This window comes from Camelina sativa, chromosome 16 (genome assembly GCF_030686135.1).
Source record: "Camelina sativa cultivar CO46 ecotype springtype chromosome 16, ASM3068613v1".
Classification (NCBI taxonomy): Eukaryota; Viridiplantae; Streptophyta; class Magnoliopsida; order Brassicales; family Brassicaceae; genus Camelina; species Camelina sativa.
The window spans coordinates 8,104,291-8,170,272 of record NC_141895.1 but is presented as its reverse complement, the minus strand read 5'-3'; the positions used below and the strand labels follow the sequence as shown (position 1 = coordinate 8,170,272).

The following is a 65,982-nucleotide window of genomic DNA, read 5'->3' as shown; positions in this document are numbered from 1 at the left end:
AACTGGTGTCAACCGACACCACCCTTGGTGTCGATCGACACCTATCCCCAAAACGCAGAGTTTTAATCGCGGGTGTTACAATTCTCCCCCACCAACATATATTCGTCCTCAAATCTCGAACAACCATCAGTCAAGGACATTCGTGCAACCGTCTCCATGGCCCACACTCCTCCGACCGATCTACGAAAGGTACCCTATAGGCGATAGACTCATGTTCCAGACATTATTTGCTCTCAACTTTTGGATTTACCTTTACTCACAGGTCTAAACCTTGAGTTTTTATTGGCTCCTCACCAGGCCGCAGCCTGCATGCCATAATATAGGCTCCTCATCAGGCCAAAGCTTGCATGCCATAATATTGGCTCCTCATCGGGCCTAAGCCTGCATGCCATAATATAGGGAAGTCCAAAAATCATCTCTCGGGTTGCCACCTTACAGCGCGCCCCCGCATCGTCATCCGAAGTCGATATACCAACTATAATCTCAAGCCACAAAGTATTAGAATATAGCAGTACTAGGAGAACCGAAGTCTCCCAAGAGTCGTGAGCAAACAATTCTGAACACGTCTATGTATTATCCCTAACCAGTTTTCCTTCCTATGGCTCACGTAAAACAACACAATGCTCTATCAACCACATATCCCCTCACTGGAATACCTCATGACCACACAAGGATCATCTCAATGCCACGAGGGCCAACATATGTCCTAAACAGGACCGCCATAAAGGCCAAACAAATGTTCTAAACATGACCGCCACAAAGGCCAAACAAATGTCCTAAACATGACCGCCACCAAGGCCACTCTTCCGAAAGGACCGCCTAAACAATCAACTCTGGTTAAACAGCCCACCACAAAGGCCACACTTTTGCTAAACAGCCCGCCCCAAAGGCCATACAATGGCTAAACAGTCCGCCACAAAGGCCACACAACGGCTAAATAGCCCGCCACAAAGGCCACACAACGACTAAACAGCCCGTCACAAAGGCCACACAACAGCTAAACAGCCCGCCAAAAAGGCCACACAAGCCCCACCAAGGCTCACAACCACTAAAAATGGACTAATTCTAACTCACCTAAAACTTTTCATTTTTAGACTTTCCACTTCTGAAAACTTTCCTCTCAAAGAAAATTCTATTTCAGGAAAATTTCCCTCAAATCACCGCCTCATGAAAATTTTGTACCCCGAACACCACCTCATCTTGTTACTTAGTCGCACAACCAACCACCCCTAAGTAAACAACAGAGATGGGCTGGAATACTCCATTCCCGCTCCAACCATGGACTACAACTAGGACCATGCTAGACAAGTTCAAGTCGCGACCTGCTTCTCGAACCACTTCTTGAACCTTGCCTTCATTCTCGCCTCTGGCTGCCAAGTCTGCTCCTCAACACCATCACAGTCCCAAAGGACTCTCATCAAAGGAACCTTCTTCTTCTGAAGTTCCTTGATCCTCCTCTTGAGAAACCTCACTGGTCTCGCCTCCAAAGTCATGTTAGGCTAAACATCCTCAGGAATCTTAGCCAATAACTGATCATCCTCACGGAGTCACTTCCACAACATAGACACATGGAAAACCTTGTGAAATGCACGCATAACCTCAGGTAACTCCAGTCTATATGCCACTGGTCCAACCCGCTCAATCACTCTGAGCGATCCATATACCTCAGACTCAACTTAGTCTCAGTCAATGACCTGTTCGGACCCCACAACATGGCCATCAAGATCTCTCCTCCTCCTATCGGCATAATTCCTCTGCCGATCCTGAGCTTCATTCATGTTTAGCTTGAGAACCCAAATCTTCTCTGAGGTCTCCTGAAAACAAAATCTGCCCCGTACATACTCCTCTCCCCCGCTTGAGTCCAGCATAACGGTGTACGACACAACCTCCCATACAAAGCCTCATAAGGAGCCATGCCAATACTCGCCTTGTAACTGTTGTTGTAAGCAAACTCTACCAAGCTTAGATGATCTGCCCAATGGCCACCCCAATCCAGCACACACATCCTGAGCAAATCCTCCAACGTCTGGATCGTTCTCTCGGACTGCCCATCTGTCTGGGGATTATAAGCTGTACTCATATGCAACTTAGTGCCCATCTCTGCCTGAAATGTCCTCCAAAACACCGAAGTGAACTTGGAATCCTTGTCAGACACAATGCTCGCTGGCACCCCATGCAATCTGTCTATCTCCTTCACATACTTCTTAGCCAAGACCGATGCTCCATCAGTCTTTTTAATGGCCAGAAAATGTGCTGACTTAGTCAACCGGTCCACAATGACCCAAATAACATCAAACGTCATGGACACTGGTAAACCTACCACGAAGTCCATAGTAATCATATCCCATTTCCACTCTAGAATGGAAAGACTCTTCAGCAATCCACCTGGTACCTGATGCTCAGCCTTCACTAGCTGACACACATCATACCTCGGGACCCAGCTAGCCACATCCTTCTTCATCCCGACCCAATGATAGTACCTCACGAGGTCACTATACATCTTAGTCGCTCGTGAATGAATGGAGAACATGCTCGCATGAGCCTGTCTCAGGATCTCCTGCCTCAACTCCTCGTCCTTAGGCACACAAATCCGCCCATGTACCAAAATAGTACCATTAGCTGAGCCAAACGCACTCTGCTCAACAGATCCGCTCTATCAGCTGCAACCAAACCCAACGGCTCCTGAGAAACCGCACACAAACTCAAGGCACTGATCTCTCCTACCAGAGAATCCATATCCTGCTCCTGAGACAAAGCTGCCCTCTTACGACTCAGAGCATCCGCAACCAGGTTAGCCTTACCAGGGTGATAAGCTATCTCCAGATCATAATCCACCACTAGCTCCATCCACCGCCTCTGCCTCAAGTTCAGCTCGGACTGAGTGAATATATACTTTATGCTCTTTCTCACCATTCGAGAGTCAGTTGTGTTTCAGGTGTATTTTAATGACGAGACAAAGTAACCGTAATTTAGGCCTTGCCCCAACTAATGGCATTGACACTTCCCAGCACAATCAGGAAGCAATGTCGCACCAGATTGTAGGTAATCGTATGTTTTCATCGCTTTCTCACCATTCGAGAGTCAGTTGTGTTTCAGGTGTATTTTAATGAAGAGACGAAGTAACCGTAATTTAGGCCTTGGCCCAACTAATGACATTGACACTTCCCAGCACAATCAGGAAGCAATGTCACACCAGATTGAGGACAAAATTCATCATGAAGACATATCCCATCCGCAACAGGAAACCATTGTGCAACCATTAAGTGGAGAACCTCAAAATAGTGACGTAAATACTAAAAAAAGGAAAAAAAGAGGGCCAACTAAGATCTATGGAGTTGCTAAACACCATGAAGACAAAGTGGACGTTGATTTCACAACACTTGGTCAACATGTTGGTAAAGGATCAATAACACTCTCCTCATTTCTTGGTCCTCTGGTGAGGGAGCATGTTCCAGTTGTACTTGACGATTGGAGGCATCTGGATGATACAATCAAAGACATTCCGTGGGAAGAAATTCAGGTATTCTTTGTAATCTTACACTAGTCTACTTACACAAAAACGTATAGTAGTACGTAAACTTACTAATGTTTACATTTGAATATTTTGATAGGAAAGGTTGAATTTAAATGAAGCGTGGCAAAAAGATTGTGTTTTTAAGCAGATGGGTGGTCTTTGGCGGGCTTCTATATCTAAACTTCTCTCCAAAGTTCGACAAACGAGTAAGAAAGAGTTACTTGATTTATAACCAAGTAACATACAATCTGCGTCAGCATGGAAAAATTGGGTAAAGAATAAGACTAGTGAAGAAGTTAAGGTTTGTGTACGCCTATCTATTCATTTGAAAATCAATCATCTGGTTCATCGGTAATGTTTTACCTTGACTCTTAAATTACAATGAGATTGTAGAAAGATTTTAAATATATGTCATTTTTTTTATTGACTTAGGCATCACTTGATAAATCATCATCTTTGATTGGAATCCGGAGGATGTAGTAGTTGCTGAGGGTCGTTTGTGGTCAAGTGATCCGAAAGAGAATGCCAACAATATATGTCTCGGACCTAATGCTGCAATCATAAAGGTTGAGAAGGTCGTTAAAAAGACGCTTATTTGTGGAGACCTACTGATGATATGGTCTTGATGGGTGATGCACTTGATGCCTTTATCGCATGGCCAATTAAGAAGATATTTCTGAATAATATTATACCTCCAACAAGACCCTCACCTGCAGCAACATCACCTAGGGTAACAATTCTATCTATTGCTTAAGTTTATATTTGTTGTTATTGGTGATGGTCACTTCTGATATAAGTGTCTGAATTGTTTGGATTATAAACAGTAAGTTGCAGCATCAACACCACCAAATCAGATGGAAAGAAGAAGTGCATGCTGTTGGATTGAAATAATTCAGGACAAGTAGTTGCAGAAGGCAGGGTTTGTTCAACCAATCCAGACGACAAAATCCACTTTGTCCCCTTAGGTCCGACCGCTAGCAAGGTATGGATTGAAGTATCAAAGATTGAAGATGCGAAAGTGTGGAGACCAAATTCAGAAGTGGAATTAGTTTCCGAAGCTTTAGGTACAACAGTTGCGTGGCCTAATGATAAACTTGTGTTTGTGTGAAATTGTGGTGTACTTTGAGCTATGTGGTTGGATTTTGATTTATTAGTTTATGCCTTTAAAACATTGCAAACTTTGATTTCAATAAATTTGTTCAGGATTTTTAAGGTTTAACTTTTTTGTATTTAAATATATAAAATATTAAATTATTCAAAAATCAGTTAAATTGACGACATAAAAATAACATAATACGAATGCTATTTTTTATAAAATAATAACATTAAGTAACGCTATTAAATAAAATAAAATAACAAAACAAAAATCCTATTATAAAAAAGAATATAGCACGTGAACAAACGCTATTTTATATTACCAAAAAATAGCACACACTAAAGCGCTATCTAATGTTCCGGACCTATTATCGCGGGCGATGATAGAGCGTTTTATCAATGCTAAGAATACATGATTTTCTTGTAGTGCTCTGTTCATAAGAGTCCTGCGACTCTTGTGACCCTTATCAAAACAAAAGAAAAAAACTCTGTTAGGCTACTTAACGAAAAAAAAGTTGTGTATAACTCTGTTAGTACATTGTATAACTCCAACTAAAATATAATTTGGTAACTCTGTTAGTACATTGTATAACTCTTACTAATATATAATTTTAAAACATGAACAGATCACGACTGAAAAAAAAAACAAAAAAAAGCAGGAACAGATCACGGCTGAAAAAAAACAAAAAAAAACAAAAATAACAGGAACATATCACTTATCAAAATCATACATGAACAAATCACGTATTTGTAAGGGTATAGAGATACACAACAGATAAACCTACTTGGAACGCGCCAAGCAAACGCTTCTTATTCAATCTTATACAAAAACTACTGTTTCTTACAAGACTTGAATCCAACACACTCCCTTCTAAGCATTTTTATGATCGCTTGAAGGTTACAAATCTCACCACTTTTATCCCCACGAGTGCTAGATTTCTTTTGCGGCTAGCCCTCCTGTTTTATACTTGCACACTCGATTTCTAACCTAAATCTTTGTGCATCCTATCGATAAGGAAATACCCTTGATCCCCAAGAAAATTACTTCCTTATTCTCCTATCGAGATCTACTCTCAATATCTTCGAGTATATCACGATTGCTTATTCCTTCCAAAACCCATGGCTCGTTATCTTGTCCACCAATCTTCCTCCACCTCAGCATCCTCTACCACATCAGCTAATCAGAGGTCTGGAACTCTCTACAGTATTGTGTCACCGACAGAGCTCTAATGCACTTACAATCTCCCCATTTTTAACTGAATCTTGCCACATAAGCACCCATTGCATTAAACCTGAAAATACACAGACAACAACAGCCAAGACAAAAACACAACCATACCAGCAAGAAAATGCAGCTCAGAAGAAAACAAACGATTAAAGCGGACATAGGCTTGTTAAAATAATCTGGTCTTAAAAATAAACGACCAACGAGTCTTAAACAAAAAGTAACAGGGAAAAATTAAAAGCAACAAATTGTAAACAACAGCTGCTCCCCCATAGCCCAACCTCCCCCTCAAGCGTCAGAATCAGACCCATCTCCCCCTGCTTGTTTGGCATTGATTAGTCAAAAACATCAATAAAGGATACCAGACCGAATACATTCAGAGAGAGTACTACTTACCAGAGACCAAAGCGTCTGCAGGATCTTGATAGCCAACTGGATGTATTTGGGCTCTGCAGATGATCCACTTTGAGAGATAGGCTCAGCGGGTATTGATGTAGTCTTCTTCCCCTTGGTCTTCTTTGTATCTTGAGACCGAAGACACGGAACCGGTCGCTGAGCAGTCAACAGCTGATGAATGAGGCTAGGAAACGGTAAATGAAAGCCTGACTAAGCTTGCAGACCTAACTGTATGATTTGTTCATAGATCATCCGGCCAAAATCAAATCCAATCCCATGCATGATCATGTAGATTATCAGTGCTCTGTTTGTTGATATGTATCGCGTGTTCACTGTTTGAGACCAGTTGCTACAACATTCGTTATGCATATCCTTGATGATAGAGTTCGTGATCGTTGTGGACACCAGCTGCTTGCAGGACTTGAAAAGGTGCCAGATCCTCCTCCAGGATTGCTGTTTTCTACAATCGTTGTTCACATCAGAGTTATAAGGCCCAACTTGTGTGACGTTTTCAGCAGCCCGGCTCTATCTATGAACTCGGTAGTCTGATCAGTGATTCCTAGAGAGTAAGATACTTCTGGAGCAAGCGTTCGAGAGGCAAAGAACCGGTATCGTCGAGCAGCTTCAGCTGATATGAACTTTTTGGAGTCAAAATCCTTTGAAGAAGCACCATGAGAAATTGAGGAGACGCCTTTATCCCTGGGAAGAGACTTACGCTTTGAGTCGCGACAGGTGAGATCAGCAGTCGGTTGTCTTTTACGCAGACGTGATGAGATTCCCTGATTCGACAGAACAGTCTTGGGAACATCACCGGTGAGATCATCAACCGGAAATTGAGATGGCACCTCTCTTGGCGGAGAAGGCGAAGAGTCACAGGTCTCGTCGTCCTCATCGGAAACGAGGGTGTGGGTATGGGATTCTCCGGAGCAGGAGTTGCAGTGGTCGACTCGTTATGCGGCTCGTAGACTACCATTGTCGTGGTAGGGTCAATCAAAACACGAGGAATTGGAGGTGGTAGCGACGATGGTGGCGTGTGGAGCTCCTCATCTGAGCTGGATTCATAGTGGAAACCGCTGAAGGTTGATTTCATTGTAATTAGGGGTTTGAGAGCACTAGCAGAAGAGAAGAAAGAATAGAACCTTAATCGGCACAGGTTTGATATTGCAAGGATGAAGAGGAAAATGCCAAAATCCCTAGCTGCTCCTTATATACACCCTCGTGTGTCTCAGTGGGCTGCAAAAACTCGGCCCAAAACCTAAAAGACAATCCTCAAAACACTCAATTGACCATTAGTGTACACCGAAACTTCTCCCCTTTCCATCACCATAGTCTTTCTTAATCATCAATTCAAATAAATGATAGGCTCTTAATAACACGTTTTTCTCCCTCACATTTTTTTTTTAATTCATGAACCCACACATAATATGTACATCCACTTACAATGAATATGGAAGGACCCGGATCAAGAATTAAACAACACATGAGCACATTTTTTTTTATATGTAGAAATAAGAAGAAAATCAGAACACTAACCATGCATGTGTCATGTCAATCATTTGTTCATAACCTTTCCTAGGAATTATCACAACCTCTTGAATTGTCGAAGATCAAAGAACTGTTGCATATGGGTAGTCTTTCACACTGACATGCCTTCAGTCTACAATCCATCCCAACATGTTAAGGCAGTTGGAGATCATCTCTTTGAAGAGCACATTGTTGTTCTTGTTTTTTTTTTTTTTTTTTTTTTTTTTTTTTTTGTATATTCCACTCAGACTTTTGATCGCTGTCTCACAACCTTGAATTTCAGTGACATCACTTGACTTTGTCAATCACTGGTTCTAGACTTGTCATTCAACAGGACGTTGATCCTGAGAATATGTGTGCATGTCTCTTCACAGCTCTTTGACCTCCTTAATTCATGACAACATTTAACAGGATGGACAGACCGGCACGACAAGCAGCTATTTCCCACAACTATATTTCAAAGTGTTGATCCTCTATATATTTCAGGATTTCCATGATCTGTCCTAACGCAAGTCTATGTCTTAGATCAACACAACTTAGAGCAAACAGTTAAAGTTCATAGGCATCAAAGACCTTGTAAACAAATCAATCAACTGAAAAACCGTGCTCACAGGGTCAATCTCGATTAGTTTCGCCTCAACTAGTTTAGTGACACAGTGTTGTCTAATATCAATGTGTTTTAGTTCTAGAAAGTTGATCAGGATTCTTAGATATGTTTATTGCACTTAAATTATCACATTGAGTTAACATAGAATCAGAATCCATACCATAGTCAGAAGATATGTGTCGCATCCACAAGGGCTGTGTGCAACAACTACCTAAAGCAATGTATTCAACCTCAGGTGTTGAAAGGGAAACACAGTTTTGTTCCTTGCTAAGCCAAGAAATCTGGTTGTTGCCCATGAAGACTCATCCTCCACTTAGACTACACCGAATCACTGGCACAAGTGCTAGATCTGAACAGATAACAGCGGGTTGTCACTGTTAAGAACACACACTGTTTTGTCTGCACTTCTGCGAGTGTATCCATGATCCTGAAGAAGCATCGTCAACCTCTCGTATGACACTCTTGGTTGCTCAGCCAAGTCTTATTTTTTGTTTTTTCACGATGAATCCATTGTTACCACTCTTGTTCCTGACATTCCACTTCATTGTCACTCCATTGACATTAACAGGAAGTTTAGTGAGCTTCCACACAATGCTCCGCTCACATTGTCCCAACTCATCTTGCATTTTAGCAACCCAGTATTGTTGATACAATGCCTCTTTGAGATTTTTCGTCTCAACAGTTGAGACGAAGTAGGCAAGATGAACAAAATCAGAGTCCTGAGAGACAGTGTCAGAAACAACAGCCGTCTGATTCTTCCCAGTCAGATGAGCAGGGACAATCTTCTTTCCTCTGGTAACTCTACCCCCGGAGTCACCATGGCTTGTAGGTTCTTGCTCTTGCTTCCCATCATTTGATACCAGATCCTTGTCATCAAGAGAATAGTAGAGACATCCAAACTCACGAAGGTATCTCACTGTAGGAGACTTCCCTTTCCACAACTCATAGAACATACACTTATTTGATGATGTAGCAAGCTGTAAGAACAACTTCACCCCAGACCCGATGAGAAACCTTATTCTCATATAGCATAGCCTGTGCCATCTCCTGCATTGTTCTGTTCTTCTGCTCTGATGTTCTTGGGATAGAGTATTGACGAATAAGTCACTGGTGGCCACAAAGTTGATCAGATCTGTCATTATGTAATTCTCCTTCATGATTGCCACTAATAGTTAGGGTAGACTGTTTTTCACTCTTGTTGCAAGGACCACATATGAAATGTGGGTCATCTTTCAGCTCAGAAGTCCCATGTGCAGATGTTCAGGCACCCAAGTTCCAGATGCCACAGATCAGTGTCCAACTTCGTGGTTGTGTGGATGCACTACATTTCTGACTCCCACATGTAACAGTTGTTACTGGATATCCTTCCTCTGCACCGAACACATCCTTGCTGATCAATGATACTAGGATTTTTGTGTGTCCTAGTAGGTTCAATTAACCTTATGCAGTTGTAATACTTAAGGTGTCAATCCAGTTGGGAAACTTCACTAACAATTAAGATGCAATCAAGAAATCACAAGTCAAGCCAATTCAAAGAGAGGGTTTTTGTCTAACAATCCTAGAGTGATCAGAATGCAAAACGAAAATGTGTTCTAGGACTAGAAACGAGAATGTATGACAGGAAGCAAAAATGAATGAAAACAGAAAACGAGTCTAAGCATGAACTAAAAGACAAGAAACGAAACAGTCTCAGGAATGTAATAAAAATCAGAAAGAAATAGGTCCTAAAGATGGGAGTAATTGATGTCGGTGAGGTCTCCTAGTCTACAGATTGTTTAACATGCCACAAGCAATCTATCCCTAAACAATGAACGTCACAACTTAGCTAATCCAATCTCTTGGCAAAAGCTACTCAGACTCAACCACTTCCATACCCAGCTCTCGCTAGAGAAACGTGGTTGAGCATGCATGACAACCAAGTTCGTTCATGTCAACAAACATCCTAGACAACTAATCTCTTAGCCTAGGAACGTAAGTCTCTGGCACTAGTTGGTCAGACATTTCATCAAACACCTTTTGGGTGTGGAAATGTCTCGAACCTAGTTCCAATTGATCATAGAGAAACTAGCATTTCTAACACTAGTCCAAAAGGAAATAATAAAAATCAAAGCTTAAACACTCTACATCCTAAGATCCCCTACCTAATCTATCCCATCCTCAAGGACTACTACACTACTCAGATCTGAAGATCATTATCCAAGATGCAAACACAGAAAACATTGCACAAAGCATAATAAGATAGACCAGAATGAGGTGAACAACTTTGTAGAAGAAATCAAATTCAAAAACTGAATAAACTCGGAGATCTCGGAATACAAGTCTCAGAACGTATTTGGTGGCTAGGTTAACCTTAAGAACAAAACGAAAATGAGATAAAAGATAGAAGGTCGGTTCAGGAACCCTTCTCGGATGCGTCTTCAGAACAAAACCAGGATGTCGGTTTAATAGCGTCAATCGAGTCGCATCATGAGAGTGTCGATCGAGTCGGGGTCTAGGATGTTTAATCGAATGGCGGCTTGAAATCTTTGATCGAGAGGCAGCTTAAAATCGTCGATCGAGAGGCAGCTTGAAATCATCGATCGAGAGGCAGCTTGAAAAGTGTTGTCTAGGAGCTGATGATCGAGTCGCATCTTGAGGGTTCTCAAGAGCCCTCCTAAGACGTCTTGGTCGAGTCGCTGCTAACATGTTCGATTGAGTGGGAACTGTTGAGTCAGAATCCACTAAAACGGTGATAACTTTTGACTCACGCCTCTGATTGTCTTGAAATCAACGACATTGGAAAGATGACTCGATTCTATACAACTTTTATGAAGACGTAGAAAGCTGAATCCTAACATAAAATCTTCACTCGACTCGATCGAAGACGTGGAAGGTTGGGTCGCTGGACCGCTCTCCTGCTCCATGTTTGCTTTTGATGGTTTGGACATCTCCTAAAACACCTGAAATAACTTCAATATGCAAGATGCATGCAAAACCAATGCAAAGACTACCTAAATATGCATATTATGCAAAAGAGACTGAAAACAATGCAAAACAATGAGTTAAGAGAACATAATGAATGAGAAATGCATGATGAAAGAGTGTAAAATATACACATATCAATCAACTACCTCGCACCCATTCTTGGTAAAATTACATCCAGACCTTCATCACACAGCTGACTGACGCTTATAAGGTTTTTGCCGTCAATCAATCAACACAGGCAACATTCTTTAGACGTGGTTGAGGGTCACCACTAGTCGTACCCTTTCCTCGAATTATTCCTTCTCCTCAATCACCAAAAGTGCCTCTCCCTTCACTGACAGCCTCTACATATGATAGAGTGTCAAGAGCACTTGTCATATGCCTAGAGCATCCACTATCAAATTATCACTTGACCTGATCACCCTCTGCTCTTCTCGCTGTAGACGTCCTCCTTGATATCTTCAGAGGCAGTCAGTAGTACAACAGAGTTGTTCAACGACTCACCCTTGCTATTTTCTTTGCTTTCCTGAGGTAAAACACCGGCATGTATAATATCTACCAACTGATTAAACTTAACCTCCTCTAAGTTTAGAGACTCAACTACAATAGACATGTGTGGTTGAAGCTTATCAGACAAACTTCCAAGAAACTTTTCAAACATTAACTAATCGTTGTATTGTTTTCCCAAAACTACAGCTTTTTGTGCGATTTCATTTAACCTTCTATCGTAGTTAGCTACAGATTCGTTTTCCGTCATGTGAAGCTTCTTGAATTTAGATGCAAGATTATCCAGCCTAATGCTCCTAACACAGCATGTGCCTTCAAACAAGATCACCACAAGATTCCATGCTTCCTTGGCAGCCACACAACTCTGTACTAGGATGAAGATCTCCATTGGCAGAGCATTCAAGATAACTAATAATGCTTGCTATTTTCTTTGCTTTCCTGAGGTAAAACACCGGCATGTATAATATCTACCAACTGATTAAACTTAACCTCCTCTAAGTTTAGAGACTCAACTACAATAGACATGTGTGGTTGAAGCTTATCAGACAAACTTCCAAGAAACTTTTCAACCATTAACTCATCGGTGTATTGTTTTCCCAAAACTACAGCCTTTTGTGCGATTTCATTTAACCTTCTGTCGTAGTTAGCTACAGATTCGTTTTCAGTCATGTGAAGCTTCTCGAATTCAGATGCAAGATTATCCAGCCTAATGCTCCTAACACAGCATGTGCCTTCAAACAAGATCACCACAAGATTCCATGCTTCCTTGGCAGCCACACACCTCTGTACTACGATGATGATCTCCATTGGCAGAGCATTCAAGATAACTAATAATGCTTGCTATTTTCTTTGCTTTCCTGAGGTAAAACACCGGCATGTATAATCTCTACCAACTGATTAAACTTAACCTCCTCTAAGTTTAGAGACTTAACTACAACAGACATATGTGGTTGAAGCTTATCAGACAAACTTCCAAGAAACTTTTCAACCATTAACTCATCGGTGTATTGTTTTCCCAAAACTACAGCCTTTTGTGCGATTTCATTTAACCTTCTGTCGTAGTTAGCTACAAATTCGTTTTCAGTCATGTGAAGCTTCTCGAATTCAGATGCAAGATTATCCAGTCTAATGCTCCTAACACAGCATGTGCCTTCAAACAAGATCACCAGAAGATTCCATGCTTCCTTGGCAGCCACACACCCCTGTACTAGGATGAAGATCTCCATTGGTAGAGCATTGAAGATAACTAATAATGCTTGAGAATTATATTTTGCTTTTTCCTCAGCTGTCCATCTCTTCTTCTGCTTGAGAACAGAATCACCTTTCTCATTCATGACCATGGGAGATGACCAGCCATCCTCAACAGCAATCCAAGCTTCCATATCAATGCTCAAAATGGTCTGCTTGACCCTGACTTTACAATACCCAAAGCTCTCAGAGTCAAACTTCTGTAGTTTTGGTGCCACCACGAAGACCAGTAATTTCTCCATACCCATGTCGCAAGATCTCACCTGTTATAAAAGGATATCAGAACCTTTATCAGGTGTCCGCCCTGATACCAATTGTAAGGGTATAGAGATACACAACAGATAAACCCACTTGGAACGCGCCAAGCAAACGTTTCTTATTAAATCTTATACAAAAACTATTGTTTCTTACAAGACTTGAATCTAACACACTCCCCTTCTAAGCCTTTTTATGATAGCTTGAAGGTTACAAATCTCACCACTTTTATCCCCACGAGTGCTAGCTTTCTTTTGCGGCTAGCCTTCGTGTTTTCTACTTGCACACCCGATTTCTAACCAAAATCTTTGTGCATCTTATCGATAAGGAAATACCCTTGATCCCCAAGAATATTATTTCCTTATTCTCCTATCGAGATATACTCTCGATATCTTCGAGTATATCACGATTGCTTATACCTTCCAAAACTCATGGCTCGTTATCTTGTCCACCAATCTTCCTCAACCTCAGCATCCTCTGCCACGTCAGCTAATCAGGCGTCTGGAACTCTCCACAGTATTGTGTCACCGACAGAGCTCTGATGCACTTACAATATTCACATATCAATCATAGATGAACAAATCACATGAACCTGCAACTTAGATCACTAAACTGAAAATGCAGAAATTCCATTAACACTTTAACAGCAAGACAATCATATATAAACCTGCAATTTAAAACACTAATCTGAAAATGCAGAAATTCCATTTAACACTTTAACAGCGAGACAATCATACATAAACCTGCAACTTGGAACACTAAACTGAAAAATCAAAAGTTCAAAACAGAATGTAATCAAAGGTTAAGGATAAGTATGAAACATTACCATTACAGTTGTGTGCAGATCTGTATGGCTTCAGCTACCAAGCTTCCAACGATACTCACAAACAAAAATCTCTCAAGTATCACCTCTATGTCGGAGTCGTAAGTCGTAAATAATAAAAGATTCTTCAGTTTCCTTGTTAAGCAAACTGAAAACTCTCTTAAGTCTAGGGTTTTTGATAGTTTTACTCTAGAACTTTTTTAGAATCTAAGTGAAACAGAAGTTTCAAACAAAGGTTTCAGACTTTGACGGGTCGACCTGCAAACCCGCAATCAGCAACAGGTTAATCCGCTTCAACCGCGACCCGTGATGGACTAATCCGCTATGCTCGCTATTTCATGGACACAAGAAATGATGTCCAAGCCCGTCCCAACATGATACTAAATGGGCTAGGCCCGCGGGCAGAAGACCCGTTTGACATCTCTAGGTATCTCTATATATGAAGGCGGAGCAGTGTGATCTTTGACCGAAGGAGTGTGATCATTGACCAGAGCGAGGTGAAGAGACACAACAAAAAGTTGTGAGAAGAAGGAGAAGCGATGCTTCAAAAAAGTACGTGAATAAAAAGTTGCAATTGAAAGACACATCTTTAATTTAATGAACCATAGACCTTAGATTAATAAAAAACTAATTTCAACTGTTAGATTAAAAAATGACATCAGCAGTTCCTTAAAAAATGAGTATGTTATTATATTTAGATTTATCTATAATCGTGTTTTTGTCAAAATTATAGAATCGGATTTTAATACCATAATTGTGGAATCGCATTTTAATACCATAATTTATCTATAATTTTTTTGTTTTGGTAAGTATTTATTAAAAAATCAAAAAACCTTACATGCGAATCTATCTCGAGCTCAAGACATCTGACCCCTTTGTCACATGCCAGACACGCCCCAGAGTTCTGCAAGCGGTGCCGAACATCGTCCTATGTTCAAAGTAAAACCTCCACACCATCGACCATCTGATCCCGCACCACCCCTCCAGCTGTGGCTAACCCTGGATTGCCACGAGAGGCACCATCTATATTCATCTTCATCTAACCCACACTCGGTCTCTTCCAACCAATCATCCGTACTACCCACGGCGGTTTACTAACTGACTCTCCTTCGTCACATTCGTCATCGTGATTTCTTTAGCCAAATCTTTAAGAAACCGAACACGATCCCGACACTTTCCATTCTCACCAAATACATTTCCACACCTCCATTTCCAACCCCACCAAACCGAAACTGCGAAGAGAGTAGCCCATGGAACGCCATCAGAAACCGCAGGTCCTTCTGATTAATTCTCAAAAATCCATTTCAGCAGAGTAACTCCAAAGAACTGTTGATGTCTTCTTAGCGACACCAATCTCTCCCAAACTCCCTTCATCGTGGGACAGTCACGCAACACATGGATAATGGACTCGAAATCACCTTTACAAACTTGACAAACTGCAGAATCACACAAATGTCGTCTTGCACGCTCCATATTGGGTTTGAAGTCAGTATGCCCAAGCTTCTGTGTTATGGAGTAGGGCATTACACTGATAGATGCTCCTAGGTCACACAAGCATTTGTTGAAATGCAAGTAGCTAAAAGAGCAAGTCAGATCAAAAGGACCAGGGTCTTCAAGTTTGGTTGGGATGATGGCTCCCTCAGACTCTTCAAGATCCTTCTTATCCTGACTCTGAGCCTTCTGCTGAGATATCTCAAGTAGCATGCCTTGGTAGAGAGGGTATGGAGCATACTGTTCCAAAGCAGGTCCTCTCTCTTCTTCTTTGTACTGAATGATTACCTCTTCTTTTAAAGTGCTCAATTCCTTCTTTTCAATTATTTCCCTGAGTTCCTTCAGTTTTTGTTCCTCGAAACGCTCTGGGAATGGTAAAGGAGGTTTGTAAGCAGGAGGGGTGTACCTAACAGGTTTAAAAGCTTCATCGGGATCAGCTCGTTCAGTCACTCGAGCATGTACTCGATCGTGTGCTATGTCGAGTACACGGTCGAGTGAGACTCCGGTTTCTGTTTTCTGTGTAAAACCTTCACTTGGAGCTCTGTCCTGTGACAAATCCTCCCCAGCTTGAACTTCACTGTCCTCAGTGACAGCTTCCTCATAGTAATAAATTGCTTTAGCTGTGAACTCCCTTGCATTTTGAACAGCCTTTCTAGGTAGTTGGTTTGCCTTAGGAGCTGATGTAGAGGCAATGTTGCTCTCCATGAACTTGATTTTGGAATTCAAACTCTCAAACTTAATATTCAGACCATTGTAAGCAGAATCCAGCCTCTGTTGGAACTCAGCTAACTTATTTGATGTCTCAAGCTGCCCAGTTGCTTGTCCAAGTAGCATCTGCTGCATCATAGCTCTTAAATATGTTTCCTGGCTCTGGTTAGTCTAAAACCCTAGTGGGGGACACATTGGAGCTTGGAAACTTTGGTTTTGCTGCTTGGGTACATAATTGTTATGTTGTTGGGGCTGTTGAGCTGGATAGACTTGGTCTTGTGGGTTTGCCACATTAGTACTTCTGTAAGACAGATTGTTGTTCTTGAACTGGTTGTAAGGCTTGAAACCACCTTGGTTCTATACATAGCACAGCTCAGCCATGTTAGTCTCCCCAGCTTGAACTGTTGTGTCTTCGTCAGCAAGAAAGTGAATGTTAGTCTGTTGACTAAGAAGAATCTTGTCTAACTTGTCATGCACAGTCTTCAAATCTTTCTTGTACTTCTCATCCTGGGCAGGTTCAACAAATCTTTCAGTCCTATCATAGTCTTCATTATAGTTCCCCTCTGATTGGGCCATGTTTTCTACCAGTTCCCATCGTTCATCCACATGTTTGTTGAGGAAGTTCCCATTTGATGCAGTGTCCAGCAACATTCTAATCTTTCGTAGTACTCCTCTGTACAGTGTGCTAAGTAGGGACTCATTACTAAACCCATGATGAGGATATTGGGTTTGGTAGCCTTTGAATCTTTCCCATGCTTCACAGAAAGTCTCATTATTCTTCTGGGAAAAACCTGATATCTCATTCCTCAGTCTAGCAGTCCTTGCATTAGAGAAGAACTTGGCCAGGAAGCCTTTTTACAACCATCCCAGGTTGTTATTGCTCTTGTTGGTAAAGTCTTCTCCCACAAATGAGCTTTGTCTCCAAGTGAGAATGGGAAAAGTCTAAGCTTGAAGATGTCTTCACTTACTCCATTAATCTTGGTCATGCCACATAGCCTATCAAACTCATCAAGATGGTCTAAGGGATCCTCCATAGGCAGACCATGGAACTTGTTTGACTGTATCATAGTAATCAACCCACTTTTTATCTCAAAATTATTATTTGCTACTGCAGGTGGGACAATTCCAGCCCTCTCTGTGTGTGTGTGTGTTTGGAGCATCACCAGCCCCAATCTGTCTTTGTCCCTGCATAGGTGGATCCATGATCAGCTGTTGTTCCTGTTCCTGAATGATTCTTGTTTTCTGTTGCCTTACATCCCTTGGTAAACGATTGATGTGGTCAATGTATCTCTCAAGATTCTTGTTTCCTTTCGACCTGGTTTGCATGTACTGACTCGATCTCCCACTCGAACTGACAGACGGTCGAGCACAGGCTCGAGTTGAGGGTCGAACTGACTGAAACTAGAGGACTGACTGAATCTGGCTTGGTGACTCAATCTACCACTCGTTCGTGCAGACGGTTGAGTGCAGAGTCGAGTTGGTACCTGAAACACAAAACAACCAAGCAGATGAAGATTCAAGTCAGTAATGATCAATTGTAACAATAGAACTTAATCTTAAACTTGTGTAAATCCAGACTGCCACAAACAACTAGTCAAATGGCAACGACGCCAAATTAAAACATGTTATTTTGTATGGGTGATGTATGAAGGTGGAATGCAAGAGGTTTCAATTACTCTTATGTTGTTGTAGTATAAGAGATGTCAATCCATATTGAGTATGATGCAAGCAGTCTAGATGTGAACACTTATTTAACTTAAGCCAAATATGAAATGGTTTTGATGTAACAGTTGTTGACAGAAATGTAAATGCAGAATACAAAACACTAAGATAATAGACTAAATGCAAGGTAATAACTGAAACTAAGATATGTAATGAAATAAGAGTGAAACTAAAAAGATGCAGAACATAAAGTAAGAACTTGGAAGTTGACTCGAGCAAGCACTCGATCGTATGCTCGATCGAGTACAGGGTCGAGTGGGAAGTTATGAAGAACATAAATCAAACTTAACAATCAAACAGAGCAAATCTAAATTGATCAAATGAAAAGCGGATAACAGTGATCAAATAAAAGAAATCAATAACACAGAAGGTCCTAGGGATGGATTCATGGGCTGGCCTTGATCTATACTAATCTAAACTAATCAACAGTGAGCTATCTCTAGACAATGACCCTCTAATACTTGTTAATCCATTCTCATGGCAATAACAATCAAGCTTAGATGCTCCTAGATCTAGTTCTCACTAGTTATTGCACATAAAAGCAGGCTTATAGATCCAGATCATCACATGTCAAAGATCACCCTGTGCAACCAATCTCTTGGGACAAGCATGATAATCTCCAGAATTAGTATTATCCAGAAGCTTAAACATTGGTATGATGTTAAGCAACCTAGGATCTCTTCTTACCCTCTCAGATATAAGAACAGCATAGAGCAAGCCTAATCTAGAAGAGATATTTAAACAAACAAGCTTGATCAATCTAAACTACCATAACTCTCATCCAGCCTAATCCATCCCTAAGATCCTAACACACTACTCAGATGAACAACTCATGATGAACAAAATCATAAACCCAGAAATCAATGAAACTTGCATGATTAGAAAGATAAGATGGAGATCTACAACTTTGTTCAAATAAATAATCTTAGATTCTCAATACTCAAAGAGTTATAGAAGCAACAAAGTATGAAAATCTAGAGAAAAAGCTTAAAAGTGGCTGATGAATGTAAAGTTAAAAGCTAAAATCCCAAAAAGGGTAAATACTAGGTTTTCTGATATTTTCTCTCTGAAAAGTGGCTTGTCAGCGGCCAGAGAGTACAAGGGGTATATATAGAAAAGTAGGGAAACCCTAAAAAGGCTACATGACAAAATAGGGAGGCGGCTCGGTTGACTCGACCATGTGCTCGGTCGATTACATGGTCGAGTCAGGTCTTCTTCTGCTCCTCTCAGTCGGTCGAGTCCCTCTTAGCACACGGTCGAGTGTGGTGGTCGAGTGGACTTCTGGGCCTTGATTCTCCTCTGCTCTAGCTCCTTTGTCTGCTTCTCTTGATGGCTTCACTTTCCCTCAATACTTATCCATGCTTCATTGGGTCCTAAATCACCTGTTTATGCAAGAAACAATGCAATGCAATGCAAATCTACTCTAATGCATAAACAGCCCTAAAACTACTCAATGATGACCTAACAAGCTAGTGAATCATGCAAAATGTGTAAATAAACTAAGGTAAAATAAGGTAAAATATGTGAACATCAACTCTCATGGCAATAACAATCAAGCTTAGATACTCTTAGACCTAGCTCTCACTAGCTATTACATATAAAAGCATGCATTAAAACCCAGATCATTATTGTCAAAAATCAAACAAAACATCTAATCTCTTAGCATGCTTCATGATAATCTCCAGCATTAGCCTTATCTAGCAACTTAAACATTGATGTGATGCTAAGAAGCATGAGATCTATCCTCACCCTCTAAGTATAAGGATAGCATAGAGCATATCTAATCCAGAAGAGATGTATAACAATAAAGCTTGATCAACTAAACACCCATAACCTTTACCCAGCCTAATCTATCCTTAAGATCCTAAGCCACTACGCACAATCACTAAACATGATGAACAAAATCATCAACCCAGAAATCAATGAAACTTGCATGATTAGAAAGATGAGATAAAGATCTACAATAGTGAAGAAGAAATCAAACTCAAATTCTTAATACTTAGAAAGTTATGAAACCAACAAGTATCAAAAGATTTCATGAGATGGTACAAAAGTGGCTAATGATCTAAGCAAAAAGTAGACAATCCCAAAAGGGTAAATACTAGGTTTTTGTGGCTACAAGATATTATTTCTGACTCCCTCTGACTTTTGGGCGGCCATGAGGTACAAGTGACTTATATAGAAAAGTGGGGAAGCCCTAAATCTGCTAGCAGATAAAATAGGGAGGCAACTCGGTCAAATCGACCATGTGCTCGGTCGAGTGCCTGGTCGAGTGACCTCTCTTCTGCTTCTTCCATCAGGTCGGGCCTTTCTCCGCACACGGTCGAGTGTTTGGTCGAGTGGGCGGTCGAGTGGGCTTGCGGACCTTGATTCTTCAGCTCTAGCTTCCTTGTTTTCTTCACTTGATAGCTCCAATCCTCTTCAGCATTCTTTGCATGCTCCTTAGGATCCAAAATCACTTGTTTATGCAAGAAACTATGCAAATGCAATGCAAATCTACTCTAATGCATAAACAGTCCTAAAGCTACTCAATAATGGCAAAACTAGATAGTAAATCGTGCAAAAGATGTGAATATACTATGGTAAAACAAGGTGAAATATATGAACATGAACACCCCCAAACTTTGTCTTTGCTTGCCCTCAAGCAAATAAAAAAGACATAAGTAGGAGAGTGAGGTTTGAAAGTGGGATCTCAGCTCCTAAAGCTTGCTAATAAACTAGCTAGAATCAATGTTCAAGTTACTAGTACTGTGATGCAAGTTGAATGAGCTGTACTTAAAGATTTTAGACAATCCTATCTCAACCTTTACTGATTTAAGCCTTGGATATCCACATGCATTAAAATCAACCATTTTCTTTAACATTCATTAAATAAGAACATGAATCAACTTATACAATGCTTTAAACTCATTCGGCTTGGTAATAAAGGTTTTAGAGACAATGTTGATCTCTCATTAGAGTGGGGTTTATCAATATCAAGGTTCTCTCATAAAAAATGGATTGAGCTTTAGAAGAAGACTAAAGGTAAGAACACTTAGACACATACAAGAACAAAACCTTGTCTACCCAAAGGTACCCAAAGTGTTTATCCTATCATTCTAATCCCAAAATGTCCTAGTCCTACCCTTTAACTTCATCTCTTCTCTTTTGCCATTTTTCTCTTTTGTATTTCAGCCTTAGGAGAGGTTTCTTATTTAAATCATCTAGTGGAATGGGGTTTCTTTCTTATTTGCTATGGTTCCCTTTTCTTCTCATTTCTTAAGACATACAAGCTTTTTACTAGACTCTTCTTTTCTTTCTTCTTTCTTTGATCAGAACCATCCTTAACAATTTCATACTTCCCATTCTTTCACTAGAGCTTATATTTACTTAAACACATTCCTCTCCTAAACACTCTACCCTTTTCTTTCTCTTTTTTCTCTTTTCTTTTCTTTTTCAAACCAACCAAGTCTCAAACCCATAATTTAAACCACCTAGTCCTATCTAGTTTGAAAATTGCAAACTAGAACTACACAAGGCTTTACTCTTGTCAGTTCAAACTAACACTTTCTACCAAGCTCAATCCCAAAAAAGCCTTACTCAAACAAGAACAAACATGGCTTGAAAGAAGGTTTGGTTAAGGGTATTGGAAACTGATCTTAATGATTAAATCAGCTACTTGGATCAACAAGAATGGTAAAAAGGAGAAAGATGATCCAAATATGTATATGGTATCCATGAGTTTAAAGCAATGCACAATTTGATAATTAAAAGTCAATATTAGGTTCTTATAAGTAGGAAATGGTATCAAATCACAACATGCTTCAATTTAGACCAAATGCAACGCTGCAATTCAAGGCTTGGTTCAACCTTATGTTTCTAGCTACTCAATTAGCATCAAAGTACTATTAACTCGGGCTTTGATCCTAGTTTAGTGAATTTAAGCAAGCTAACAAGGTTAAACTCATCATAGATCCCTAAAGCAAAAACTTAACTGTCCTATATGAAACATTCTAAACAAAATCCTAATGTGCAATCCAAACTACATGAACACTCTTTTTTTCTAAAGATTTTTGTGAAAAAATTTCAAATTTTTTTTTGGATTTTCTATGCCATAGATGAAATGCAAGTTCTAATATGATTATGCTCAAAATTTGAAATAAGAAAACAGAAAACAATGTCAAATACTATCTCAAACCCTCCCCCAAACTTAAATTACACAGTTCCTTGTGTAAGAAAAATTTGTAAGAGGATTCAAGACTCAAAATAAAATAAAATTAGAGATGCAATGGTATTTACAATGAAATGGTGATGTTGGTACCTTAGGAATTGTGGAAGAAGTTGTCCATATCCTCATTCGTGCTTTCGAATGTGTAATTGGGGTCGTGTTGCTGACTTGGAGGTGGGGAAGGAGGCAACTCGACTATAGCCATCGACTGGTACTCTGTCGAGTGCTCGGTCGAGTAGGATGGTAGAGTTGGTTGCCGAGCTGGTGGTTGGGGAGAAAATTGTTGTCCTTGCTGCTGGTAGATTGCTCCAATAGGGCTGGATCGATGAAGTATTGGGGAGGGATGGGAGGGTAAGTTTGGCCATAGGGATAGCTTGGATAACCTGCTGGAGCTGGGAAACCATAAGGAGGTCTGGGCATGTACTCGACCGAGGGCACTTGAGGTGCTCGGTCGAGTGGGCGCTCGAGTGAACCGGTCGAGTGCCTCAGAAACTGTTGTTCTGGGCGACTTGAACCTCTCCTTCTTTGAATTGACTCATGCATTGAAGCTCTAGCTTGTTCCACTGGGTTTTCGGCTCTAGACAATACTCTAGTTGAGCTACTCCTCCTCAAAGGACTAGATGGTGCTGGTGAAGAACTCCCATTCTTCAATTCAGCAATCTCCTTCTTTAAGCCTTTGTTTGCTTCTCTTGATGGCTTCACTTTCCCATGCCACTTGTTCCACTTTTGTAGAAGTGTCAACCTCTTGCTAGTCTCCCTCACTCCTCTACTATCTCTTGGACTTGGCTCATAATCTTCAAAATAAAATTGCTCTTCCCCATCAGCCATCTTCACATCTCCATCTTGATCTTCTCCTATTTGGGTTGTCCCAATAACAAAAGCTCAGCATCTGGCCAAAAATCAATGTTTAGCCCTTCACTAATGGTGGTGAGAGATTAATTAGGTAGAACCAGCTGAGTCTTCCTTAGTGTTAGATGCTCAAAGTTTAAAAGGTGCTTCCCATGGTGCATCTCCTTAGCTAGAATGAGAGTGGAGGTGAGGTCGTTGATGTCAATCCATCTTGGCTTGGCATGCTCTCCCTTTAGTGGTACCTTGGCAGCTAATAGCATTGGAGTGATGATGCCTACAATGGTTAGAACTCCAATTGATCCTTTCTTGTGCAGCTTAGCTTGCTCACCCAGCTTCTATAGTAGATCAATTGGTCAATGAGGACCATAGCAAGATCAGTCTCCACACTACTCCCAAGGATAATGGTCTCATTCCTTGCTTGAGGGATTATGTCATTGAGTGCTACATCAATCATCTTGAGCTCTCCCTCATTCACATTACCAGTCTCCTTTCTAGCAAAGAAAGTGTTTGCTAACGCTTTGTGGAAGTACCTTAGGACTGGGCTCCTTATCTTTGAGCTTTTGGACTTGGAGGATGAGTATATGTTGCTATCTCCAATTGTTTCCCAAATAGAAAAGAGTTCTTCCCTTGGTATAACCATATTCCTTTCACTACCAACTTCAAATCCAAAGTTATTGGCTATCTTCTTGAATGGAAGCTCATATCTCCTTCTCTTGATGTTGAAGTCACAACACCCAGCTCCAAATTCTTTATCCATCCTTAGGTAGAAGTGCATCTTGATGGTGGCTAAGAACTCACAACTTTCTTCTTTATATTTTTCCATGCACAATCCCATGAACTTTCTTAGATTGCACTTCTCAAATAGATACTCTACATCTTCAGCAATCCCCAGCTTCTCCATGGTCTCCTTGTGTGGGAATCTTGTTCCTTGGAAGTTCATCCTCATGAAAGCTTCATAGAGCTGTTTTGGGGTTAACCCACAAGATTCTTCTTCTTCTTCCCTTCTTCTTTCTCTTCTTCACTTTCACTCTCTTCTTCTTGTTCTTCAACTGTTGGCCTCTTCCCTTTTGTTTTGTTCTTCCTCATGTATTCTTGAAGAGTGAACTCCATCTCTTCTTCACTCTCAATTCGCTCAGGATCCTCCTCAATGGGTTGATTTTTCTTACTCGGCACTTCACTCGACCGCCTACTCGAACCAGCACTCGGTCGTTTGGCTGCTCAAGTAGTTGGGCGAGTACTTCCACCAGCTTGTCTTCTTGATGCAAGTTGTGCATCACTTTGTTCCAAGGAGTGATCATCGGCTTGTTGAGATGATCTTGTGGACCTTGAAGACATTTTGAAAGAAAGAACTGAAAGAGATAGACTCAAAGCTCAAAGCTCAAGACCAAGACTCAAACCACTTTTATTAGTCCAGTCTTTCTTAAACCCATTTACACTCTCATAAAATGGCATGCCCAACACAAACATAAAAGAAAAGAAATCAAAAATACAAGGAAAATTAAACATATGTACAATGATACCTTAGGGACTTCCTCCCTAGTGAGCTTGTTTAAAGTCACTAAGCTTGACTTTTGTTGCCTTTTCAGGCTTGGTTTGGACACTACGGAGGTGATGAAATCCCCCTGGTACCAGTTGATCAATGTGGTGTTCTTCCTTGATCACTACCTCCTTAACACTTGAACTATGTTTCTTCTTAATATTGAGTCTTGGTCTTGCCTTCTTGAAAGGCCTTTTGTTGAGTTGCACTTGAAGGTCCTTCACTAAACCAGTCAACTCTTGAACTGAACCCTTGATCTTTTCAACTGATTCCTCATGAGAAGAGAGCTTAGCCTTTGAAGTTTTCACTTCACTTGAGATCTCATGATCTCTTTTGTCCTTAAGAACAAAAGGCTGACTTCTAGATGGCAAATTGGTTGGGTTGTTGATATCCAATTTCATGATCAAACCCTCAGCTATGTTCAAGGTTATCAACCCCTCCTTAACATGATTTACAGCTCCAACAGTGGCTAGGAATGGTCTTCCTGGGATGATAGGGTCGTCCAGCTCCTTGTCCATATCTATAATGAGGAAATCAGAGGGAATTCTGGCCTTGCCCATCTTGATTGGGAAATTTTCCATCTTACCAATCACATCCTTATGTGATCCATCAGCTAGACACAACTAGAGGTTATTGTGCTTGAAGTTAGTATGCCAAAGCTTTTGTGCAATAGAGTAGGGCATTACACTAATAGATGCCCCTAGGTCACACAGGCATTTGTTGAAATGCAAGTAGCTGAAAGAGCAAGGCAAATCAAATGGACCTGGGTCTTCATGTTTGGTTGGAATGATGGCTCCCTCAATCTCCTCAAGATCCTTCTTATCCTGATTATGAGCCATTTGCTATGATATCTCAAGTATCATGCCTTGGTAGAGAGGATATGGAGCATACTGTTACAAAGCAGGTAGTGCAGCGGTATATTAAGGAAACGAGTAGTCAAGCTAATCAATTGAAAAGAAGAACCAATTCAATGAAGAGACGAGATGCTCGTGCTAAGAACTTGATGACTTGTGGAACAAGAAACAAGCTACGAAGACTTTAAAGGGAGAATAATTCTTCGATGTTATTAAAATATCAAAAGCTGCCTCTTACAAAAGACATAGCAATCCTATATATACTTCCTATGATAACTAGGGTATCATGCTAAGAATTAAAATAAGGAAAACTCTAAGATAAGAAGCCATGACAAGCTGAACTGTTCGATCTCTACCCACATGACCTTCACCATGAAGTTCTTTAATCACTTGAAACCGGAGACGACATTCAGGAAGACATAACTTATTCCCTCGAAACAAAAAGCCATCAAACAGAAAATACTCCGAACTCACGCCAGAATGAATGTCACGCCACATTTTACCAAAGAATGCATTTGTCGAATACAACTCAGGCAAAATAGATAAACCCGGAACAGACACATGTAGAGTGGCTAAGAGAGCATGACAATGACTAAGAGCATCAGCAACTTTGTTTAAAGTTCCCGCCTTATGATTGATAACAAACGTAAATTGTTGTAAATAGGCAAACCAAGATGCGTGTCGAGCCGAAACTTTTTCTTCAGAACCCATATGTTTTAAAAGCATCATGGTCCGTAAAGAGAACAAACTCCTTGTGAAAGAGATAATGCCGCCAATGTTTAACCGCTTGAACCACCGCATATAACTCAACATCATAAGTGTTGTACCAACCACGAGCACCCGCAATTTTCTCGCTAAAGAAAGCAATGGGCTTGCCATGTTGACTCAAAACAGCGCCTATACCAGTCTTCGAGGCATCATAATGAACTTCAAAAGGAACCGTAAAATTTGGCAAGGCTAAAACCGGAGCTGAAGTAAGCTTAGACTTAATAATAGTAAAAGCTTGCTCAGCATCGGCAGACCACTTGAACTGTGCTTGCTTAAGACATTCGGTGATGGGGGACATGATACTGCTAAAATGAGCAACAAATCTCAGGTAAAATGATGCCAAACCATGAAAACTACGAACGTCGGAGACTGAACGCGGAGTCGGCCAAGAACGGATTGCATCCACTTTTGCTGGATCCACCGATAAACCATGAGTAGAGACAACATAGCCAAGGAACAGAACTTGATCCACGCCAAAAGTACACTTCTTTGATGCTGCATAAAACTTATCACGGCGGAGAACCAACAAGACATCACGCAAGTGCGAGATATGATCATCAAGAGAAGAGCTGAAGATCAAAATATCATCAAAATAAACAACCACAAACTTGCCTATAAAAGGACGAAGAGCTTGATTCATGATGCGTATAAATGTACTCGGAGCATTAGATAAACCAAACGGCATAACAAGCCACTCAAACAGGCCTTTAAGTGTTTTAAAGGCGGTTTTCCACTCATCTCCTGGCCGTATGCGAATTTGATGATAACCGCTCTTTAGATCCAGCTTGGTAAAAATATAAGCATTGCCGATTTGATCCAACAAATCATCTAAACATGGGATCGGAAAGCGATAGCGGATTGTTATCTTGTTGATCGCACGACTGTCCACACACATACGCCACGTCCCATCTTTCTTAGGAATCAACAAAGCCGGAACAGCGCAAGGGCTAAGACTTTCACGTACATGTCCCTTAGCTAATAGATCTTCAACCTGTTTACGTAACTCATCATGTTCCATAGGACTCATTCGGTAATGGGGACGGTTTGGAAGTGACGCATTAGGTACCAAATCAATACAATGTTGTATATCGCGAAGTGGAGGTAACTTTGTGGGAAGATCAGCTGGGAAAACATCACAAAATTCAGCAAGAAGCGTCTTAAACGCTGGAGGAATGGTACTTGGAGGTAAGCTTGTTAAAGCCATTGGCAATAAAGCAAACACCACATCAGCAGATTGTAATTCAGTTAGCATTTGTTACTTTGACAAGAAGAGTACCAGATTTGGTGCAGAAGTCACGGGTTGTGGAGGGGCAAGTTCCAAACTGGACACGACGGGAGCCGACGCATCTTGAGTAGGCAGAAACGTGATACGTATTCATACTGAGAAGTATAAATATTGGCAAAACCATCATGAGAAGTGCGTCGTTCATACTGCCAAGGACGACCCAATAAGAGATGACATGCATCCATCGGAATAACATCACAACAAACCAAATCTTTGTAACTAGTGCCCAAAAAGAACGGTACACGACAACGCCGAGAGATACGTAACTCTGTATTCGAATTAAGCCAAACTAATTTGTAAGTTGCAGGGTGAGGCTCAGCAAACAACGCTAATTTAGAAACAGCTTCCTTAGAGATGACGTTCGTACAACTCCCTGAATCGATAATAAAACGACAAACCTTGCTGCGAATGGTACAAGAAGAACGAAATATGTTAGTTCGAAGCCAAGATTCATCAATTACTTGAGGTGCAAGAAAATTACGACGAATCACTAATGACACCCCTGTATCGCCAGCCACATGATCATCACAAATAAGAGCTTCACTATCATCCTTGCAATCATCATAAATAGGCTCCTCGTCTCCATACAACCCACGTCGACCAGCTTTAGGACAGTTAGACTGTCAGTGTCCAGGTTCGCCACAATTAAAACACTTCGAGGGTGAGGGTCGTGTGTTTGACGGTTGAGAAACTCCTTCGTCCATCAAACGTGGCTGACTCCCCTGATCAGAAACAGAATCAACGGTTCTTGGTAAGTCAGACTGATTCCGAGAACGAGAACCCGACGAGGACCAAGGCGAAGTAACTCCATACATGGACTGCTCGATAAGTAGTGCACGCTGATGTGCTTCAGAGATAGACGACGGGCTAAACTGGAGCAATGTATTTTGAAGCTGTTGTCGTAAACCTCCAATGAAGCGTGAGATTAGTTGATCCTCTGTTTCAAGAAATTTTTTCTCGTTAATAAGGCGAGAAAGTCCGTTGCATAGTCGTCAACAGAACGAGACCCCTGCCTCAAATTTTGAAGACGTGTGTAGATCGTCCTTGAGTAGTTAAACGGAAGAAACGCTTTGCGCATTGATGTTCATATATTTTACCCTGTTTTCCCTTAACATATTCACACCTTTTGCATTCTTTGCTATCCTTTTTGACCATTATTGCATAGTTTTAGGATTGTTCTTGCATTAGAGTGTAGTTGCATTGCATTTGCATCTTTTCTTGCATAAACAGGTGATTTTGGAGCCTAAGGAGCATGTAAGCAATGATGAGGAGAAGTGAAGCAATCATGAGGAGAAAGCAAAGGAGTTAAGGCTGGAGAACCAAGGTCCGGAGTCCCACTCGACTGCCCACTCGACCAGACACTCGACCGTGTGCTGAGAGTGACTCGACCGAGTGGAAGGAGCACAAGAAAACCCAACTCGACCGGTCACTCGACCGAGCACCGGGTCGAGTTGGCCGAGCCGCCTGGCTATTTTGTCTTTTAGCATTTTTAGGGCTTCCCCTCCTTTTTCCTATTTAAGGACCTTGTACCATGCAGCCACAAGAGAGCAGCTTTTTAGATATTCTCAAACCTAGTATTTTACCCTTTTTGAGATTTATGCTTTTTGCATTTTTATTTTCTTAGATCTTGTACCTCTTTTGAAGGAGAAAACACAAGATTCTTCATACTTGTTTGTTTCATAACTTTCAAAGTATCAAGAATTCGAGTTTGATTCCTTCTCCAATATTGTAGATCTTTGTTTTATCTTTCTAATCATGGAAGTTTCGTGTTTTTCTGGGTTTATGACTTTGCTGTTCATTATGTGTGATTGTGAGTAGTTTCCTTAGCTCTTAGGGATGGTTTAGGCTGGATGGATGTTGTGGTTATTTGATTTGGTCAAGCTTGATTGTTGTAGATCTCTTCTAGGCTAGATGTTCTTAATGCTGATCCTATAACTGAGAGGGTAGGGTTTGATCTCAAGCTTCTTAGCATCACACCAATGTCTAAGGTGCATAGATAAGGCTAGATCTAGAGATTATCATTAGGCTTGCTAAGAGATTAGAAGTCTTGTTTGATTCTTGACATATTGCTTAATGCTTGCTTGTATAGATTCTTTACTTTGTGAGAACAAGTCTAGAAATATATGAGCTTGATTGTTTTTGCCATGAGAGTGGATTAACATGTTCTTAGAGATTAATGTCTAGAGATTAGCTCATGTTGATTGAGGTTTGTTGATCAAGTTAGATAACCACAATCTAAGTTCAGCCCATGAATCCATCCCTAAGACCTTCCTTGTCTATTGATTTCTTAGTCTAAATCCTGTTGTTTGATCGTTGTTTGATTTACTTTTGTCTTGCTCTGTTTTGTCTGCATTGCTCTGTTTTACGTTTTTGTCCAGCTCGACCCTACACTCGATCGAGTGCTTGCTCGATTTCATTCCCAGAACTCTTGTTTATGATTTGTGTCTGTCCTGTCTTGTTTCTTATTTCATTCTAGTTGCATTTCTGTTGCATTCATTTAGTTTCCTGTTCATTACTTTCCTTGCATTAGTTCATTACATGCATTACTATAGTTTGATCTCTGTTCTAGTTTCATTATTGCCATAATCATTCTGTTCCATTACATCTAGTATCTTGTCCATTCAGCTTTTACATTCTGCACTTTACATTCTGCAATAGGTTGTTAGTGACAAACTTAGACAAGTATTGTACACCGTGATTGCTTGCATTCACTCATTTAGGATTGATACCCCTTATACTACAATTGCATAAGGGGAATTGAAACACCTTGCTTTCACCATTGTTCATCATCATATCATTCATTCACATTCCATTTCACACACCAAGAAAGATATTAGTTTCACGCATCTTTGATTTCAGCTGCTCCCAAGATGCAATACGCTCCTTTCCATCACGTTCACGCTGTGATTTGGTCTGCTGCCACTAAGCAGAGGCACGACCTCGGAAGCGAGTAGCAACGAGGAGAACACGCATCTCAATAGGCACGTTCTTAAAATTAAGGAGCTCTTCCGTAGTACTGAGCCAGTCCAACAATTCTTCCGGTTGGACACTACCAGAAAACTCTGTAAGATCCAGTTAGAACCCAGCTTCCCATCGGCAGTTATCAAAAGGTGGTGCGGCAATAACTGCACGATGCCGATTCTGCTGCTCATGGCCATTAAACGGATTGACATCACCATCGTCATCGTCCCTGAAGACTGCTTCATCACGGTGAGGCAAAACAGGAGGACGTTGTTGTGCAAGCACGTTGCAAACCGTTGCTTCAACAGAAGTGCGGAACTCCTCACGCATGCTTTGTTGAAATTCTGCAAACATGTCACGCATCACGTCGAGCTGTTCGTCACGTTGATGTTGAAGACTCTTCTTAGGAGGCATGGTGTAGATTGATTCGAATCTGATACTAACTAGTGCAGCGGAATATTAAGGAAACGAGTAGTCAAGATAATCAATTGAAAAGAAGAACCAATTCAATGAAGAGACGAGATGCTCGTGCTAAGAACTTGATGACTTGTGGAACAAGAAACAAGCTACGAAGACTTTAAAGGAAGAATAATTCTTCTATGTTATTAAAATATCAAAAGCTGCCTCTTCCAAAAGACATAACAATCCTATATGTACTTCCTATGATAACTAGGGTATCATGCTAAGAAATAAAATAAGGAAAACTCTAAGTAGATAAGAGGTGGAACAACCCTCCACTCTCGAATAAGAATTAAACCGACAATTAAATAAATAAAAGCCTATGAATAAAAGCCACATGAAGTCCAGAACGAGAGTGGTGTATACGCTACATCAGCAGGTCCTCTCTCTTCTTCTTTGTATTGAATGATAATCTCTTCCTTTAAAGCCATCATTTTCTTCTTTTCAATTATTTCCCTTAGTTCCTTGAGCTTTTGTGCCTTGAAACGTCTTGGGAATGGCAAAGAGGTTTGTAAGCAGGGGAAATGTACTTAACAGGCTTTACAGCTTCTATGGGAGCGACTCGATCAGTCACTCGATCTGGTACTCGATCGTGTGTGTGGTCGAGCTCCTGGTCGAGTGCTTTGCCGGCTTCAGTTTGCTGTGAAAAACCTTTACTCTGGGCTTCAATAAGGGACAAATCCTCCCCAGCTTGGACTTCACTGTCCTCAGTGACAGTTTCTTCGTAAAGGTGTATAGCCTTTGCAGTAAACTCCCTTGGGTTTTGAATAGCTTTTCCAGGAAGTTGATTAGTCTTTGGAGCTGAAGTAGAGGCAATGTTGCTCTCCATATACTTCACTCTAGAGTTCAGACTTTCAAACTTGATGTTGAGATCATTATACTGAGAAGTTAGCTTTTGGTTCAGCTCAGCAAACTTCTTTGCATCCTCAATCTGCCCATTAGCTTGCCGAAGCAACATTTGCTGCATCATTGCTCTCAAATCTGGTTCTTGGCCTTGGTTGGTCTTAAACCCTGGAGGGGGACACATTGGGGCCTGAAAACCATTGTGTTGCTGCTTGGGTGCATAGTTGTTCTGTTGTTGGGGCTGTTGTGGTGGATAGACTTGATCTTGAGGATTTGCCACATTGGTGCTTCTATAGGAGAGGTTATTTTTCTTGAATTGATTATAACCCTTGAACCCTCCTTGATTATGCATGTAGCAAATCTCAGCAAACTCTCTCTCCCCATCTTGAGCTGGGACCTCTTCTTCACCTAGAAAGTGAATGTTCTTTTGCTGGCTGAGTAGAATCTTGTCCAGCTTCTCATGGACTACCTTCAAGTCCTTCTTGTACTTCTCATATTGATCATTGGAGACAAACCTAACTGTCCTATCATAATCCTCATTGTAGTTTCCATCTGACTGTGCTAAGTTCTCCAATAGCTCACATCCTTCTTTTACATTCTTGTTGAGGAAATTGCCATTGGAGGCTGTATCCAAAAGCATCCTTATCTTTGATAGGACTCCTCTATATAAGGTGCTGAATAGAGATTCATTGCTAAAGCCATGGTGAGGACATTGTGTTTGGAAACTCTTGAATCTCTCCCATGCTTCACAAAAGCTTTCATTATTCTTTTGTGCAAAACCAGAAAACTCATTCCTCAACCTTGCAGTCCTTTCATTGGAGAAAAATTTGGCTAAGAAGGCCTTCTTGCAAGCATCCCAAGTAGTGATGGTTCATGTTAGTAAGGTCTTCTCTCACAAGTGTGCTTTATCTCCAAGGGAAAAAAGGAACAGTCTGAGCTTGAAACCATCCTCACTTACACCATTGATCTTGGTGAGGCTACAAATTCTGTCAAACTCATCAAGATGGTCTAGAGGGTCTTCCATAGGCAAACCATGGAACTTATGTGCTTGAATCATAGAGATCAGTCCACTTTTGATCTCATAATTATTATTAGCAACTGTTGGAGGCACAATACCAGCTCTTTGATTGTGTGTGTTTGGTGCATCTCTTGCACCAATGTTCCTTGGTCTTGCACCAATGTTCCTTGATCTTGGATCTTGATTGTTTTGTTGCTCCATTAGCAACTGATTTTCTTGTTCCTGGAGGTTCTTGTTATATGTTGTCTCAGGTCTCTTGGTAGGCGATTGATGTGATCAAGATACCTCTGGAGATTCTGATTCCCCTTGGACCTTGTTTGCATCAACTAACTCGTAGACTGACTCGAACAGGCACTCGGTCGAGCACAGACTCGAGTTGATGGTCAAATTAACTGAGACGAGTGGGCTAATTGAATTCGGGTTGTGACTCGATCAGGTACTCGATCGTACAGACGGTCGAGTGGTAGCTCGAGTTGTATGTCGAGTAGGTACCTGAGATTCAAAACAACCAAGCAGATGAAGAATTCAGATCAGTAGTGATCAAAGAAACAATAGAACTCAATCTTAGACTTGTATAAATCCTAAATGTAACAGACACACACTCAAAAGGCAACAGCACCAAATTGAAACATGTTTTTTTGTACGTGTGATGATGGATGTTGATAGAGATGATGGATGAACAAGTAGATGCAAGGTGTTTCAATTACCCTTATGTTGTTGTAGCATAAAGGATGTCAATCCATAATGAGTGTTATGCAAGCAATCAGGATGTGAATACTTGTCTAAGTCAAGCCAAATGTGATGAATATTTTTATCTAGCAACCTAATGATAATAATGAAATCTAGAATGTAAAGATGCTAAGACAATAAACACTATGAAACACCTGATTTATAAACATTAATGATAACAAAAAGGAGCTGGAATTAAACTAATGCAAGACAAGTTATGAAACAGAATCAAACAAAAATGAAATGAATGCAACATGAATAGAACAGGAAATTAAACAGGTAAATGCAGAACATAAACAAGAACTCTGGATGGAGCTCAAGCTTGCACTCGATCGGATGCTTGATCGAGTGGTAGGTCGAGTGGGAATGCGGATGCAAAACAGAGACATGATAACAATGAAAACAAAGCAAAACAAAAGTAAATCAATAAACAAAGGAAGGTCCTAAGGATGGATTCATGGGCTGGGCTTAAACTATGGTTATCTAGATTGACCAACAAACCTCAATCAACTATGAGCTATCTCTAGACAATGATCTTCTAATACTTGTTAATCCACTCTCATGGCAATAACAATCAAGCTTAGATACTCTTAGACCTAGTGATAACTCTCTAATTTACATGTTGTTAGCATCCTTTTTTGTCCATATTTTGCATTGTTTATACCCTAACCTTAGCTTTTTTAGGTCATTAACAGTAGGAATTCACTTTTAGGCCATTTAGGGTGTTGCATTCTCCCATTTGCATACTTTGGATGAAAACAGGTGCTTAAGAGCCTAAGATGGGGAGAAACAAGGAAAAATCCGAGCATGTACCTGAAGGAGCCATCGAACTGAAAGAGCAGTCTAAACCCCAACACGATCGAGGAGGATCCAAGAACAGAAAGAACAACCGAGAGCCTACCCGAAGAGCAACCCGAGCACATCCTCGTGCACCCCATCGAGCAGACCCTCGGGCAGGACTGGGAAGCTAGGGTTAATGGGTTTCCATATATAAATCCCCCTCTTCTTCCTCTCGCCCTAGCACGCCACAGACCCTCAAACCAGAGAGCGAGAGCTTCTGAGAGAGATCTAGAGCGACTCAAACTCTTTTCCACTTTTGTTAGGATTTATTTTTACTTCTTTTGTTATCATTTTAGATTTCTTCATTAAAATCTTCTACTCTACTCTATCTTTGATATAATGCAATTTTCTTTCATCTATGTTTTTATGTTTTCTGCAATGAGATCTGAGTCGTGTGGTTCTTGTTTATATTTGTGTGGGTAAAAAAAACAACTATGTATTTAACATGACAATAGAGGGTGTAGATTTGTGCAGATAGATGTGGAAAACATGTATGATGTAGTATTTTTGTAATAAATTTGTTTACTTTCAATTTCTCTCTTGTAATAACTCAGCCGAGAAATAATAAAAATCATTTGTTTACTTTTAGTTTCTTTCTTGTAATAAGTCAACAACAAGAAATTTAAATAAGTCGTCATATGAATCTATGCAACCTTTCATCTTCCGTGAAGTATTATAATTCAGCAGCAAAGCAATAATATAAATCCGCCGTCATATGAATCTACGCAACCTTTCGTCTTTCGTGAAGTATTATTATAACTCATCTGTGAAGCAATATAAATCAGCCGTTATTTGAATCTACGCAATCTTGCATCTTCTGTGAAGCAATATAACTCAGCCACAAAGCAATATAAATCAATCGTCATATGAATCTACGCAGCCTTTCTTCTTCATTGAAGTATTACAATTCAGCCGCGAAGCAATATAAATCAGCTGTTATATGAATCTATGCAACCTTTCATCTTCTGTGATGTATTATAAGTCAGCTGCAAAGCAATATAAATCAGCCATCATATGATCTATGCAACTTTTTGTCTTCCATGAATAATCATAACTCAGCCGCAAAACAATATAAATCAGCCGTCATATGAATCTATGCAACCTTTCGTCTTCCATGAAGTATTATAACTCAGTCGCAAGCAATATAAATCAGTCATCATATGAATCTATGCAACTTTTTATCTTCCGAGAAATATTATAACTAAGCCTAGAAGCAATATAAATCAGTTGCCATATGAATCTATGCAACCTTTCGTCTTCCGTGAAGTATTATACCTCAGCCGCGAAGCAATATAAATCAACTGTCATATAAATGTACGCAATCTTTCGTCTTTCATGCTCAGCCGCAAAAATACGAACACGAGTTGAGACGAATCACAATGATGAGAGAGAACGTGAGAGAGAGAGAGACGCCGGAAGAGAGATAGAGAGAGCACGCTGGAAGAGAGACGAGAGTTATGGTTTGTCGTTGGAAATCATCGAGAGAGAGAGAGTGAGAGGTTTTTTCCGTTTGTGAACAATAATACAAACAATTCAATTTTCCTCTCTTTTGATATTAATGACAAAGAAAACTTAACAACGTGAATTTTTTTAATAGTTTTGAAATTAATAATGAAAAACTAACCAAGGTATTAATTGTAATTACACCAAAAAGACTAAATATATGAGTAATTTTTTGAACAAATATAATATACTAGTAATATTCTTAATTTCTATAACATCTGAGTAAATATTTGTTAAATCAAACTGCAGCTGTTACAACAGCAGTTTCAGTGTAAAACTATTCATGCGTACTATGAAACTAGCAACTACTATTTTACCAAAATATTTTTAAAGCTAATGATCAAATTCCAAATAGCAAGGTCTAACGCATGAAATCAAAAAACAAATCAAAGGAGTGAAGGGAGAAACGTACCCTGAGAGGAGTGGTGTTCTTGACTTAAGGCAGTGATCAATGTGGGTGGGGAGTCGTAAAATGCTGCTCGGGAAAAACCACAACTTATCTGCTAATCGCTACCTGAAGCATCTTCGAGGTGGTCATGAAGGTCAAAACCCAAAACTGTTAAGGTTTGATTCATCACAAGGTGAAAGATGATATGAACAAACCTGAAACAGACAAGGACAGAGGTTGAAGTCCAGAAGGAATCTACATAAGCCAGCGAAAGTATATTCTTCATATCTTATCGGAAACAGGTCTGCTTGGTTCACGGCCAGCTGTGTTTCCTCTCGAAGATCATCAGCCACTGGGTTTGGCTTCACCTCCATTTCTTTCGAACTCAAACCTTATCGGTGTTTGACAGGTAAGTTTATTTATCTAGGTGTAACATGACCAGACTTAGCCTACGTTTTTCATACACTGTCTTAGTTTATGAAAGCGCCTAGAGAGGATCATTGGTCCACACCTAATCAAGGTCCACACTTCATCTACTTGTTGGTCTATGTTGATGATATTTTGATTACAGGAAGCAGTAAACTTGCATTACACGAATATTAACACTCCTTGCTTATCTATTCTCGGTAAAAGATCCTGAAGATTTAGATTACTTTCTTGGTTTGGAAGCTCACAGGACAGACCATGGTCTTCATCTGTCACAGCGAAAGTATACCATTGATCTCCTCCACTGGTACCATATGCAGAATGCCAAACCAGTAAGCACCCCCCCCCCCGATGGCGTCAGCTCCAAAACTCACCCTTCGTTGAGGTGCGTATCTCTCTGACCCAACTTCCTATCGACAACTTGTGGGAAGCCTGCAATACCTATCCACCACGTGACTGGTCATTGCTTATGCTGTCAATCGGCTCTCATAATTCATGCACAAACCGACTGAAGACCACTGGCATGCAGCAAAGAGGATCCTACGTTACCTCTTAGGGACTCCAATACATGGCATCTACTTCTCTACACAGAATCATCTCAGTCTTCATGCTTTCTCCGACGCTGATTGGGCAGGTGATTCCGATGATTACACCTCCACCAATGCGTACATTATCTACATGGGACGTCATCATGTATCTTGGACTGCCAAGAAGCAAAAAAGGTTTACGAAATCTTCTACCGAGGCTGAATATCGGGCTGTTGCCAACACTGTTGATGAAATCAGTTGAGTTTGTAATGTCTTAACGGAACTCGATATACCACTTCAACACAAATCTGTTGTCTACTATGATAACGTTGACGCCACTTTTCTTTGTGCAAATCATGTATTCCATTGTCGGATAAAACACATTGCAGTGGACTATCACTTCTTTCGCGGTCAAATACAACAAGGTGCTCTTCATGTAGCTCATGTTAATACATCATCTTTTTGTAAAACTCAGTTAAGAATACATCAACAATCTCTCCCTTTCTTATTGAGTTTTACAATCCAAGCTTCACACAACATAAGCTTCAACTACTACTTTGATGATCTCCAAACTCTCCCTTAATCTCTAAGTAAATATCTCTGCAACATCTAAAACTCAATCTTCATAACACCAACAATCTCCCCCTTGATGATTGAGTTTTAGAACCAAAACACATACTTAATGCTCAGATGAAAATGTCATTCTTTGTTTTACATCCGCATCACTTTGTTGTATTATGTCATCTCCCCCTTTTTAACGTTGTGTGTCTCTCAAGCACAATATAATTCCAGCAAAGAACTGAACATCAAAAACCATCTTCTTCTCCCCTTGCTTGTGAGCACACACAAGTTAAAAATATCTTCATAGGTTGATACACTCACTGTTTCCTTTCCAGTATTAAAGAACTCTTTTAACAACTCTTACTTTTTTTATTTTCTGGGCTTTGACTTTGATAATGCAGACAATATATTCTCTTCTTATATCTTCTCCACCATGGATGTAGCTCTCACTAATAACCAGCAGAGACAAACATTGGATCTGATTTTGAAAGATTTCCTTTAAATCCAAGACCATATCGATCAGTTTTGCCAATGTTCAGAATATGATCCAATTGTTTTGTGCCATTATTAAGCATTCTCAAATTCTTTTGAGTTTCTTCAAGTTGTATTCTAACTTGTAATGCTTCTTCTTCTTTCTCTACAGCATATTTTTGTATTTCTGCAACCTTAGCCTCTAACTTGAGTTTCTCCCTTGTCAACACTGAATTCTCCTCAGCTAGTTTAAGCCATTTATTATACAACATTGTGTAGTTGACACTCTCTACCTTGATGCAATCTTCTGTTGCAGGTTCTGTTGTAGTTGCAGGTTCAATAACAGTTTCAGTCTAAGTTGTAGTTTCCGCTGCAGTTGCATTTGTTGTAGCAATGACAGTTGCAGTCTCTGTTGCAATTGCATTCTCTGATGCAGAATTAGGATTTTCTACACATTCACGTTATGTTGCAGTTTCAGAGTCAGTTTCAGGTTTCTTCTTTTGCTTGAGAATGATTCCATTGATTCCTTCTCTTTTCTTAAAACTTTGTAGATTGCTCCAGGTTTCTATCATATGACGTGAAATCTCATCATCAATAATCTGATGTTCCTTTCTCTTACACATACTTGATGTCATCTCATACAGATCAGACTTCTTTACCCATATTTGATTATGAAATCCATTCCACATAAATTTTCCTTGATGTTTGAGTCTACTTACTCTTTCTTTGAATCTGTAGCAATATGCTTTTATGTGCCCATTCTTCCCACAAAAATAACAACCAATATGTTTGGTTGTATTACTACCAGATTTGCATTGATTTGGTAGAGAAAAACCTTCAGCTACAAACTTGATCTGCCCTGTTTGAAATCCTTCTTTTCCAGTATATCCCAAACCTCTGTTAGATTTTCCTGTTCTAGTAGAGACTGTCTGCTTGTCCTTCATTAATGTTACACTTTCTTGACTGATTTTCTTTGTATCCCTCAATTCAATTTGCAGTGACTTAATAAGTTCATCAAGACAACGCTTCTCTTTTAATAAGGTCTGATTTTTCTTTCCAATCTTAATCAGTGTTTCACGCACCTCCTTGTAACATTATGTAAATTCATCTACCTATTCTCCTTCAGATTCATATTCTGAAACTTCCTCTCCTTCAGCAAATGTAGTGACTCCCAAAAATGCACCAAGCTTCTTTAGTTCTATTCCATTATCATTATCTTCCTTAAAATCATCTTCAACTCTCAATTTAGATTTTTCTTTTCTAAGTTTCCGATCATTACCACATTCTAGCTGAGTATGTCCAATACCTTTGCACATAAAACATTTAATTTCTCTTCTTTTGATTGTAGGACAATTATTCTTATAGCGTCCATATCCTCTGCACTCATGACATTGCATGTATGTCTTCTTGATAGCTTCACCTTTTTCTGGATTATTTTTGATCGAGCTGAACCTCCTCTGACATAGTTCTTGTTCTGCTTCTTTCAGCACTTGACTAAATTTGTTGGCCAGCAAACCAATCGAATCTTCTTCTTCTACTTCGTGCTTCTCTCTTTCAAGAGCAAAAATGACTCGTTTATTCGCACCTTCCAGTTCCATCTCATGATCTTGACGCATACCAACAACTTCTCCAAAACTAAGAATATCCGTCTTATGAGACACACTTAAAGCAGTCTTGTACGCCATGAACCTTGTAGGCAGACATCTTAGAAAAATTTTCACCAATTTCTTGTCTTTATATTTTTTCCCAAGAGTCAATGCTTCTTGAGCTAAAGAACTTATCTTGGAACTAAATTCAGATATTGACTCATAGCTTTCCATCTTTAGATTTTCAAATCTTGAAGCTAACATGTCTTTCCTTAAACTTTTCACCTTAGTGGTTCCTTCAAAGTGAGTTTGCAAGATATCCCATGCTTCTTTTGCTGTTTCACATCCCTTAATCAGTTCAAACTGGTTTCTTCCAACATTATTGTGAATTGCAGAGAGTGCTCTGGCGTTATATTTTGATTTCTTCAATTCGTCGTTAGTCCAGTCCTTCTCTGGCTTAGCAACTTTCACTCCTGATTCATCCTTGATTTTTGGTTCTTCCCACTTTTCCAATATGGCTTTCCAAGCATATACATCAATGCCTCCTATAACCGCCTTCATCTTTGATTTCCAAAAACCATAGTTTCCATCACCTAATATTACTCTTGAACCGAACTCAAGTCCATGATAGCTCTCCATCTTCTCCACAGGATCTCACTTTTATGTAATCTCATAAGTGCCGCTTTGATACCAATTGAAAACGCAAGAGCTATAGATATATATGGAAACTAAGACACAAAACTGAGTCACAAACTAAGACAGGGGTTCTTCAAAATAAAACTTCTTTATTAGACAAACTGTTTAGTAAAATTACAAGTTTCACTCAATCAATTATCTAATCTCTCATGTTCATGGATCTATACACAATCCAAGAACCTCTCAAGACAAACCCCTTAGTCCCCTTAAGCGTTATGCTTTCCTACAAGAAACTACATAACCTTAATGTCTAAGAATTCTATTGCTCTTTTGTGCTAACCTCTACAAAGGCTTAGCCCCCTATTTATACACAATATATCGTGGCCATACAAGTTTAAATTCCTATTCTAATCCTAATACGAATTGCCAGATCTCTTTGCAAATTTCCTTTTCTTTTATGGAACAGGAAAGTCTTCTTCATGTTTCCTTTTCTACTAAAAAGGAATATCTTCATGCTTATAGTCTTCATAACCTTCATGGTTTGAATATTAATCACATTAGTTGCATGCTTACCTTATTTCAGCTCCACGTTATCTGCTTTGTTTAACTACTTCTTATATTACTCTCAACATCTTCATCTTCATCTATGCCTTTCATAAATGTATTTTTCTTTTTCTTTTCATCTTGTTGTAAAAGTAAAACTCAGTTAAGAATAAATCAACAGTTTGTGGCCTTGAAGAGAGACACCAGAAACAAAAACACTATAATCAAACAACATTAACTCAATAATTGCAAAGCAACAAATAAATCTGCCATCAAATAAAAACAAATCTGGCATGAGCTAACTCTCTAACCTAAATCTAAGCTAACTCTCTACTAAAAACATGCAAACTGTTTACAAACTTAAGCTAAGTAACAAAATTTGCAACTTAAAACAAGAAACCTGCACTTTATCAAACTTCAATCTGCAAATTCATTAACAAAACAAATCTGCAATGAACAAAATAAATCTGCAAACAGTACTAAACAAATCTGCCATCAAAAGACAAACAAATCTTCCACAAACAGAGATTAGGATTTTTAAAAGTTTTACACCATTATCACTGCCGCCACCTTCTTCTTTAACATCTGAGCATCAAAACCAGAGAAAAGATGGATAAATACAGTTGCCACTCTATTTCACAAAAAAAAATTATCAAACCTAAATCTGCAAATTCATCAACAAAATAAATATGAGATAAACAACAATAAATCTGCCAACAGCAATAAATAAATCTACCATTACGCGATAAACAAATCTGCCACAAACAGAGATTAGAGTTTTAAAAAGTTTTGCATCATTGTCACCGCCACCACCTTTTTCTCCAGTCCTCTGATAATTGGTTTAATGTATTCATAACTTCATATAGACATTTGTAGGTGGTGGTAAAAAAAAATATTTGTAAAGTACATTATATTTAAGGTGTAAAAATTTTATTTTTAAAAGTAACAAACATAATTTTTATGTAAATAGATATAAATTAGTATATTATAGCAACAATAAAATTTCTAAATAATGTACAATAAATATAAATATTTTTATTAAATTTAGTTTTATTTACAAAATTTTAAACCTGCAAAATAATATACTATGAAAAGTTTAAAAAGTGCAACGATGACAAAAATAAAATATTCAATTGTATTTCTCTATGCCACTGAAAACAGTTAGGATTAGCATCTTCGTTAATGGGTTCTACAGTATATTTTTTCTTTCTCAAAACATACTAATTTGGCACCTACCATAACTATTAAAAGAATCATTAACAAAATCCTTCATACCATATTTGGTGTTTTGAAAAACAAACTAAGAGATCTTGTTGTTAGATTTAATACGAAATTATTAACTAAGAATCCCAAATCTTTAGGTATAATTCTGAGATTTAGTAAATATTAAAATCATAAATATCTGATACGTTAGCTATATTAGTTTCATCCTTTTAAGTGTATCACAATTAAAGAAATAATTGTTCATATAATCTACAGAAAATCATAATATGGTGAACATAAATCCATAACTTTTTGTATATTTCTACATTATTATTAGGCTACATACTAAAAACCAGTATAATAGCTGTCGCTACCAAAATCATATACTTTATTCTCAATATCCTTCCTAGACCTCAGAGCAGCATCAGCGTCAGCCTTCCTCCACAGGTGCAAGTAATTTTTAACAACACTAAGACCTATGCCTATAACAGCTACAACCCACTGGGGTATGTTCTGCTGAGCCATCATCAAACCAAAACCAGAGAAGAGATAGCCATCACACACCTCGAAATCATCATCAATTTCATACAAATAATCCAAAGAAATCAATAGGAGGGCAAAGGTGAGTGATGCTTGAGTCAAAAAACTATCTTGATCCAGAGTAACTGAGGATCCCAACAGGTTGAAAGCATAATTGCACAAAAACGACCCAATGGATTTATAGATGGCGTATCTGTGTGTGTTGTTCAGACGGCTCTGAAGACGTAGGCGTGGGAAGGGAAACAGTAGAACGGTACATACCAAGAAAGTGATGGCCGGGACCCAAAGCTTTTCAATAGGGAGAGAGGCGAAGAACGTTGAGCGGAGGAAGAGGCACACGGTGGCTAAGTTGGATACGACGGCAACGGTTCTGGCTTTTCCCCTTTTGTCAGCGGTGAGTCTGTCCTCATCTCCATTACCATCTTCAACCTGGCTCGACCCATCAGATTTCAATAATTTCCGAAAGTTTTTGAAGAAGCAGAGTACAAAACCCACGCAAATAACAACGTACTGCGGGATGGTAAAAGATTAGAACTTTAAATATAAAGAATAACTCTCTTTATTAATATGTTTAGAAAATCTCCTCTAAAAACTAAACACTTATAAGCTCTCTAATCTCATATCAATGTCACAACTCAACAATTGATATATATAGAGACTTTCATATTCCTTTTTCTAATAGAACTTGGAACTAGACAACTCCTAATTCTATTCAAGTCTATCTTAAACTACTCTCCTATTCTTATCTTTCCTTTGTAAGAATAACTTGGGCTTTAAGCTTCAAAGCTTATCCAACGATCACTCCCTTAAGCTTCGAATTACTCTTTGTAAAGTCATGAACACCAAGCAAGTTTCTCATTTCCATAAACTGAATCCTCGCCAATGCCTTTGTCAATGCATCCGCCTTCTGATCAGCTCCAGGAATGTGATCAACATAAATGAGCTCCCTCTCAACACATTCACGGATAAAATGAAAACGTTTGTGAATGTGTTTACTTCTTCCGTGAAAAACAGGGTTCCTTGCGAGTGCGATTGCAGCCATGTTGTCGACGTATAACGTAATCTGCTTACTCTTCCAACCTGTGATTTCACTTAAGAGATCATGGAGCCAAATTGCCTGCTTAGCTCCTTCTGTTGCTGCCATAAACTCAGCTTCACAAGACGAGAGTGTGACTGTGTCCTGTTTATGTGAACACCAAATGATTGGTGTGTCCCCAAAGAAAAACACGTGACCAGTTGTACTCCTTCCATCATCTTGATCGACATTGTGACTACTGTCACTAAAACCTACGATCTCCTTCAAGCCTCCTCGCTTGTACTTCAATCCATAAGATGATGTTCCTCTCAGATATCGTAATATCTGTTTCATGATCTCACCATGTGATTTGCGTGGACCCTGCATATATCTACTTGTTATACCTACAGGAAATGCCAAGTCAGGACGCGTATGCAATAAGTACCTCAAACAACCAACATTCCTTCGAAAACGAGTAGGATCTATCTCCGTTTCTTCAAGAGCTTTGGAAACCTGCAAACCAAACTCCATAGGAATTAAAGTTGGATTACAACTCTCTAATCCAGCTTCTATTAGGATCCGACGTGCATAGCCTTCTTTTTTGAAGGTGATTCCATCTTCCTCTTGATTCACCTCGATACCAAGATAGTAGGTTAGTTTACCTAGATCAGTCATCTCGAACTTTGCAGACATTCCTTCCTTGAACTTTACCAGCAAGTCATCAACATAAACCGCAACTAAGAGCAAATCAACTCCTTTTGACTTTCGATACACAGATGTTTCTTTAACACACCTCTTGATGCCTAACTCCTTCAAAACTTGATCTAGCTTTGTATTCCAAGCTCGTGGAGCTTGTCTTAATCCATACAAGGCTTTAGACAACTTATAAACTCTATGGTCCTCACCTTTGATCTTGAAACCCTCTGGCTGATCAACGTAAACATCTTCTTTTAGCTCACCGTGCAAAAACGCCGTTTTCACATCTAAGTGATGGATCTCCCATCCATCTGCTACGGCCAGGGCAATTAGTAATTGTATAGTTTCTATACGAGCTACTGGAGCGAAAGCTTCACCAAAATCAATACCACTCTCTTGCACATACCCTTTGGCAACCAGTCTAGCCTTATGCTTACTTATAGAGCCATCTGCATTTCTCTTGATTTTAAAAACCCATTTAAGCCCTATTACCTTCACATCTCGTGGCTTATCAACAAGAACCCATGTCTTGTTTTTGTTGATAAAGTCTATCTCTTCTTTACAAGCAATTCTCCAAACTCTCTGGTCTTTAGCATCTCTGTAAAGCAACGATTCATCGTTGATCAAAAACAATAGAATTTCACTCTCTATTGTTGTCAAAAGAACATAGTCCTCAAGATGTTTTGGCTTCTGGATTTGGCGAGTAGATCTTCATTGAGGTTGTTGTTGTTGTGTACCTTGAGTGACAATGATCTCATTGTCTTCTCTGTTTTCCTGAGATGTAACACTCTCTGTTTCATCTTCTTCTTGATCTTCCATGTCATTATTTGTCAGAATCGGCCCTTCTCCAGCATCCTCAACATCTCCCCACCGCATATGAAACATTCCTGGTTCACTAACGGATTGTGCAGTCGATGTATTCCAACTACACTTGCTCTTCTCATTGAAAACCACATCTCGGCTTACAACTATTCTTCTCGTAGATGGATTAAACAACCTATAAGCTTTTGATCCAGGTTCTATCCCAAGATGAACCAACGATTGAGAACGATCATCAAGTTTCTTGAGGAGAGCAACATCGACTTTCGCATAAGCCATACAACCGAAAACTCGCAAGTGATCGATGTTTGGCTTTCTTTCTCGCAAACATTCGTATGGTGTGATGTTGTTAAGAGCCTTGGTAGGTACCCTGTTGATCAAGTAGGTTGCATGACGAACACCTTCTACCCAAAGGTAATTCGGTACCTCCATTGCTTTAAGTAGGTTCCTAGTCATCTCCATTAATGTTCTATTCCTTCTCTCCACAACACCATTTTGTTGTGGTGTGTAAGGGGCTGTTAGATGCCTTGTGATCCCAGAAGATTCACAAAAATCATTAAACTCTCTAGATGTAAATTCTCCCCCTCTATCTGTTCTGAGAGTTTTGATAGTTCTTCCAAGGTCCTTTTCTACAACACTCTTGAACCCTTTGAAGCTTCCAAAAGCCTTACTCTTCTCTTTTATCAAGATGGACCACATATATCTTGAAAAATCATCAATTATAACAAATATATACATGTTATTAGCGAGTGTTGCAGGTGTTATAGGACCACACAGGTCCGCATGAAGCAGTTCCAGTGGTTTAGAGGCTCGAAATAAGGCAGCTTTCGAAAACACTTGTCGAGCCTACTTACCAACCAAGCAGGATTCACACAGCAACTTTTCTTCCCTTACATCAGTCAGACCGTGAACCATCTTATGCTGAAACATAGCCTTGATTGTCTTGAAACTGATGTGATCGAGCCTGGCATGCCACTTCCATGTGTTGTCTTCAAGCCGTGATAGTAGTGATGTCGGTTTTCCTATCTTGAGACTGATTTTGTAAAGGCGATTCGCAGATCGCATTACCTTCACCAGAAGCCTCTCACATGGATCATGTACTATAAGCTAATCACGTCTCATCCGAACATCACAACCTACCTCCGTTGATTTTCCTAAGCTAGCTCAGTATGTTGCTCTTGAGGTCAGGGATATAATAGATATCAGACACAAGAATTTGCTCTCCATTCTTGCTCTCAAACAGTATCGAACCTTTACCTTCAATCTCCACACATGATCCATCTCCAAACTTAACTTTTCCTTTTATGTTCCTATTAAGCTCATAAAAATAGGTCTCGTGTCCAGTCATATGGTTACTTGCCCCATTGTCTAGATACCACATACCCTCTTCTCTATTGTAGTTCTTCGATATAAGCTTGTCTTCATTCAAGAAAATGACTTCATGCATATACAGAGTCTGATCTGCTTTTTCTGTCTCCTCTGTTTCAATCTTGTTCGCTTCTTGTGACTTTTGTATCTTCTCTGGGCAAGACGAAGCATAGTGACCGATTTTGTCACAACTGAAACAGGTTATTGACTTCTCTTTCTTTTCTTTAGTTTGATTCTGATGTGTGTGGTAGTCGGCTCGTTCTTGTCCATTATATCTACCTCTGCCTCGTCCTCTGCCACGTCCTCTGTAGCCTCTTCCTCCTCGACCACGACCTCTGCCACGATAGTTGTTAAAACTCGGGTTGTAGGTCGATTGTGGTTGATAATCGTTTGAACTAGTAAACAACAGTTTTCCTTGTGTGTCCTCTTGTTTATCTTCTCCTTGTATCCTCTCCTCAAAAGCTTTGCTTCTTCCAACTATCTCTTGGAAGCTTGTTGTATTGAGATTCAATACTTGTTCTAGCGAGGCAACAAGATGGATAAACTTGTTCCTTGGCACACTGTTTAGCAACTTCTTCACCATCCTAGGCTCATCGATCGTTTGTCCAAGAGATGTTGCCTGAGTTGCGATTTCTGATAGCTTTCTAGCAAAGCTATCAACCCTATCTGAATCCGCCATCCTTAGCTTCTCGAAATCAGATATTAGAGACTGCAAACGTGCCTCCTTGACACGATCAGCTCCCATGTTTCTTGATTTAATCAAATCCCAAATATCCTTAGGTGAAGGTAGATCACCTACTTGAAGTATAAGAGATTCTGGGATTGATTGGAACAACAATGCAATTGCAACATCATTCTTGTCATCATCTGTTGAACCTGGTTCTATTGTCTCCCAAACCTTTTGAATTCGTCATATCACCTTCATCTTCATCGACCAAACAGTATAGTTTGTAGAGGTGAGCTGAGGGCATTGAATTGAGACCGATTTGTCCATGTCCTTCGGACGAGATCCGGTTGCTAATTCACTCATTGTTTAGAATCAAATCCTCTCCTTTGGATTGATTAAACCTTGCTCTAATACCAAATAAAAGATTAAAGAACTTTGAATATAAAGAATAACTCTCTTTATTAATATGTTTAGAAAATCTCCTCTCAAAACTAAACACTTATAAGCTCTCTCTTAATCTTATATCAATGTCACAACTCAACAATTGATATATATAGAGGCTTTCATATTCCTTTTCCTAATAGAACTTGGAACTAGACAACTCCTAATTCTATTCAAGTCTATCTTAAACTACTCTCTTATTCTTATCTTTCCTTTGTAAGAATAACTTGGGCCTTAAGCTTCAAAGCTTATCCAACAGATGGTGTTTTGCTGGGTCATCAAACCAAAACCGGCAAACAAAAAACCATCACATAGACCGATCAGTTCATCCGTGTCATAGATATAATCCATGGCTATGAGATAGAGGACGAAGAACAGAGATGCGTTCATCAAGAACGTGTTCCATCTTGATAGAAGAGCCTACCCAATTGAAGAAGTAGTAGCAAGCGAATGAACCAACCGTCTTAGTCAAAGTCCACTGGTATATACCATTAAAGTGATTCTCAAGATTCAAAGGAGGGACGGGAAAGAGTGGGATAAAGCATACTACCAAGAAGGCAAGCAGAATCATTTTCTTCATCGCCGTAAGAGACATGTAAGAGGAGGAGCAGTAGACGGAGATAACGGTGGCGAAGTAGGATACAACGGCAATGGTTCTTGGTGTGGGAAGATTCTTGTTCTTCCATGAGGTTGCAGACGATATGATTGGCGCTGTTGCAGACGACGTCGCCATCGCATACGAATCGAGAAGAAGTGAATGGTTTGATGAAACTAAAGAAGTGAAGAATGGTTTCTGTGTATTGTGAATCTTGTTTATATGCGAGAAGAGAGAGGTTGAATCTATTATATATGCGAGAAGAGAGAGGTTGAATCTGTTATATATGCGAGAAAAGAGAGGTTGAATCTGTTATATTTGCGAGAAGAGTGAGTTTTATTTTTCTTTTTATTGTATTATTCAAGAACCAGAGACGATGACGTGGGAGTGAAGCCTCTGGTTTGAGACTTTAGATGGTTTAGGGAATGGGTTTTTAAGCGTTGATCCCACCTTCCGGTTTACTCACTTGGGTTTTTGTTGATTTTGCCATCAGAGGAAACAATAATGATCACGATTTGGTCAAGCGTTTTGCATTGTGTAACATAGTTTTAAGAAACCACTAGATGATATATGTTTTTAAATGTTGTATGTTAAACTTGAGGAATCAATGAGATTAACTATAAGAGCTGAGCCTATATCTTCTCGGCCAGAGTTGTTAATCAAAATGTGCATTTGCTGTTTGGCGACTGGCGAGACAAAGACAAAGATGTTAAGATTTCAAAGGTGGAGTTTTGGGGATAGGTCTCAACAGAAAAGTTTTTGGTTATCGACATATAGAGTTGGAGCAACGGAGCTTTAAGAACGATGAAGAAGAGCCTCTTGATCTAGTGTTTTACAATACTTTTATGTTGACTGAGATCTTTTTAAGTCGTTGATTGAGAAGGAAAGGAGACATTGACTCCAGCAGGAATAATTACAGCAGCCTTCACGGATTTACAAAGACTCATTGGAATCTAACAAGACTCCAAAATGTGTACGTATGATCAGAAACAAACATTGAAGTGATTCAGCAGTCGCTCAAGAGCAAAACTGGAATAGGGTGGTTATGCACAGAGTGTCTCAATAAGCATCGGATGCAAACAGATAGTTCAGCGTTGTTATGACTTATAAGTATAATGCAAAACAGGTCATCGCAAGGTCAGTGAACAACTGAAGGGTATCCAAAACGAAGAAGTATCAGGCTGGTTTCTCATCAAAATGAAAGATCAAAAACTGAACAAGGTGATGAGATGATTGATGATGATTAAGATATTTTTGTGTCTTATTGAGTCTAACAAGACTCTAAAGTCGCTTAAGAGAAAACATTTTACTGATTCAGCAGTCGCTTAATTAGAGAAAACCTGGAAGAGACTGCTGGTAGGTTATGCAGAGTGTCTCAAGAAGCATCGATGCAAATGGATGTATGGCATTCCTGTTTCTAGCTGGGATGTCATATATAAGGTCACGCGCCTCAAAAACTTTCTTGGCCTTTCCCTAATACAAGTTATGTTTTTCAACTTACATAAGCATAATACACTACACGAAAACCTGCGTTTTGTGACACCGGTAATCGTCACAAATGGGTCGCAAAACACCTGTTTACGATGTTTGAGCGACGACCTCTAGTAGTCACAAATTTCTCATCGCAAAATGACAAGCGTCGTGAAAGTGTCGCAGTTTTGCAACGATTTGGTGACTACTAAATTTGGTTGTTTATAAGCGACTTCTTTAAGACTGTAACTTTTAGTCGTAAATTAAAGACCAAAACGTGACTGAATTTGGAAACGCGTATATATGACTATGTTAGGACGAAATGTGCGTCGAGGAATCATGACGAAAATGTGGTCGCAAATAAGTGACAAAGGTCGTCTCAATTTAGTCGCAAGATAGTGGTAAATTTGACGACACGTTTGTGACGCTTTTGTGATTCATGTGTATTTGAGACGAATTAGAGACTCCTAGTTTGGAGAGAAATGAGTGTGTCATTAGTCGCGAAACGGTGAGAAAAGAGTGTGAAAATTTTGCGACTAATGTGTGACAGACATTGGGTGGTCAGAAATTTGTAACGTATTGGCAACGATTTTGTTAGCTTGTGTAATTGTTTTGATCTGAAATTAGTCACAATTTTGAGACTTATTTGTAACCAGGTAGTCACTACTATAATTGTTTTACCAATTTAGAAAGCTGAAATCAAACGCTAAAAATCCTGACAATTCAAATTTGAAACCTAAAACACCATATTGACCAAATAACACAATCCATAACCAAAACATTAACAACATTCATGTCCCAGAAGAGATAATTCAAGTTCCAACAAAAGAGATAATTCCAAAAGAGAACACAAACATAAACAACAAGTTCAAAAGAGTATAAGAAGATTAATTCTGAGAGGTAGAGGGAATGAGTGAACCGTTTTCATTGACGGTTTGTTCATTGGCAGGTATGGAGGCTGGTGTAGTGCCTTCTCCGGTGGCTGGTGTAGTGCCTTCTCCGGTGGCTGATGCAGTGCCTGCGGCAGTTGCAGGTGTATTTGCTGGTGGTGGTTGGTGAGCATCCATATATTCAGCTAATTCTGGATCTTTTTTTCTTCATGAATGAGAAAAGGTGCTCCAAGGTTGAGAGTCGAGAAAGGGCTTGTTGGTGTTCTTCATTTTTTTTTCACGAGCTTACGACGAGCATCTTCAAGTTTTTGATGCAAGTCCAACATAGATGAGGAAGAAAAGCTTTCACAACTCTCTTTTCTTTTCCCTTTGGCCATGGTTTCAGCAAGTCGTCCAAGACCAAAAGGATTTCCCTTGTCATCTGTTTGAGTACACTGAAAACATGAACAGAAAATGATTAAAAAGCCAAAAACATCTGAAAGTAGCATCAAGCTCTAGTTCTAAAATAAAGACAACAAGTCACAGGTAATAGGCAGAGACGATGTTAAGAAGAGTTAGACATAAATTACCATTAGAAAGATCTCATTCTGTTGATCAATAGAGAGATTCCGATGAGTTGAGGTTTCAGATGAGTTCTCAGAATTTGCTGGCCCATCCCCATCCATTTGAGTCATGATTTCTCCCAAGTTTTTCTCGTATGCTTCAGCTACTTGTTTTGCTTTTTGATCGACAAATGTCCCATCAGACCTTGTATGTGTTCTCAGGAACACTTCTCCAAGAGAAACTGGCCGACCCAATTCCTCCTCCTACAAAAATAGCAAAGGTTAAAGAAAGAAATCATACAAAGTAAATATTACTAAACATTACCTAATATATTAAGCAATGTTTAAGATTTTTAAGAAATTCTTACAAAGGTTTAGAATTCTATAATATTTGTATGCCACTGATTATATTTTCCATGTCTAAGGTTGTTGTAATCATTAGAAGACATCTAATATTGACAATGGTATAAATTTGAATAGAGAAATGTCCAAGAAAAATATGAGCGTTGCAAAGTCGTTACAAAGTCGTCCCGAACTCAGGTGTTAGTCGCAAATAAGTCACAAATAGGTGACGCGTTAACGACCAATTTGCGACGCCTGTTGTGTTGTCACAATTAAAACATATATACGAAAAGGTTCTTACCCTGGTTCGAAACTTGGTCTGTAATGTTTCACCATTTGAACTTGATATTACAATCTAACAAATATCATACATTAGTTTTGTTTCACAAACACACATTAAATGTTAAGGAAATTCTTAATTCTCATCATCCTCATTGACATCATCATCATCATCCTCATCATCATCATCTTCTTCTTCAGATGTTGAAGCATTACATTGGAATTCGTCTATTTTTTTTTTTTTTCGTTCTCTCTATTTTTTTTCCTTACGCAAACCAAAGTTGCAAAGAGTGAGGGGAGCTTGGCATATAGGCAAATATTTGTGACGCTTTTGTGACTAAGTTGATGGGGTCGCACCACGAAGTAGTTAAGTTAGGCTAACACAAGGTTGTAAAACTCGGTCACGGGGTTGTAAAAATCGGCCACGGCGGCTTAATAGGCACCGTGGAGGCGCTAGAAAGTGGTTGGCGGCGACGATTTTGGTCTACGCGGTGATGCTCATAAGTCCGAAAAAACAACTCTCTATAACTTCATTTTTTGGTTACAAATCGATATATTAACCGTAGATTTGTTCCATTTTGATAAAAACACATAAGAAAATGCCCAACAAAACAGAAAAAAACACCAAAATTTCAGATTGAAACTAGCAGCAAGCACAGGCGGCGCTTAGGGTTTGTAGAGAAGAAGATGAATCGTGTGTAAATTACGTTTTTGCCCATCTGTCAGTTTTTTGCATCTCAAAGTGGTCGCAAACTATGACAGGTGAATATTTGTGACGATTTTGCGAGTACATTTTGGGCGTCTCAAACATTAGGTGAGTTAGATACTAATATTTTCAACGTTTTCTAAATTTATTTTGCGATTGATTTGTGACGGAACAACAAAACTTTAACAGAGTTACAAATAAGTCTTATTTTGTGACGATTTAGCGACGACATTTTGCAATCCCGTTCTTCCCGTCCCAAATTAGTCGCAAACTTCGACCTTTTTTGGACCAGTCTTAAAAGCGTAGCAAAAGGGTCCGCAATTTGCGACTATTCGCCGACTACCCAGCATCGTCGTTAATTTGCGACTAATTTATCTTGTTATTGGTGCTGGTCGTTAATTGGTCACAAATACGTTACAAAGTAATCGCTAATATTTGCGACTACAATTTTGGTCACAACCAATGGTCACATATCGCAGGTTTTCTTGTAGTGATACATGGGATGAAATTAATAGCTAGGGACTCACCTTGCTTTCATACTTAATGTACAGTCTCTCAAAAGCTAGGCCCCAGCAATCAGCCTAGACTCTCTCCTTGAAAAGATTGGAATCCAGAGAGCTCTAGCCATGTGCTCCTCCACCTGCATCGTAAAAGTTATAAACTACACATCTGTATTTTGGTATGATTGTACTACACTACTACTGTACCTTTCCGTAGTTGTTCTGGAGCTTTGTAAACTCAAAGATGTCAGCATGCCATGGCTCCATATATACAACAAAGGGCCCTTCACAATCGTACATGAGAGAGATCATTATATATACTAGACAAAAATGATATCGCCAAAGTAGCAAAGCTAAGATTTACCATTCCTCTTACCTCCTCCTTGAGCAACATCATCCAGTATTGGAACAATGCCATTTGTGATCCGAAATGTTATGAACTGAAACACTAATACTGCCTGCAGATTTGCTTACAACAGCACACTTTTGGAGTGTGGCCTCGATGCTATCATCTTTCATGCAGATAAAAAAGCTGCTACTTAACTGCCAATTCAATTATTTTCAATAACAATCCCGCAAATGAAACGTCGAAGAGTAATCAAATATAGTAGTTTATGTGAAAGAGTAATCAAATATAGTAGTTTTTTCATTTTTCTTTTTTGTATATCTGTTTTAGTTTTCATTTCATTAGCGACGTGTGAGAAATATAACGCAAGGGCAAAACCATGTAAAGCAGCCTTTGTTCGCAATATACAAGCAAACGAGTTATAAAGTCAACTCCTCTGATCCGTATTGAGGAGGACCCTGAGATTTTGGATATGATGGTATGCGTCTTTAGATTCCTAGTTTAGAGTCTGTGTCATCTAGCTCTTTTCCATATCGAATAAGGCCAAACCTACGAACATGATTATTTATCTTTCTCGTTTTCATTTATAAAGAGAACCATCGGTGCTTCCCCTAATTCATGTTATCATGTAGGAATCGAATAAGGTTTTTTCCTAATAGAAATAATATTGAAACCGTAAATATTTACTTACAAATATAAAATTTGATCGGCTTATTTATATGTGTGATGAAATTTAACACACACACTAACCAAGAGGGAAAATAATTAAAACGACATTATTTATTAATAAATAACCGTATTGACCTGTATATAATTACTGGCTTACCTATATACAGTAGGTCTGAACACCTAATCACAAGTGAAATAAATGATTTATCAACAAGTAACATTAATTCTATCTGAATGTATTATTTTTTGTTTGAAACAAATTAAATTAATTCTTTATTTGTGTTTTAAATGTATATTTACGCCGGTACTTATAATATATTAGGAAATAGAAAGAAAAAATTATCCGTTAAGAAACAACAAGTAGACTGGATTTATTTAAAAAGGAATTAAATTGTGAGAATTTGGTTCTTTAGTCAAAAACTAAATCCAGATCGAAAATCAAGAAAATCTAAATGAATGTGGCTTTTCAAATAGTTTTTGGTTTTAGATTTTTCAAAAATTCATTTTTGAACCATTCAATATTTATGAAAAGTGGTTTCCCTAAAAAATAGGGAATCTAGATTCTTAAAGATTTTACTAATTTCTTAACAAAATCTAAAATCTCAATTCAATGGTTTTTTTAGATTTCCTCTACGAAACGTTTTTTTAAAAAAAAAAATCATTTGTTTTTTATTTTATTTTGCAAAATCCAAAAACCAGAAATAAAAATCTAAAATCTAAAATCAAGGCCCTATTCGAATTTTTTGCTCACAAATAAATTAAATCGTAATGGAAAGGCAGTTAGTTTTACAAGTACTTTTTATAAACATAAAGATTACATGTCATCATACTCAAATTTGCATGGTTACAACTTCGCACACTTAGAAAATATATACAAACAAAATATAAGAATAAATCTTTCAGTTCCCAGCATCCAATAAAAGATTGAATTTATTTATCGATATTAATTTGTGATGCTCTTTAACGGTCCATGCCTGACGCTACGAACGGCGGCGTTGATAATCCTTTATTAATGTTCCCTTGCCACCCTTTGTGTAATTGCAATGGTAACACAAAAAAAATCTTTAAAAAAGTTCTACTTAAATGGTCCATCATTATTAAAAGGGAAAAGAGAGAAGAGAGATCTTGTATACCTAGAGAGGGATCAAGACCTCGATGCTTGAGTTCGCGGTGTTCTTGAGAAAGAGCACAAGCACAACAGAAGAAGTGAATGGGGCCATCGGCACAAGGCTCCTCCGGCAAAGAGTATTGGTGCCTGAGTTTGGCTCTGTATAGTGAAGCATAGTACCATCCACACCCAATGTGAGACATTGCCACCACCATTAATCCAGCTAGTCCTTGACCTTTTAATTTTAATCCATATCCATAAATTATTCAACCTTGTAACACTAATTGAATATACAACGTGTACCTTAAAAAGGTAATTGAAAATTTAAACTAATTTTCACCTTTTTATTTTATTTTAGTCAACTGAGATTATATAATAGAAATCAGGAACGTACTTGTTTCTCCTTTGTCAAGGATCTCAGCGATCCTCCCAAATGCAACGCAAGGACAAAACCATGTGAAGCAGCCTTCATATACCAGTTTACAATAAAACCAAAAAAATAGTTATAACTAAACCGAATGTTTTCTTTAAACTTGATTCTGTAAGAAAGAGTTATAAAGATAAATGAGATTATTACATGTAGAGATATCTTCAGAGAAACAATCGTATAAACCAGTAGTCCATTGCGGTTCAGTTACTACCTTCTCAATTTTTCCTTCTTGTTCGGACATTTTTGTTTGTTTGTTTGTTTGTTAATCAAATTGGTGTGTTAAGATAATATGTTATACTCCAACTATATATAGAGACAGAAATTAAATTGTTTTATTTGTTCGGTCTTAATTTTGAATATTGACCCCAAATTTTATACTTATATTTTCTAACTGGTCACAAGAAAACAATTAAACAATGCAACGTCATATTCAGTACTTGTTCAAAAGGAGAAGACTGTTCTTTCCAGGTAATTTCAAATATTTTATCTTTTGGGAAAAATGATCTGTATCCCCATAGAAACTTTCGTATAACACCACAACTACACAGTATTTGAAACTCGACCTCGGTCCACACAAACCAGAAGTTCTAATCCAGTTTTCCCCTAATTTCATATATTTAAACCCAAAAACACATAATCATGGTTTACAACTGGTTTACTATTGACCAGGTAACCATTAACCATAAAACAACAAAACTAAACCGGATTAACCAAAAATCAAAATCAAACCGAAAGAAATTCATCACTGTAGGAGGGTTCATCGTTCCGTCTCCGATCACTTTCGACTCTCTTATTTCAGTCTGGAAGATGAAATTCACACAACGGTCTTCAAAAACATAAAAATTGTAACTTTGCAATTTCAAAATCTGATTTTTTTCTGAATTGATTCTTTGATGATGGGTTCAAAGATGAAACTATTAAAGAGTTATTAGCAACAACATTAAAGAATACAACAATGTTCAACGAGAGAATTAGCAACAACATTAAAGAGTTGACATCATACAGCAAATAAACAAATCAAACATGATTCTTCTCCGATTCATCATCTCCTTTGCAATGTCCCTTACAAACAAAGCAGAAGCGTCGATTATAGCTTCGCGAATTCGATGTCTCCAAGAAGAAACTCTGATTTCGATTTGTGGGATCCTAAGTATCAATACGAAACTACTGAGTTTTCGAATTCAAACCATCGTTAACGGCGATGGCGACGACGGAGGAGGAACAACTTGTGATTCTGGATTTGGCTATTTCATGGTAGTGGTGACCTTCAAACCTAAAAGCTTAGTATGAAAGATTAAGAACTCTAGATTGTGTTTAAGAATTACTCTCTTATTAGCAAAAGGAAAATAACTCAAAACCTTTAGCCTCTCACAATCTCTCAAACTTAGTCTCTCAAACTCATAGGTAGACCACACCTTTGGCAACTCTATATATAAGGAGACTAGTCCTAATCTTAATAGAAAATATGTGTTTAGATAACTCCTAACACATGCTAGTCCTAATCCTTTTTGCTTAAGGGTAAGGACAACTTATTACTCAAGCTATCTTCTCTTTCTTCAAGCTTATCCCAACAATCTCCCTTCTAAGCTTGAAATCCTTTTTAGACAAACTGTGAACTCCAATGTGACTCCTCATACCTTTGAACTTGTTCTTGTTTAGTGCTTTAGTTAAAATGTCAGCCTTCTGTTCGACCCCAGGAACATGTAACACTTCAACTTGACCGTTCTCAACACACTCCCTTATGAAGTGATATTTCCGATGAATATGCTTGCTACGGCCATGGAACACGTGATTTTTAGTGAGTGCTATTGCAGATTTGTTATCAACTCGAATTGTCACTCTATCACATGCCTTATCAACAAGTTCAGCAAATAGATCTTGGAGCCAAATAGCTTGTTTAGCAGCCTCAGTTGCAGCCATAAATTCAGCTTCACACGAAGACATCGCCACCACCTGTTTTTTCTGTGAACACCACGTGATTGGACACTCATTGAAGTAAAAAATGTGGCCAGCCGTACTTCTACCATCATCCATATCAACACTATGACTGCTGTCACTGTTTCCTACCAAACCTGTTTGAGCTCCTCGCTTAAATTGCAGTCCATAATCAGTTGTTCCTCGAAGGTACCTTAGAATCTGTTTTAGTGCAGCTCCATGTGATTCTCTAGGCTCTTGCAAATAGCGACTCAGAATTCCTATAGCATAAGAGAGGTCTGGTCGAGTATGGAGTAAGTATCTGAGGCAGCCGATGTTTCTCCTGTAAAGACGTTCGTCAACCCGCCTTGGATCTTGTGTTTTGGACAGTTGCAGACCATGTTCCATTGGTACAAGGACAGGGTTACACTCACTCATACCAGTTTCTTCTAAGATCTTCTTTGCATGTCTTTCTTGTTTCAGAACAATCCCATCCTCACCTTGACACACTTCAATCCTTAAATAATAAGTGAGTTTTCCCAAATCACTCATCTCGAATCTCCTTGCCATCCCTCTCTTAAAGTCTAGTTTCAAATCCAAACTAGAACCTGTCACAAGCAAATCATCAACATAAACAGCCACTATGAGAAGATGCTCCTTATCTCGTTTCTTCTACACAGATGGTTCTTTAGTACACCTCTCGAATTTGATCTCTCCAAGAATGTTGTTTAGCTTTATGTTCCAAGTACGAGGTGCTTGCTTAAGTCCATAGAGCGCCTTATGCAGCTTGTAAACCTTCTCTTCACTGTCTTTGACAACAAAACCCTCCGGCTGAGTAACATAAACATCTTCTTTCAAATCTCCATGAAGAAATGCAGTTTTTACGTCTAAGTGATGCAATTCCCAACCACTCGAAGCTGCCAAAGCAATAATGAAACGAATTGTTTCAATCCGAGCTACAGGAGCAAAAACCTCATCAAAGTCTATTCCATGTCTCTGGACATATCCTTTTGCAACCAGTCTTGCTTTATATTTGTTGATGATATCATCCAAATTGTGTTTCAGTTTAAACACCCATTTTAAACTGATTGCCTTTGCTCCAAGAGGTAGATCAACCAAGCTCCAAGTCTTGTTTTTGATTATCGAACTGATTTCTTCATCACAAGCATCTCTCCAAGCTTTTAACTCACTTGCTTCTTTAAAATCCCAGGGTTCTTGATTAGCTGCTAACAAAATATCTTCTCCTTCCAAATCTGCTAACAACACATAATCATTTAAGTAGCTAGGTTTCTTAACCTGTCTTTCTGATTGTCTCACAACGAGTGGCTGCTGCACTTGTTCTTGCTCTCCATCACTATTCTCTTCTTCAAGTTCTGGTTCGTTATCGGTCTCCTCTCCGTTAACGTCACACTCTCCATTATTTTCTCTGTTCTCCTCTGTTTCGTTAGTAATTTCATCTCTACTAACTCCATTATTTCCAAACTCACCAAAAACAATAGTAAACGTCCCTGAATCAGTAGACTGATCTTCAGAATTCCACTTCCAACTCTTGTATTCGTCGAACACCACATCCATACTCACTATCACCTTTCGATTAGATGGATCAAGAAGTCGATATGCCTTCGAACCGGGTTCTGTGCCTAGATACAAGAGCATCTTCAACCTATCATCAAGTTTTTTCAAATGTGGTGACTCGATTTTAGCATAGGCGACACATCCAAACACCCGTAGATGATCCACATTCGGTTTCTTGTTCTTAAAACCTTCATATGGTGTCATATTCTTCAGATTTCTCGTTCCCACTCTGTTGATAATATAAGTCGCATGCCTTACTGCCTCTCCCCACAAATAATTAGGCATGCTCATATGCTTCAAAAAACTTCGAGTCATCTCTAATAGAGTTCTGTTCCTTCTCTCGACAACTCCGTTCTGTTGAGGTGTGTATGATGCTGTCATATGCCTTTTTATGCCTTCTTTCTCACAAAAATTTTGAAATTCCTGAGACATGAACTCCCCTCCTCGGTCTGTTCGGAATGTCTTGATCTTAGCTCCAGATTCTTTTTCTACTATTGCCTTAAACCCTTTAAATTTCTCAAGCGTTTCACTCTTTTCTTTTAACAAAATCGACCACATGTAACGAGAGTGATCATCGATCAACACAAAGATATATCTTTTATGTGCAGCAGTGGACAGCGTGATTGGTCCACAGAGATCGCCATGAATAAGTTTTAGAACTTGCGATGCTCGATAACTAGTTGCTTTTGGGAAAGCTTGCCTGGTTTGTTTTCCAAGTAGACAAGACGTACATGTTCCTTTCTCCTTAGGAACACTTGATATTCCAATAACTAGGTCTTTTGTCATCATTGTTTTTATAGTCTCAAGACTAATATGTCCCAATCGAGCATGCCATAGGTCTGCATCACTTGTAGCCGTAAGTTGCAAACATCTTATGTTGTCAACCTCCAGTTTCACCTTGTATAGTCTGTTTCTTGAACGACTTGCTCTTACCAGTAAGTTCCCATCTCGATCATGCAAAGTAAGATAGTCTTCTCTCATTCTAACATCACAGCCTGATTCAGTGGCTTGTCCTAAGCTGATAATATTACTTTTAAGATCAGGTATATAGTAGACATCTGCAAGCACCTTTCGTTCACCACCTTTTGTAATGAACAGAATCGACCCCTTCCCTTTAATATCTATGCGTGAGTCATCACCAAAGCGAACTTTTCCTGTAACCATAGGGTCGAGTTTGCAGAACCAAGTGTGATTTCCAGTCATATGGTTGCTAGCTCCATTGCCTAGGTACCATACTTTGTCTGAACTATCTTCAAGCTCTTTTGGTTTTATATTCTTTTCATTAAGATACACCACCTCATGCATCATAAGGGATTCAGCCTCTTGAGTGTTATCATCTTCTTTCTCAAGGTTTTCTTGTGCCTTGATCAGTTTGAGTAGACGATCCGGACAGTTCGATGCGTAGTGTCCAACTTTGTCACATCGGTAGCAGGTAATCTTTGACTTGTCCCTCTGTTGGTAGCTAAAGCGTCCTCGTCCTCTACCTCTGCCACGATTTGAACCTCTACATCTGCCACCGTCATAAGAGACTTCATAGGACTGTGAATCAGAATTAGAATTAGCATACATCAGCTTATTTTGGTTGTCTTGTGCATCTTCCTCATCAGTGATTCGCTCTTCGTAGGTCTTCAGTCTCCCAACAATGTCTTCAAACTTTGTTGTCTTTAGGTCAAGTACTTGTTCAAGGGCTGCAATAATGTGTATGTACTTCTTTCTTGGTAATCTCTTCAAAAATTTCTTAACAATCTTTGTTTATTTAATGATTTCACCCAAAGATGCTGACTTTGTAGATATCTCTGAGAGTTTGCCAACAAAATTGTCGATCGTGTCTGTTTCCTTCATCTTCAACCTATCAAACTCAGCCATGAGAGTTTGTATCTTAGCTTCTTTTACTCTTTCAGCTCCAAGGTTTCTGGCTTTGATTGAATCCCACACACCTTTTGCAGTTTCTTGCTCACCGACTTGCAGGATCATCGACTCCGGTATAGATTGGAATAGCAGTGCTCTGGCCAAGTCGTTCTTCTCTGTTTCTTGCGTTCCAGGATCAATAGCTTCCCAGACTTTGTGGACTCGGAGTGCAACGTTCATTCTCATTGCCCACACCGTGTAGTTGATTGAGGTTAGCATCGGGCACTGTATGGAGGATGATACCTTCTCCTTCGATTTGTTTACGGTTTCGGCTAATTCACTCATAGTAACATGATTGCTCTGATACCAAATAAAAGCTTAGTATGAAAAGTGAGAAAGAGATTTTTAGAAATAATGAATTTGTTCATGGTTATTTATTTTTTTCAGAAGAAAATCGGGCATTAGAAGGTGGAGGAAGGAAGAAGACGAAGGGAGATGTTTTTTTCTTTTTAAATTTAATTAGGTTTCAGTTCGGTTTATTCTAGTGAATTTCTGGTTTGGCATCCGGTTTATGTCATACACCGATTTAACCAACATTAATGGGGATGGAGGTTTCAAACTTTAAAATTATAGGGAAACTTGACTGTAACTATTCATTTGTGTGATTTAGAATATGTGTAGTTATGGTGTTATATGAAAGTTTATAGGGAGATACAAATCGTTTTTCCTATCTTTGATAAAAAAATTATAATTATCGTTCTTCTCACTTCCCATTTAGATATATATATATATATAGCTATGTACATTTCCACCAAAAAAAAAGAAGCTATGTATAATTTTTATCTTCAATAAATTCCTTACTTATAAATCTTCTTTTACCAAAAATTTCCCATATTTATTTGGGAATTGTGTCAAATATTATACTTGTAGTGAATTCTAATAAGTTCATGGTTCGTTTATTTCTATGCGTTTTTTTTTTCCTTTTATCTGTTCTTAGACGAGAATATAATTAGTGAGTAGTGACCAAGCACCCGCAAGACACATGGTAGGTTAAACATGTCTTTAGATTTTGAGCATTTTATAAAAGGTTCAGGGTTAAATCCTTGGGTAAAACCATAGTACACATTAAGAGGATTAGCGCTCAAACTTGAAACTACGCTTGGGTAAAAACCATATATCTTACATGTTCTTGTTCCAGTTTATAGTGGTGTAATCGTTTAAACCTGAACCTCTTAGCCAACAAGAAAAATAATTTGAAAAAATGTTGTTTAATGCAATGCTGAATGATAAGGAAAGACTGGGTTTTCTACTCACAATTCACGCCAAAAATTTGATGTAAATTATTTGATCAGATATCTATTTTTTTAATTTATTCCAAAAAAAACTTCAGTAATATAGGTAACTAGAAAGTAGTCCACGCGATGCGTGGTTTATGTATGCATTATTAACTTGAAATATAAAATAAAGTTTTTATTAAATTATATATGAAATAAACATATGTAATTGTTAATATATGTATTAAAAAATAATATTCATAATACTACGGTTCAGCTACAATTTATAATTTATATACTGTATGTTATATAGTGATTCATAGAAGGGTCGTGAAAAAGAGGAAAATTAAAGTAAATATTACTTAATATTTTTTATTACAATGTATTGTTGAAATTATTTAAACAGTATGTTACTATAGTAATAAGACAATTACTTATAGCAAAGTCAACTATATAGTATTTTCGTTAAATAGTTAAGATAAATTATATTTTTTATATTTTTTTTATAGTTTTTTCTCTTTTTTTTTGGAAAATTAAAAACTGATAAGTAGTCTACAAAGAAAAGTGTAAGATCTTACTTAATTTTTTTGATAGATAATTTTATGTTTTCCTATATATTAATTCTATTGTCATCATCTAAAAGTAATTGTTAACAAAAAATAGTTTTATATATGATAAGTCAATTTTAAAATAATTTATTAAAACGATATCACAAAACAAATATCTTATACTATAAATTTAACCAGTTTTTATAAAAATTCATGAAAATTAAAGTGTGTGAAATTTAATATATTTTTATTATTTTTTATATATTGTCTCTATTTCTAATCATTTTAATATAAATATTATGATTAACAATAAATTAAATTTTGAAATTATTGTTTTCTGTTATATCATAGGGTGATAAAGCAATTATGTTATGATACCATTATGTTTTTTTTTAGTACATATAATTTAAACACAATCAAAATTTAACTTCTGAATTACTATTAATTATAAATTTGAGTTGTGTCTTTAATAAAATATATATGATTATTGAATATAATGTGAGTTTTTTATATACTAGAAAATCTTTTATATTAAATGATTCTATCATAAATTAATTTGGTCTCAGTTTTTACTTTGAAATGTATGAAACTATTTTCTATTTTAATTTGGTTTCATTTTGTTATATATTTTAGTTGGGTGATCAGTATTTCATTTTTAGGTTCTATGGTGTGTGATTTCATTATGAAATATATTAAATGCTAAAACAAAAAATGGAAGGAAGATATTTTTGTAACAATGTTGAAATTCAAAAAGCAAACTATACAACAATTATCTTTTTTTTTAACAAACTATACACCATATAATATATAAATAAAATAAAGTCAAATAAAAAATAGAATGTTAAATATAAAATAAATTTAATTCAAATTTAATTCATGTATTCATATTATACCTTTAAAATAAATAGTATAATTAACATTAAATTAATTTGAAACTATTGTTTTCTATTATTTCTTGGGGGAGATAAAATAATTGTGTTATGATACCATTTTTTTTAGTACATATGTTTTAAAGATAGTCAACTGTAACTTATAGAATACTGTTAAATACAAATTTGAGTTGTGTCTTTAATACATTATATATGATTATTGAATATAATATGATATATATATATATATATATATTTGAAAATCTTCTATATTTTTAATTTAGTCTATCATAAATTAATTTGGTTTCAGTTTTTACTTTAAAAGTATAAAATCATTTTCTATTTTTATTTGGTTTCAATTTGTTATACTTTTTAGTTGGTGATTAATATTTTATTTTTAGGTTATATGGTGTATGATTTCATTATGAAATATATTAGATGCTAAAACTAAAAAATGGAAGGAAAATACTTTTGTAATAATGTTGAAATTGAAAAAACAAACTAAACAACATTTATTTTTTATCAAACTATAAACCATATAAGATACAAATAAAATAAATTTAAAACAAAAATAGAATGTTAAATTTGAAATTAATAAAAAATGACATGTGTCACAAAAGTAGAGTGTCAAATGTCACATTGTTAGGCAAACTTAGAAAAAACCTTCTCTTATTATATAAGACTAGGTTAGTACTCGGGCTACGCCGCGTGTTGTTTTCATATATATTTTTTTGTATTTTTTGAAATAATATTTGTTTTTATGTTGTTTGGAATCAAATATTATAGTGAGAAATTTCTCAAAATGCCACATTTTAAGTTTTTTCCCCAAAAAATACAAAATTGTAAGTTTTTCTTTCAAAAATATCACTACGTCTTTTTTCCAAAAATGCCACAAACACAAAAAACTGAAATTTTATTATGTAAAATTTATTTTTCTAGGTTTGGTTGACAAATTTAGATTTAAGGTACAGTGTTTAGAGTGTAGGATATAGTGTTTACGATTTAGGGTTTAGTTTTGATTATAAAACTTTAGTTTAATTTTGTGGTATTTTTGAAAAAAAAAACTCATTTTAGTGGTTTTTTTGGAAAATAAAACTAAAAGTGGTAATTTTGGAAAAATCATATTTTAGTTGTATTTATGAGAATTCCCATATTATAATTAATAAAAAAATATCATGGTCAATGGTATTTTTGTTATTATTTGTTGCATCATTTTATTTTTTGTTATTTAAAATAACTTATTTTAATCAACAATTTTTCTTTTCATCTAACTAACTTGGGACTTAAGTACCCAATTTATTTTTTACAAAATTTAAAGAACAAACAACAAAAAAAGATCAGGAAATACCAGAAAAAAACAACGAACTAAGCCTGTGGATAACTTTATTATAAAATCGAATTGTTTTGTTAAACTAAGAAGCTTCTTTCTCTTAACTCTCTCTTTCTTTCGGAGTGAGAGAAAGCTCTGTTTCTTTTCTTTTTTTTTCCAATTAACATCAGGGATCTTCTGACGGTACGTGTGTTAAAATATTTTTCATAATTTTTGTCAAAAAAATAAAGATGGAACAAATTATATATAAAAAAAGAGAACATGAATAAAAAAATCTTGAAAATACAATTTAATTGATTATAGTAGTATGGAATTCAATAACCTATGCCATATTACAGTCAAACAATTATCATATTACCAATAGCCAATAGCCAATAAAGGATGTGTAAGTTTGATAGTTTATTTTTTTTTTTTTTGTGTTTGATTGTTAGTGTGATAAACATTCAGTAGAACTGTAGAAGTAACTATGTATTCCTTTTACTAACAGTATGAGTTTACACTTTGAGCACAGAACTACTTCAGGTGTTCCTTCTCCTTGTTAAGTGCCAATATTGAATTTGTGATATATCTTCGATAAGATGAAATATTGCTGCACGATTCAAGAAGACAATAGTGTGTTAAGAACCTTCTTCTTTCATATTAATATAATTTCAAGTCTTTTTGGTGTTTGTTTGTTTGTCAGTTTGCTATTATCATGCTCTTGTTCATATCATCACGTCCAGTCAAGCATTAATTAACTTATTTTGTAAGCCTTATCTTTGCTAGTTTTTCAAACATAGTTTTATCTTCTAATACTTCAACCTGCTACTTACTCCTATTTCTTTATATTACCCTTACACTTAACTTGTCGAGATTTATCTTGTACTTTACTCATGGTCTTATGGGCCTGAACTATGATCATTGTGGAGATCGCTCCTCTCTATCTTGC

General features: G+C 38.1%; 1 protein-coding gene and 2 non-coding genes across 3 annotated transcripts; 2 read left to right on the top strand and 1 right to left on the bottom strand.

Annotated features, from left to right (window-relative positions):
* Positions 1-17,063: 17,063 nt before the first annotated feature.
* Positions 17,064-17,170, top strand: LOC147925280 (small nucleolar RNA R71). Its single transcript, XR_015585605.1, has one exon. It is a non-coding gene; the product is annotated as a small nucleolar RNA R71 (small nucleolar RNA).
* A 15,367-nt stretch (positions 17,171-32,537) lies between these two features.
* On the top strand, positions 32,538-32,644 carry LOC147925279 (small nucleolar RNA R71). The gene has a single exon (XR_015585603.1). It is a non-coding gene; the product is annotated as a small nucleolar RNA R71 (small nucleolar RNA).
* A 22,294-nt stretch (positions 32,645-54,938) lies between these two features.
* On the bottom strand, positions 54,939-55,977 carry LOC104750200 (protein PLANT CADMIUM RESISTANCE 9-like). The gene is made up of 4 exons (XM_010471963.2): positions 55,844-55,977; positions 55,661-55,732; positions 55,292-55,501; positions 54,939-55,186 (listed from the first exon to the last, which is right to left on the bottom strand). The coding sequence occupies exons 1-4, from the start codon at positions 55,935-55,937 to the stop codon at positions 55,119-55,121; spliced, it is 444 nt and encodes a 147-aa protein (XP_010470265.2). The 5' UTR covers positions 55,938-55,977; the 3' UTR covers positions 54,939-55,118.
* Between the last annotated feature and the right edge of the window lie 10,005 nt (positions 55,978-65,982).

Bases quoted from the DNA above. Each gene is read 5' to 3' on its own strand.
- LOC104750200 (XM_010471963.2), bottom strand. From the start codon at position 55,937: ATGTCCGAACAAGAAGGAAAAATTGAGAAGGTAGTAACTGAACCGCAA. The intron at 55,733-55,843 runs GTAATAATCTCA...TGGTATATGAAG, and splicing joins CTCTGAAGATATCTCTACAT to GCTGCTTCACATGGTTTTGT. The intron at 55,187-55,291 runs GTATACAAGATC...AATTACACAAAG, and splicing joins AGGTCTTGATCCCTCTCTAG to GGTGGCAAGGGAACATTAAT.